The sequence below is a fragment of the Thamnophis sirtalis genome, unplaced genomic scaffold (assembly GCF_051295495.1).
Source record: "Thamnophis sirtalis isolate CommonGarterSnake01/CBP01778 unplaced genomic scaffold, rThaSir2_p1.2 scaffold_7, whole genome shotgun sequence".
Classification (NCBI taxonomy): Eukaryota; Metazoa; Chordata; class Lepidosauria; order Squamata; family Natricidae; genus Thamnophis; species Thamnophis sirtalis.
This window is the reverse complement of record NW_028261387.1, coordinates 92,220,748-92,292,196: the sequence shown is the minus strand read 5'-3', so window position 1 is coordinate 92,292,196 and position 71,449 is coordinate 92,220,748. Positions and strand designations below refer to the sequence as shown.

At 46.7% G+C, this 71,449-nt stretch overlaps 2 protein-coding genes across 2 annotated transcripts in view; one reads left to right on the top strand and one right to left on the bottom strand.

Annotated features, from left to right (window-relative positions):
• TCEA2 (transcription elongation factor A2) overlaps nucleotides 1–3,461 on the top strand; it is a 28,250-nt gene extending 24,789 nt beyond the window's left edge. Inside the window, 2 exon segments of the mRNA XM_087720608.1 lie at nucleotides 1,070–1,141; nucleotides 2,347–3,461. Coding sequence (XP_087576734.1) covers nucleotides 1,070–1,141; nucleotides 2,347–2,355 — 81 coding nt within the window. The 3' untranslated portion in view covers nucleotides 2,356–3,461.
• A 13,155-nt stretch (nucleotides 3,462–16,616) lies between these two features.
• Nucleotides 16,617–58,924, bottom strand: RGS19 (regulator of G protein signaling 19). Its single transcript, XM_087720607.1, has 6 exons — nucleotides 58,752–58,924; nucleotides 34,510–34,658; nucleotides 33,355–33,494; nucleotides 25,564–25,638; nucleotides 20,898–21,132; nucleotides 16,617–17,393 (listed from the first exon to the last, which is right to left on the bottom strand). Exons 2-6 carry the CDS (start codon nucleotides 34,537–34,539, stop codon nucleotides 17,205–17,207), a joined length of 669 nt encoding a protein of 222 aa, XP_087576733.1. The 5' UTR covers nucleotides 34,540–34,658; nucleotides 58,752–58,924; the 3' UTR covers nucleotides 16,617–17,204.
• Nucleotides 58,925–71,449: the final 12,525 nt, after the last annotated feature.

Sequence of the window (71,449 nt, the reverse complement as noted above, 5' to 3'; positions counted from 1 at the left end):
CCTTCCTTATGGCCCAACCTTCACAGCCATCCATTGCAACTGGGAAAACCATCGCCTTGACTAGACGCACTTTTGTTGGCAGGATGAATATATAAAAGTTAAAATCATACAAATGGAATTGAACAATTTTAAAAATAGGGCAGAATATGGGCAGTCCTTGATTTACGACCATAACGGGGGGCAAAATTTCTGTTGTTAAGTGAGACATTTGTTAAGTGAATGATGCTCCGTTTTGCGACCTTTCTTGCCACAAGGCTGTTGTTAGGTGAATCGCTGCCATTGATATGATAGTAACCCAGTTGTTAAGTGAATGGTTTCCGTGACCCGTCAAAAGCGCGTTTCACAAAAGCGTGGTCGACGAAATCGCGTATGTGACGTCATCACAACGCGACGAAAAACATCGAAAAATTGAAATAAAAATTAAATTACAGCAAGCCGATTCACATAAAGGTAAGGGTTAGGTTAAGGGTTAGGGTTAGGGTTAGAGCGTTAGCGTTACGTTTAGCGTTAGGTTAAGGGTTAGCGTTAGGTTTTTCGTTACGTTAAGGGTTAGGTTTAGGGTTAGGTTTAGGGTTAGGTTTAGGGTTAGGTTTAGGGTTAGGTTTGGGGGGGTTAGGGGAAGGTTTTAGCTTTATTTTTACATTTTTCGATCTTTTTCGATCTTTTTCGTCGCGCTGTGATGACGTCACATACGCGCTTTCGTCGACCACGATTTTGTCGTCCGCGGTTTTGTGGTAGAACCATGGTTTCCCCACTGACTTGGCTTGTCAGGTCACGAAAGTGGATCACATGGCCCTGGGACACAGCGACGGTCATAAATATGAACCCGTTGCCAAGCCTCTGAGTTTTGATGACATGGTTAAGGGGAGGCTGCCATTTTTCCTTGTGGAATAATGGCCGTGATGCTTTTTCCAGGGACGACGTAACTTTGAACTGTCGTTCAATGAGCTGTTGTAAGTCGAGGTCTTCCTGTAGTTGTGATATGTGGAAGGGGTGAGGAAAGATGTGATTTGACAGTTTTGGAAATCTGCCACCTGGCGGAGGCTTATCCTGGGTTTTATCCCCACAGGTGCAAACCCGGAGTTCAGATGAGCCAATGACAACCTTTGTGGTGTGTAACGAATGTGGAAATCGCTGGAAGGTAAGCAATCTTCATGCCTTGCGGGCCGGCCCTGACGTGACCTACGACCCTGAAACAGGCCGTTGTGGACTTACAACCACAGTTGAGCCCAAATTACTGTATTTTTTGGAGTATAAGATGCACCAAGCTTTTGAAGAGGCAAATAAAAAAAAAAGTGATCCGTCACTGACTTAAGTTCACCCTTCCATCCTGATTTCCATCCTTTTGACCGTATTATTAACTTATTAGTAAGGGAAAGGACAGGGGGGAGAGAAGGAAGAAGGCAGATGGGAAGGAGGGAGGGAGGGAAGGAGGGAGGGAGGGAGGGAGGGAAGGAAGGAAGGAAGGAAGGAAGAAAGAAAGGCAATGAGAAGGAAGGAAGGAAGGAAGGAAAGAAGAAAGGATCCGCTCACTGACTAAGTTCACCCTTCCATCCTGATTTCCATCCTTTTGACCGTATTATTAACTTATTAGTAAGGGAAAGGGCAGGGAGGGAGAGAAGGAGGAAGGCAGAGAGATGGGAAGGAGGGAGGGAGGGAAGGGAGGAAGGAAGGAAGGCAATGAGAAGGAAGGAAGGTAGGAAGGAAAGAAGAAAGGATCCGCTCACTGACTAAGTTCACCCTTCCATCCTGATTTCCATCCTTTTGACCATATTATTAACTTATTAGTAAGGGAAAGGGCAGGGGGGAGAGAAGGAAGAAGGCAGAGAGATGGGAAGGAAGGAGGGAGGGAAGGAAGGAAGAAAGGAAGAAAGGCAATGAGAAGGAAGGAAGGTAGGTAGGAAAGAAGGAAGGATCCGGTTACTGACTAACTTCACTCCTCCCTAATTTCCATCCTTTTGACCGTATTATTAACTTATTAGTAAGGGAAAGGGGGGGAGGAAGAAGGCAGAAATATGGGAGGGAGGGAGGGAGGGAGGAAAGGAAGGAAGGAAGGAAGGAAGGAAGGCAGGCAATAAGGAGAAGGAAGGAAGGAAGGTAGGTAGGTAGGTAGATAGGTAGGTAGGAAAGAAGGAAGGATCCAGTCAGTGACTAACTTCACTCCTCCATCCTGAATTCCATCCTTTTGCTTCACCCCAACTGAACCACAAGCTCAGCATTCTGCGAGGGAAAAAGCAAACGGCCACACCCTCTTGGTGCATCTGTGCCCCCACCCTTCCCATCCAACAGAAGAGCCTCTTTGGCTCAATCGTTTCTGCCTCTCCATCCCTTTCCCCTTTCTTACAGTTCTGCTGAAAACGTCTCCGAGGGGAGCAGCCACAGCCGATTTCAGGGCCCCGAGCTCTGCCACGGACTCCCGCAAGTACTGCCAGCAGATATTTTTTTTTTTTTGGTCCTGTTTTGTCGCCAAGTTTGCTTTGTGCTCTGTACATCAACCAGGTGAGGAGGGCCTGGCTGACTGCACACCTGTCGGGAGTAACAGCGACTGGGAATAGACGCCTCCCAGGATGGCACCGGATGGAAAGTTTACCTGGACCAGCCAGCTTATTGTGAGAATGTGGGACAGCCATATATTTTTTTCCCCCGTTCTTGTTTCGTTTCGTTTTCTCTTAAAAAGGCCGGGCTTCGAGCCTCAAAAGTTTGTACAGAAGCTTCTTGCGACTCCCTCCTTGGCTCCGGGTGCAACTCTCCAAAGCTACAACCAGTATTAACCCCACTCCCTCGTCCTGGGGTTCAAGGCTGCTTTTGTGTTTCGCAGGATGACATTTTCCCGCTTTCGTTGCACAAACCTCGCCCGGTTTGAAAAGCCGGTGCCAAGGGGCCGTGGGTGGGTCTGAGGATTCAAAACCTCCCAGCCCCTCTAACCGAATAAGTATTACTCATCCTGCTTTCCTTTTGTTTTGGGGGGCTGGAAAGAATAAGAAATAAGAGTTAAAAGGTTTCGTTTTGGTTTTGTTTTCAATTGAAATATATGCTATCGATTCTCCCGCTGCCTGGGTGGTGAAGCCAAATCTCTTAGAAAAGTTGGCCTCTGTTGTTTACGAGATGAAAAATGTGAGCTTCGAAAGAAACATAGGAAGGGGAGGGGGGGGGGCAAAATTTCAAAATTGAAAAGTGTTTCTAGGAAAATCGCTTTAATTTCAGGAGACGCTGCAACTGAGTTAACGAGATGAAAAATGTGAGCTTTGGAAGAAAACCGGGAAGAGGAAGGGGGGCAAAATTTCAAAATTCAAAAGTGCTTTGTAGGAAAACCCCTTTTAATTTCCGCACGCTCTCTTGCCGTTGAGTTTACGAGGTGAAAAATGCGAGCTCCGAAAGAAACCTAGGAAAGGGGGAAATTCAAGTATTTCAAGGAAAATCGCTTTAATTTTCAGCAGAGTCTCTGCCGTCGGGTGGGAAGGGGGGGGATGCAGATACAAATTTCTTGCCATCTTTGTAAGTTTGCCGCTTTGGAGACTTTGGAGAACTGCTGGGTGTGAAACGGAGAGACGGCTGGCCTTGCATCCATTTTGACCATGGCATCTGAAATCCCTCACTTTGCTGTGTTCTTTGTGGGTGTGCTAGGAATACAACCGCCCTCTGCTAATCTGCTTTTGCACACCAGTTTCCGTTTTCCACGTAGGACGAGGCTCTGCGTTCTGAACCCACGCAAATGTGAAAAAGAGAGCCGTTTTATACTTGAGGGAGTGGGTCATTTGGACGGTCCACATCCTTTTAAGTACAAGTGTTATTAACACAAAAAGTATTTTTTTTTGAGTTTGTTAAATGAACAAATCCCGGCGGTGTGAGGGGAGGAAAAGGGGGAAAGTTTGCTCTTTAAATACTTTGTTAAGTTCTCAGAAAAGAGTTGGAAAACAAGATTTTAGACCAACGTGTCTGACATTGACAGACAGGTGGACTTCAACTCCCAGAATTTCCCCAGCCAGCATAGCTGGCTGGGGGAATTCTGGGAGTTGAAGTCCACCTGTCTGAACGTTTGCCAACTTTGAGAAATATTGTTTTCAAACTTCCCCCTTCCGGTCATCCCAGCTTACCAGGCAAATGAAAGCTTGAACAATCAATTCGTGATTTGGGAATGATGCTTCACCCAAAGGAACTTGGATTATTTGTATCTCTGCTGCCACATCTCGTCCATCGGGCCCTCAATATGAAATTTGATTTTGTCTGTTCCATGTACAGTCACAAATGCAAAACAATAAAACTTCCTTCGCGAAGAACGGAATGTATTTTATTTCATCCCACAGGAGTGCAGTGGCTCACGTGGCTACGATGCTGGGCTGCCAATCGGCAGGCTGGCGTTCGAGACCCGCTTGCTGCCATGTGGCGGGTGAGCTCCCATCCCTTGCTCCAGCTCCCGCCAAACCAGCAGTTCGAACTCAAGTAGGTAGATGAGTACCACTTTGGTGGGCAACTTAACAGGGATGTGAATGGGCGTCCCCCAGATGGTGATGATGTCTCGGGAAAATCCTTTCAACCCGGGAATTCTTCGATGTTCTCGACACAAATCTAGTCGTAATATCCAGTTCAATGAAGTAATTTATGCCAAAAGCTAATTTGGTTAAGGCTAATCTCGGTTAGATTTTGGGGGATTTAGTGTGTTGTTCTCACACAGACTGTTTGGTTAATCCCCAGTGAATAAATTATAGGGATCAAGGAAATAATTTAATTCAAAACAGGAAGTCCTCAACTTACAACCATTTAGTAACCAAGGTTACAACAAGAAAGTAATTTATATCCATTTTATACACTTACAACCATTGCCGTATCCCCATGGTCACGTCATCAAAATTCAGATGCTTGGCAACTGGCATGTTCTTGTGACAGTTGCGCAATCCCGGGGTCATGTGACTTTATGATAAGCAAAGTTCAATGTGGGAAGACAGATTCATTTAACAACCGTGTCACTCGCCTAACAACTGCAAATATAGCCAGAGAGGTCATAAAATGAGGCAAAGCTTCAGGTAACAGCAGTCTCACTTAGCAACCGAAATTTTGGGTTAGCAGTTAGCCATAGCAGTTCGACTTATATACCGCTTCATAGGGCTTTAAGCGGTTTACAGAGTCAGCATATCGCCCCCACAGTCTGGGTCCTCATTTCACCCACTTCGGAAGGATGGAAGGCTGAGTCAACCTTGAGCCGGTGAGATTTGAACCGCTGAACTGCAGATAGCAGTCAGCTGAAGTGGCCTGCAGTACTGCACCCTAACCACTGCGCCACCTCGGCTCTTCAATTAGGGTCGTGAGTTGAGGACTCCCTGTATATTCAAACCTTCCCTTGCCTAGAGTTTCAATGGCGAAATGAAAAGCCATGGGAAATATACAAGCGACGTCTTTGTTACGCTTTCCAAGATAACTTTCAACTCAAAACGATAATGGACGCTTCATTTCCTTGAGTGGAAAAATCTCTTTTTTAAAAAAAGCTGAATTTTTTGCAGAAGAAAAGATGGGTTCAATATTAAAGAGGAAAGGATTTGACATTACAAATGTCAATGCACAAATCACCAGGGCCACTGCTGGGTGTGTATGCAGCTACATTTCTACAGCCATTTTATCTCTGCGCTAGCTTGAAAAGAAAGCCAAATATGGCGACTCCATTTCAGCCTGCAGATCCATTCTCAAGTTCACTGTTTAGTGAAGCCCAGGTGGCGCAGTGGTTAAATGCAGCACTGCAGGCTACTTCAGCTGACTGCAGTTCTGCAGTTCAGCTGTTCAAATCTCACCGGCTCAGGGTTGACTCAGCCTTCCATCCTTCCAAGGTGGGTAAAATGAGGACCCGGATTGTTGTTGGGGGCAATATGCTGACTCTGTAAACCGCTATGGAGGGCTGAAAGCCCTATGAAGCAGTATATAAGTCAAACTGCTATTGCTATTATATATTTTGCAAAAATATATATATATATTTACTGTAACCAGAAGCATTCTCATTCTTACTGGAGCTATTCAAGACAGGGAAAGTTATTTGATCCACTGAGCTAATTATGAAGTGTGGTTATTCAGCATTATTTCAAAGATATACTGTATTTTTCGGACTATAAGACGCACCGGAGTATAAGACACACCAAGATTTTGAAGAGATAAATTAAAAAAAAAAGTTTTTGCACTATGCAGGCCTCCCAAACCCTCTGATGCCTCATTTTTTCAGGGCATGCATAGGCTTTGGGAGGCTTGTAGAGTGCTCCTGGGGGCTGGGGGGCAAAAACAAGCAAAAAAAGGCCCATTATTCCCTCGTTTTTGCCCTCCCCAGCCCCCAGGAACACTTTGCAGGCCTTCCAAATCCTCTGCACGTGTATTTTTGCAAAAAACGGGATGCACTCGGCAGGGTTTCGGGAGGCCAAAAATGCTGTATTCAGTGTATAAGACGCACCCAGATTTTCACCGTCTTTTTTGGGGGGAGCGGGAAAGTTGCATCTTATACTCCAAAAAATACAGTAGATGTGGTGGAATTGAGATCGGAATCGAAAAGGATCCCAAAAGGTTTTGCAACTATGATCCTGCACCAAACAGCCTTTTCGTTTTAAAATACCCGGTTTCCCTGAAAATAAGACCTCCCTGGATAATAAGCCCAATCAGGCTTTTGAGCGCATGCACTAAAATAAGCCCTCCCCAAAAATATTGCAACACCGCAGCATCCATGGGGTGACCACGCTCCCCGCCTCCTGCACCTCAAAAATAATAAGACCTCCCTGAAAATAAGCCCATGAGCTTATTTCGGGGGTCAAAAGAAAATAAGACCCTGTCTTATTTTCGAGAAAACATGGGCGTTAAGTTTTTTCCAATTAATTTCAATTCAAATACTCTTCAAGTTCAAAAATCTGTGTTTGGAAAGGAGTGGGCCTTTAAAAAAAATGCAGATATTGTTCCAGAATATAGGAAGTCCTCAATTTACAATGGCACTATAAAAAATGACTTATAACCAATCCTCATAGTTAAAATTCTTGCACCATCCCCATAATCGTGAGCCGAGGTGGCGCAGTGGTTAGAGTGCAGTACTGCAGGCTACTTCAGCTGACTGCTAGTTCTGCAGTTCGGCTGTTCAAATCTCACCGGCTCAAGGTTGACTCAGCCTTCCATCCTTCCGAGGTAGGTAAAATGAGGACCCGGATTGTTGTTGGGGGCAATATGCTGACTCTGTAAACCACTTAGAGAGGGCTGAAAGCCCTATGAAGCGGTATATAAGTCTAACTGCTATTGCTATTGCTATCAAAATTTGGACACTTTGTCAATCTGCATGTATTTATGGTGATTGCAGCATCCTGGGATAGCAATAGCAATAGCAGTAGACTTATATACCGCTTCATAGGCCTTTCAGCCCTCTCTAAGCGGTTTACAGAGAGTCAGCATATTGCCCTCAACAATCTGGGTCCTCATTTTACCCACCTCGGAAGGATGGAAGGCTGAGTCAACCCTGAGCCGGTGGGATTTGAACCGCTGAACTGCTGATCTAGCAGTAGCTTGCAGTGCTGCATTTAACCACTGCGCCACCTTGGCTCATATGGATGATGTGATCGCCATTTATATGTCCTTCCTAGCTGGCTTGTGACAAGCAAAGTCAATGGGGGAAGCCAGAGTTGCTTAATGGCTGTGTGATTCATTTAACAACTGCGGTGATTGGCTTAACCATGGCAAAAAAGGTCATAAAATCGGGTAGGACTCACTTAACCACTCTCTTGCTTAGCGACAGAAGTTCTGGTTCCATTTGCCGTAAGTCGAGGACTACCTATGTATCAGGGAGGTCAAGACTTACAAATATGATGGAGAGTCGTAAATTGAGGATTATCTGTACATATAAACGGAAGACACACGGAAGCGGTCATGATAAGCCGGCTCAATGGCGATCAAAATGCCAACTTGCAATTAAAATGAAGTGTTTGCAATTCCAACCATTAAAAAAAAAAATCCACCAAGCCACGATGGTTTGCTTTTGGCTTAACAAAAATGTGTGAGCCGACGTTCATTTGTAAACCATTTTAATGGCCTTGGCCTGGCATGCCAACCGAGCTCTACTGAAATATGACATCGTGTGAACCCAGCTTGTAAAATGACGTGCTGCTTGAGGGCGAGTTGAGCTTTTAGTCCACGTTTGTCATGTAATCCAGGGATCGCCATACTTGGCAACTTTTCAGGCTTCTGGACTTCAACTCCCAGAATTCCCCAGCCAGCATGGAAGCCCACAAATTTCAAAGCTGCCAAGCTTGGAGACCCTTGAGTCTATGTCAGGGGTGCTTAAATCTGGACCACAGGGAAGAGTCACCCTGGAAATAGCAAAGAACTGGCTCGTGGCGGCTCTGGAAGTCAAAACTGGGTGCCCCCGCACACCCCATTTTTGGCCTAAATGACCTCTTGCAGAACTCTGGCTAAAATGGGGGCACAGAGGTCCATGTGAAGAGCCGAGGTCGCGCAGTGGTTAGAGTGCAGTACTGCAGGCCACTTCAGCTGACTGCTATCTGCAGTTCAGCGGTTCTAATCTCACCGGCTCAAAGTTGACTCAGCCTTCCATCCTTCCGAGGTGGGTGAAATGAGGACCCAGACTGTGGGGGCCATATGCTGACTCTGTAAACCGCTTAGAGAGGGCTGAAAGCCCTATGAAGCGGTATATAAGTCTAACTGCTATTGCTATGTCCCCGTGCCCCATTTTGGCCTGCAGGGGCTGCAGCAAGCCATCAAGGCCGAAAATGGAGCACAGGGGAGTCTCAGGTGCCCCCCAATGCCCCATTTTGGCCAGCAGGGTGCCACAGGTGTCTAATCCACCCCTCGCCAGCTAGCCCACGGAGAACTACAATGCTGATCTGGTCCTCAAAGAAATAGTTTGACACTCCTGGTCGATGTCATATGAATGAATTGCGAAAATCAATATCCTGTATCCATAAACCGCTGTATTCCCCACCATCTCTTTCCAGCATTAAGGCATGACCCGTCAAAACCGCGGAGGACAAAATCGCACTCGCCGAAAGCACGCATTTGACGTCATCACAGCGCGACGAAAAAAAATTAAAATTGAAATAAAATTAAAATTAAAGCAAGCCGATTCACATAAAGGTAAGGGTTAGGTTTAGGTTTAGGTTAAGGGTTAGCTTTAGAGCGTTAGGGTTACATTTAGCGTTAGGTTAAGGGTTAGCGTTAGGTTTAGGGTTAGGTTAAGGGTTACGTTTAGGGTTAGATTTAGGGTTAGGTTAAGGGTTAGGTTTAGGGTTAGGTTTGGGGCGGTTAGGGTAAGGTTTTCACTTTATTTTTACATTTTTCGATCACAGCGCGATGTTTTTGTCGCGCTGTGATGACGTCAAATGCGCGCTTTCGTCGAGCGCGATTTTGTCCTCCGCGGTTTTGTGGTGGAACCCATTAAGGAAGCCAGTCAGATTGCTGGAGTCAATATCCCAGAGAAGCATTTCTCAGCTGTAGCTAAACCTTTTTAAGATTTGTGTAAGATCGAAGCTTCGGTTTTTCCAGTAGTAATAATGTATGGCTGCCAGCTTGGTTTATAAGGAAGGTTGAGAGCCGAAGAATCGATGGCTTTCCAATTGTGGCATTGGAGAAGACTTTTGAGAGTGCAAGGAGATCCAATCAATCCAGGCATGAAATGCTGCTATCTTCACTACTGGTTTGGAACCAGGGGTACGTGTGTGCGCGTAGGACCTTCTGCGCATGTGCAGATTGTCTGGGATGATGTCTGGGCAGAGCCTCCCACCGCGGCCACTACTGGTTCGCCTGAACCGGGGTATACCAGAATACCACCTCTGAATCAGTCAATCCTTAAGGAAATCAACCCTGGAAGGACAGGTGCTGAAGCTAAAATATTTTGGCCACTAAATGAGAAGAGAGGACTCACTGGAGAAGACCCTGAGGTTGGGAAAGATGGAAAGCAAGACACAACGAACATGAATTTTGGCAAAAGTGGTGAGAAAATGGACCAGGGTTCTAGCGTGCTCTGCTTCATGGGGTTGGATGCAACTTAAATTTGTGGACTTCAGCTCCCAGAATTATCCAGCCAGAGGAATTCTGGGAATTGATATCTACACTTCTTAAAAGTTTCCCAGGGCAAGAAACACTGCTTTAGAGCATAAATTTTAAAACTTTTTCAGGCTATACAGCTGGTTTTATTTTAAAAATTCCCAGAATCTCGAATTATTTGGGGGGGAGGGGGGCTCCTGAATGTCAACTGATGAGCCCCACCCTTTCTGCTCAAGTTGACAGAAAAATGCTATGGATATCTCTGTACAGTTAAAGGCTGAGTGTATTCAGTGTTGTTTTTAATACTTGAGTCCCTTGCAAAGTTTCTGAATCTCACGAAACCCTGTCAAATGCTTTTTTAACCTGGTATAAAAAAAAATAAACCCCATTTTTTACAGCATGCCTGTCGATATTCTTATCTTCTTGGTAGATGTAAACAAAAAATGCTTCTGATTTACTCAATTGACCCTTTATTCCTTCCAGTGGGCCAACAGCTCTCACAAAGTTATAAAAAGTATGTTTTTTTTTTTTTAAAAAGAAACCTTAGCCCTGTGGATCCACCTCTTTATGTAATTCCAAACCCATTTCCCAAACTATAGGAATACAATAGTATCTCAGTACTCAACTGCTTTGAAACTTATCAGATTTGATAGTCGACACATTTTGATGTGAACATTTTGTCCCTGTACTCATCATTTGTTTGGTACTCAACACACCAGCTAAAACGTATCAGTGTTGGCTACCCTGTGACTCGTTACGTTATTCCTTACGGGAAAAATTGTTTGGTATTTATCATTTTTGGTACTCATTGCACCTCCTGGAACCAATTAACGATGAGTATTCAGTTACACCTGCATGGGAATTAAAAAGATATCAGACAAAGTTTGCATACTTTACTGGCCACAAAACACACGAGTTTCTAGAAACAAACAAACAGAAGTTTTACTAGGCAGGCCAGTAGGATGTATTGGGGTGACCAGTTTTTTTAAAAAAATCTTTCTATAACTCACAGGTACCTCTTTAAAAAAATGCAACAAGGGGGATCGGCTGAGATGGCTCGAGCGTCAGGCCTGCAGCCATCTTTCCTTTTGAAGCTTTGGCCTGCCACTTTCTATTATTCTACTATGCATTTTCTATTGTGGGAAAATGGGAGGAGGATTGTATGGAGTTAGATGATATGTTGCCATAACAACATTCTTTCTAGAAAGCCAAGGTCATTCTTTGTCTCTGCACCTCTGCACCTGACAGGGAACTGGATGGGTGGAAACTGCCAGCATGGCAGTGGAAGATTGGACCATGTGATGGACTTGTGGGTGTGGGGGAAAGATCTTGAACTTTCAACTGGGTGGGGAAAACCGGGAAGCTTTCAGATTTGGGATTTCACTTGGACTCTTTTAGGTGCTATTTGGAACCCTGACATCGAGATTGTCAGGCCTGCAATTATATTCCTTTTAGAATTTTGGCCTGCCACACTTTCTCTTATTTCATTATGCTGTTTCTTTAGTATAGTTGATGGGAGGGGGGAATAGACAGGAGTGAGATTGTGGAATGTATTGTTTTCATTCTTTACTAGAAGCCAAGGTCATCCTTTGTCTCCGCACCAGTACACCTGACTGGAAGCAGCTGGGTGTGGATGCCAGCGTGGAAGAAGATTGGACCATGTGATGGATTGTGGGTGTGGGGACAAGCTCACGAACTTTTAACTGGGTGGGATTCTGATGTCATTTCCAGTATTGGGATTAACACAGATGCGCTAAGATGTCTGCTTTATTAAATTGGAACTTTAAGGATCGTTTTGCCTTTGATTCTGATTTAATTCTACATGATACTTGGAACGCTGACATAGATCCCTCCCTCCTGAGCTAAGGAACACCAACCCTGAAATTTGTCCTTAGCACCTGCTATCCTTTTAGCCCCCCAAAACCAGACAGCAGAGAAGCATTTGCAATTATGAAAAGAGGAGAGATGCCCCACCACCCTGATGGCGCTCTTATAGAAGACGAGACGGGGAAACCTTAACATGAGGTGCAGTGGTTAGAGTGCAGTACTGCAGGCTACTTCTGTTGATCACCGGCTGCCAGCCATTTGGCAGATCGAATCTCGCCAGGCTCAAGGTTGACTCAAGCCTTCCATCTCCCAATATGCTGGCACTGGAAGTTTGTACTACATAACTTCAAGACACCTGGAATGGCTATCCAAGACTAATGGGAGCAACCAAGTGCTCACGGCTTCCACAGGATCATAGATGTCCCTGGAGATTCTCAGTCATCCAGGTCACGGTTGTCCCCAAAGGTGCTTTTTCAAGGGCAGCCCTTGAAGAGCATTTGGAGACTTCAGCTTGTCCAGAATGCAGCCGCGCGAGCGATCGTGGGTGCACCTTGGTTCACCCACGTAATACCTATCCTCCGTGAGCTGCACTGGCTGCCTATCGGTCTTCGGATACGCTTCAAGGCGCTAGTCGTCACTTATAAAGCCCTTCATAGTATTGGACCTGGGTACTTGAGAGACCGCCTGCTGCCAATTACCTCCAATAGACCGATTAGATCCCACAGATTAGGCCTCCTCCGAATTCCATCCGCCGGCCAATGCCGACTGGCGACCACCCGGAGGAGAGCCTTCTCTGTGGCTGCTCCGACCCTCTGGAACGAGCTCCCCGTGGAGATTCGAACCCTCACCACCCTCCAGGCCTTCTGCAAAGCCCTTAAAACCTGGCTGTTCCGACAGGCCTGGGGCTAAAGAGCTTTTGCCCCCTCCCTCGAATGGTATGGTTGTTGTGTGTTTTTTAAATTGTGTATTGTTTTGTTCGTCTTTTTATTCTTTATTTGTACCCCTTCCCTTGACTTGGATTGTGAGCCGCCCTGAGTCCCCTTCTGGGAAAAGGGCGGCATATAAATGAAATAAATTCAATTCAATTCAATTTTTCAAAAAGGACTTTGTTTTGCTTGGAGATGTTTTGCTTCTCATCCAAGAAGCTTCTTCAGTTCTTCAGAAGCAGTTTCTTGGATGAAAAGCAAAGCCTCTTCAAGCAAAACAAAGAAAGCCCAGTTGCCCTTTGAAAAAGTACCTTTGGGGTCTGGGATGGTAGTGTTGTGGCCTGTCAGCCTCTGCGTCCATCCAACAACCAACTCAGAGGAGGAGGAGGTGTGGGAATCAGGATCAGCATCAAGACAACCTGAGAGCTCCAAGGGGAAAGAGGGAACGCTGTCAGAGAGAGACAGAGGCGGAGCCTAGGCCGTCCATCAGCCCTCAGATGGAGAGTCCGCAGCCCCCAGTTCTGGAGGTGGCTGATGAGGAAGAGGAGAAACAGCTGGGGTCTAGTGCCCGACGCGTGGATGCACAGAAGGCAGAGGAGAGGAGAGCAGTGGAAATCTATGGGCCGATCCTTGGGACGGAAGAGCCACGGCTGCTAGCAAAGTCCCACCCTAGCTCTGGAGATAAAAGGCAGGGGGCGGAGATGAATAGGTATAGCAGACCACTATTTATCTCCTTTGCTGGATAAACTTGTTCGCCTGTGTTGAGAAACTTTTTGGCGGGACTGCTGGCGCTCCGAATAAAGGAATACCGAGGGCTTGTCGTGTTTGGGGAGCTGGGTCAGAAGAGTTTCCAGCGGAGAAGGGATGAAACGTGCATCATGGGCCAACTCCACCGCTTATGGCAGTGTTTCTCAACCTTGGCGACTTTAAGCTGTGCTGGCTGGGGGATTCTGGGAGTTGAAGTCCACAGGACTTAAAGTCGCCAAGGTTGAGAAACACTGCCGTATGTACTTCTGGTGCGATGTCATAACTCTTTAATAATTTGGGCATGGAAGGGACCCCAATGGGAAGGATCCACACTTCTCCAGTGAGTTGGTAAGATAAAAAAGCTGCTTTAGTATATCTGGACTACTCCATTCCATTCTGGCACATCATTATTGTCTTTTGGGAAAAGGTTGTTCAGTCAGAGCAAAGATCCACCTAGACCAGAAGGATCAAAGAGATACTTCCAATAATCCCACCAACGGATTATGAAGCACAGCTAATCCTCGACTTACAACAGTTCACTCAGCGACCGTTCGAGATTACAAGGGCACTCTAAACAGTGACTTATGACCGTTTTTCACACTCAGCGACCGTTGTAGCATCCCCGTGGTCAAAATTCAGACATTTGGCAACTGACTCGTATTTATGACAGTTGCAGTGTCCCGGCGTTCATGTGATCCCCTTTTTGCGACCTTCGGACAAGCCGAGTCAATGTGGGGAAGCCGGATTCACTTAACAACCGTATTACTGACTTCTTAACGATTGCAGCGATTCACTTAACAAGTGTGGCCAGGAAGATCGTAAAACGGGAGAAAACCCACTTAACAAATGTCTCACTCAGCAACAGACATTTTGGGCTCATAAGTGGAGGGCCACCTGTAACGTCAACTGAATGAAGAAGACCTCCTCCTGGCTCCTAAGCCATGAAGATTATGAATCTTACTGCTGCCCAATAGGAACTTGGGAGAATCTACAATCAGATCAATCAATGGGAATAGAGCTGGTAGGAACCTAGGAGGTCTTGTAATCCAACCCCCAGCCCAAGCAGGAGACCCCATATCATTTCAGATACATTGGCTGTCCAGTCTCTTCTTAAAAACTTCCAGTGATGAAGCACCTACAACTTCTGAAGGCATACCTGTTCCACTGGTTATCCTATTTTTCGCTCCACAAGAAGCACATTTTTGTCTCCCCAAAGTGGGTGCAAATGGCTCCCCATCGGTCTCCGAACGCGCTTCAAGGTGCTGGTCGTTACCTTTAAAGCCCTACATGGCTTGGGACCTGGATACCTACGGGACCGCCTCCTGCCACACACCTCCCAACGACCTATAAGATCGCACAGATTGGGCCTCCTTCGGGTACCGTCGACCGGGCAATGCCGGTGGGCGACTACTTGGGGGAGGTCTTTCTCTGTAGTTGCCCCGGCCCTGTGGAATGATCTCCCCGCAGAGATCCAGACCCTTCCCACTCGCTCGGCCTTCCGTAAAGCCACTAAAACCTGGCTGTTCCGGCAGGCCTGGGGCTGTTGACCCCAAAATACGGTCCAGCCCCACTCAGAATGGAGTGCATGGTGTTTTTTAAATCTATCTTCTTTTTTCTTCTCTTCGATTTATTGTATTGTCAGCCGCCCGGAGTCCTACGGGATTGGGCAGCATTTAAATGTTATTAAACTCTAAACTCTAAATGTCTGTGCTTCTTATGGAGCGAATATTGCCGAAGCACCATTTACCCGCTGGTCCCCACCCTTCGGCCATTTTTAGCCTCTGTGTGTCCAGTTTTCGACCTCCACGAAAGTCCTACGTGGAGGCTGAAAATGGGGCGCATGGAGGCCAAAAACGGGAGCGGAAAATATGATATTTGTCCTCACTATTAAGAAGTTTCTCTTTCCTAAAAGTAAACCATTCTATTACTGATGCCAGGCTGGACTGAATAGATATCGTGTCGCAATGAGAGGGCACCTTCTCCACCCAGTTCTCCTCCCTCCTGGGTAAGAGAAGTCCAAAGGATCAGCCTGCCCAAATTAGGAGACCCATCCACTTCTTGAATTGGAAGACTAATCATTTCTCTTGGGCGCTCTTTCCCATGTTCCTTCTATCTAGAGACATCATAGCTGTAACCTATCTTCTCTGTTCATCAGTGGGCACCTTTCTTAAAAGACATCACTCGGAGATGTCCTTGAAGCATCTGGGATAAAAGGGATACAGTGGTTGCTGATGGAAGGTGATCCCTTTTTGCGACCTTCTGACAAGCAAAGTCAACAGGGAAGCCAGATTCACTTAGCAACCGGGTTACTAACTTATCAGCTGCGGTGATTCACTTAACAACCGAGGCAAGAAAGGTCATAAAAAGGAGGCAAAACCCACTTAATATCTCACTTAACAGAAATTTTGGGCTCAATTGGAGTTGTAAGTCGAGGACTATCTGTAGAGCAGCTGCTCCAGTTGGGGACTGCTTCATTGGGCCTAACGGCAGGGTCATTCATTCATTCTTCTCCGCAGAAGCCTGGTGGATCCACAACTCCATCTACAAAAGAGCCCCTTAGCTTTTTAAAAAAGGAAGAAAACTGGAATTCAATCTGAAATCCACAGCATGGATGGTGGGCTGAAGGATCCTCTTGGTCATTAAGACCTCTGAAGTCCACACAGAGTCATAACTTTGGCACACGACTGCTTTAAAACGTGCCGGATTCAGTATCTGACCAGTTTTAAAGCAGAAATCTTGTCCCGGCACTTGTCTTTCTGGTGGTAGCTAACGTGCAAGAACCTGCCGACATTGGCTACCTCATGCCTATTTCCTGAACAGTGGGTCACATGGCTTTCTCAGTACAGTTCAGTTTTCGCGTCTTCCGGAACGAATTTACCAACGAGTACTGAGGTACCACTGTACATTGGAGATGGGTGGACTATATGACCTACAATGATGGAGAGATTTTGGGACTAATTAATATTCAAGTTGTCTTTCTCACAGAGCTTCCACATCAGAGCCAAGTACCACCTATCTTCTCTCTTTCCCTTGAAGAGGTCCCTACCTCTTCTCAAAACTGAGGCGGGGGAATCCTACCTAGAATAAACTGTGAACGGAAAGCATTCGAGATGCGGAAAACCTGAACATACTTTTTATAACATCTGAAGTTCTCTTAATTCCATAAACATTGCTCTAACCGCAGTTTCCACGCCAAATGTCCGAGATCGTTGCATCTACAAGGACAGCATGGAAATAATTCTTAATCAACATGGAAGGAATTTAAAAAAACAAACAAAACACAAATCCAAGAGTGAGATCAAAACATCCAGGAGATATGGGCTTTGGCCTGTTTCTTCTGCTATGTGACCCCAGAGGTCTAGATCCCAGTCCGTTGCTGGTTACTTGCTCCGTTCTGCATTCTCCATCTCTAGGCCCACATTCTGTAATGGAAGTAGAAGCCCGAGTTTGGAGTTCTTGATGGCGGCTGGCACCGGCCCTTTTCTGACGGAAGAGAAGCGGGCAGAAAGTTGTGGAGTCACCTTTCCAATGACAGGACTATTGTCTGTGGACAGAACTCAGCTGGGTTATGTCTTCAGTCTATTTTGTTCTGTAAGCTCATTTGGGAGATATTTTTTTTAAAGAAGAGTGGGGAGGGGAAAAACCAGTAACACCTGTTGTATCCTTCACTTGGTGTCTCTATCAATGGTACAGAAGGGCTTAAGACTCCGAAGATGACCGAGAGACACTCTGGAGGAGAGCTTTGTATATGGCAGAGTTCAGAAAACGGGGGTAGGAGTCTCTATGCATAAGCGTGTAAATCTGTAGCTGCGCATCGTCGAAGGTGTGCAAAGAGGGCTCCTGCATCTTGCGGTTGATGCCTTCGCGGACACGGGAGTCCAAGCTGACCTGAGAAAAAGGAGGAGATCGGGCAAAACACAAGAAGAAAGATGATTTTGGTGAACTGTCAATCAAGGGAGAGTCAGTTGGGTCTAGAGGTTAAGGTTAAGAAGTCAGGAGATGGTGAATTCTAGTTCAGCCCTAGACATGGAAGTCAGCTGGGTGACTTTGGGCCAATCACCAGGAGACTGGGAGTTCTAAGATTTAGACATGAAAACTGGCTGGGTGATTTTGGACCAAGCACCAGGAGACTATGAGTTCTAGTCCCGCCTTAGACATAAAAACTGGCTGGGTGATTTTGCACCCATCACCAGGAGACTGGGAGTTCCAGTCCCACCTTAGACATAAAAGCTGGCTGGGTGGTTTTGGACCAAACATTGGGAGACTGTGAGTTCTAGTCCCGCCTTAGACATGAAAGCTGGCTGGGTGATTTTGCACCCATCACCAGGAGACTGGGAGTTCCAGTCCTGCTTTAGACATGAAAGCTGGGTGGGTGATTTTGGCCGAATCACCAGGAGAATGGGAGTTCCAGTCCCATCTTAGGCATGAAAAGTGGCTGGGTGGCTTTGGGCCATTCCCTTTTCTTCAACCCAACACAATTCCTAGGGTAGTTGTGGAAAAAAGGAGAGGAAGGAATTTGTCAAGAATTTTCTCCTTGGTTCTGAGTTGGTTGTCTATTTAATGATTGTCCACCTATTAGTTCTTGTTCTGCCCTCCTATGCTTCGGAGAATTAACTCCTATCCCTTCTTCTTTGTGAAAGCCACTCGAATATTGTATGACAGGTATCATGCCATCCCTAAGCCTTCCCTTCATTAGGGTAGACATATCCAATTCCCTCAATTGTTCATCATGCAATTTAGTTTCCAGATCCTTTTTCATTTTTTTTATTTTTTATTAAATAATTTTATCAATTTCATATATACATTCACAATTATATGATCTCATAACTGTTATTAATAATATGTATTTATAACAATTTTTCCCTACTGTTGACAATATACTTGAAGATTGCTTTTTTAACATCCCATAGATCCATCTTATCTTACAACGGTCCTACTTCTTCTTCCCTCCCTCCCTCTTTCCTTCCCTCGTTTCTTCTCTCCTACTCCCCTTCCTTCCCTCCCTCCTTCCCCTTCCCTCCTTCTCTCCTTCCTTCCCTCCTTCCTTCCCTCCTTTCTTTTCTCCTTCTTTTTCCCTTTCCCCCTTCCTTCCCTCCTTTCTTCTCTCCTTCCTTCTCTCCTTCCCTTCTTCCTTCTCTCCCTCCTTCCTACTCCCCTTTCTTCTCTCCTTCCTTCCTTCCTCCTCTCCCTTCTCTCCTTCCCCTTCCTCCCCTTTACCCTTCCCCTCTTCTTCCCATTCCTCCCCTCTTTCCTACTCTTACATTCCCTCCCATTCTTCCTCTGCCTTTCCCTTTCTCCTATTCCTCTCCTTCCTCCTCTCCTTCCTATCTTTCCTTCTACTCCTCCCTCCATCCACTCTATCCGTTGTTGTGTTTACATATTCATTTCCCTCAATTGTTCATCATGCAATTTAGTTTCCAGATCCTTTTTCATTTTTGCTGCTCTTCTCTGCACTCTTTCTAGAGTCTCAACCTCTTTTCTCCATTATGGAGACGAGAACCGGAGGCAGTATTCTAAGTGTGGCCTCACCACTGCAGTATAAAGTAGAAATATCACTTCTTGTGATAATGGTGGTGTTACCCCTCCGTTATTGGAACGCGGTGGCTCAGTGGCTAAGACGCTGAGCTTGTTGATCAGAGAGATTAACAACTCGGCGGTTCGAATCCCTAGCGCCGCGTAACGGAGGGAGCTCCCATTACTTGTCCCAGCTTCTGCCAACCTAACAGTTCGAAAGCATGTAAAAATGCAAGTAGAAAAATAGAAACCACCTTTGGTGGGAAGGGAACACCTTTGGCATTTAGTCATGCCGGCCGCATGACCACAGAGACATCTTCGGAAAGCGCTGGCTCTTCAGCTTTGAAACGGAGATGAGCACCACCCCCTAGAGTCGGGAACGACTAGCACATATGTGCGAGGGGAGCATTTACCTTTATCCCTGTTAATGCAGCCTAGGACTGGCACTGGTTTTCTGAGATAAATAGATTTAGCCCTACTTTGACTGAAAATGTGTACCAGCTAAAGTCATAATCAAACGTGAAGGAATTTATACAGTGTGCATAATTATTAGGCAAGTTGTATTTTTGAGGATTGATTTTATTATTGAACAACTACGATGCTCTCAGTCAATCCAAAATATTAATAAACCCCAAACCTTAATATTTAAGGAAGTAAAAGTGATGTTTTTGGTTTTCTTCGAAGAATACCTACGTGTGCACAATTATAACTTACTAGTGTGCAGAATTATTGCGCAACTAAATGAAAATGTTCCCATCTCACTTGTTTATTTTCATCTGTTAAAAGTGAGAATAATAAACATTGTTGAGAATAATCAAAATTTACGAGTAAACATTTAAATAAAAATAAAAAAGAACAACTCCACCCTGTTGACTATTTGCAACAAAACATTTTGATGGTTCTGTGATATTTTAGCAATTTCAAGGGTGCTGCATCCGTCTGAAAGACATTTTACTATGTTTGACTTTTCAAGAGTTAATTAAATCCCTTTTTGGCCCATTTTGCCTGAGGAAAAAAAGCTTGCCTAATAATTATGCACACCTTGATATAGGGGGTTGATCTCTTGAGGCCACACCCTCCCTCGTTACGCAAACACACATCACCTGATCTGCTTATATCCACTATGCATTCCAGTTTGGGAAAAACAGAATAACAGAGTTGGAAGGGACCTTGGAGATCTTCTAGTCTAACCCCCTGTTTAGGCAGGAAACCCTACACCACTTCAGACAAATGGTTATCCAATCTCTTCTTAAAAAGGTTCCATTGTTGGGGAATTCACAACTTCTGGAGGCAAGTTGTTTCACTGATTAATTGTTCTCAGTGTCAGGAAATTTCTCCTTAGTTCTAAGTTGCTTCTCTCCTTGATTAGTTTCCACCCATTGCTTCTTGTCCTCTGCCTTCAGGTGCTTTGGAGAATAGCTTGACTCCCTCTTCTTTATGGCAGCCCCTGAGATATTGGAAGACTGCTATCATGTCTCCCCTAGTCCTTCTTTTCATTTATACAACTTAAGAGGTGGAAAATATGCATAAAAATGACTATATGGTCAAAACACTCACTTGCCTAATAATTACACACTTTACACTGGAGTGAGAAAACCTTGGTAAAGTTTCTGGACTGCAAAGGGAAGGGGAGAAGGGCCCCGGGGACTACCAATTACCAACTGAGTGAAAACTGATATGTGAAACATTTTGGGGTGCGGGAATTTATTTATTTATTTATTTATTTATTTATTTATTTATTTATTTATTTATTATTTATTTATTTATTTATTTATTTGTCTTGTATGCCGCCCACTCCCGGAGGACTCCGGGCGGCTCACAAAAGACAAGGGAAAGGGGGGAACAAGATAACAAGGAATAAAATAAGAAAGGACATACCTCCTTGGGAGAAAGGATGGAGATGTAATCTTCATAGATTTCTCGTGCTTTCTCGTCGATGTCTCGCTTGTTGCATTTGCTTTTCAGCTCCTCGCAAGCTAACCAAAAGAGCATATTCTCCTCGCTGTATTCAGTCCGTAAGAACTCCCGAAACACGTTCCTGCCAGCTGGGGTTTTCATCAACTTGTCAAATGACTGAGACCAGACCTTGACTTCTTCGGTGGTGGGTTTGTTGCTGAAGTCACAGGAGCCATAATCCAGCAGAAACAAAGCAAGGTAGAGTGAGTCACAGTGGGAAGAAGAGGAGGAGGAAGAAATGTGTTATTGGAGCGAGATCCCGGTAATTCTTGCGCAATTTCTAGAGCGGTGTTTCTCAATCTTGGCAACTTTTAAGACCTGTGGACTTCAACTCAAACAGTTGAAGTCAACTTCAACAGTTGGAAGTCCATGCATCTCATCTCATCCCATCTCAACTCAACCAGTTCAACTCAACAGTTAAAAGTCATCTTCAACAATTGAAGACCACTCAACCAGTTTAACTCAACACAACACACCTCAACTAATTCCATCTCAACTTCCACAACTGAAGACCAGACAACTCAATTCAACTCAACCAGTTCAATTCAACAATACCACTCAACCAGTTCAACTCAACAGTTGAAGTCAACTTCAACAATTGAAGATCACACAACTCAACCAGTTCAATTCAACAACACAACTCAACTCAACCAGTTCAACTCCAACAGTTGAAGTCAACTTCAACAACTGAAGACCACACAACTCAATTCAACACAACCAGTTCAACAACTCAACTCAACCAGTTGATCGCAACAGTTGAAGTAAACTTCCATAGTTGATGTCCACACATCTTAAAAGTTTACGAAGTTGCAAAATAGTGTTCTAGAGCTTTCACGCTCCTTTACTGGAGGCTTTCAACCTACAGGTAGTCCTCCATTTACAGCTATTTATTTAGTGACCACTCAAAGCTACAATGGCACTGTAAAAAGTAGCTTAAGATTGGTCCTCACACAATCATCCCAGTATCCCCACAGTCATATGATCAAAATCCAAATTCTGAGCAACCAGCATGTATTCACAATGACTGCAGCATCTTAAGAGTCATGTGATCTTCCCAGCTGGTTTCTGACAAGCAAAGTCAATGGGGAATCCAGATTCACTTAACAAATGCAGTGATTTGCTTAACAACTGTGGCAGGAAAGGTCATAGAATCGAGCAAAACTCCCTTAACCAATGTCCAAGTTAGCGACAGGGTCTTATTGTGGCTGTAGCAATAGCAATAGCAATAGACTTATATACCGCTTCACAGCCCTCTCTAAGCGGCTTACAGAGTCAGCCTTTTGCCCCCAACAATCTGGAGTCCTCATTTTACCCACCTCCAAAGGATAGAAGGCTGAGTCTATCAACTTTGAGCCAGTCAGGATCGAACTGCTGGCTGTGGCCAGATTCAATGTGGCCTGCAATACTGCATTCTAACCACTGCGCCACCATGGCAATAGAAGGGTCCTCATTTAGCCCACCTCGGAAGGATGGGAGGCTGAGTCAACCTTGAGCCTGGTGGGATTCGAACTACCAAATTGCAGGCAGCTGGCAGGCAGCAGAAGTAGCCTGCAGTACTGCACTCGAACCACTGCACCACCAAGGCTCTGTAAGTTGTATCTCCTGAAGCTTTCAGCAATACCAAACTCGCAGCTTACAAGGAAGAGAATGTCACTAGTGGAAATCTGACTGCCCTGCTTCTCCTCCTGTCCATGACGTCCTCCCAGCCCTAAGCTATCTCGTCCCAAAATTTAACGCAGCTTCCTTTTTTTGGAGCATGAATTAGGGTGAAAAACGTATTAAAATATCGCTTTCTTATTCCACCCTTCATTTCCTCCCGGACGGAGATGCCCGTCAAGTACTTTGAAGTTGCACTGATGTCAACGATGACATTTAGAGCGCTGTTAGTTTTGAAAGCTCAGCTCTTGGTTTAGGTCTCAAATGTATGATATATCCTTTCTTTATGAGACTGAATTCTCTTCCACAGCGCTCCAAAGGAGTCCTTTGAGCAGCCAACAACAGGAAAGGGCCATCCATCAAGGAATCCATAAACACACTCCTTAAGTTCAACATAACTGCTCTGGATTTGTACAACACATTTTGTTGTGGCCTGCCAGCGGCCAGGAGAGTTGGCTGCAGAGTCAGACAGTGAGGAGGTTGGGGAGGAGCATGGGCCAGTCCTGGAGACTGGGGAAGGTGCGGACGAGGGCTCTGCGTCGGAGGCAGAGGTGGGGCCAAGGCCTTTTGTCAGTTCTCAACTGCCTTCGGAGCTAGACAGCAGTGAGGCAGAGGAACAGCTGGAGCCTGTTCCCGGTGTGCGCATGCGCAGAGCTGCCAGAAGAAAAGAACGGCTCATAAATCAGGGTCGACTTGGAAGTAAAGCCACAGCTGGACAGTGAATGACCCCTCCCATAGGAAATAAGAGCCGAGGTGGCGCAGTGGTTAAATGCAGCACTGCAGGCTACTTCAGCTGACTGCAGTTCTGCAGTTCGGCTGTTCAAATCTCACCGGCTCAGGGTTGACTCAGCCTTCCATCCTTCCGAGGTGGGTAAAATGAGGACCTGGATTGTTGTTGGGGGCAATATGCTGACTCTGTAAACCGCTTAGAGAGGGCTGAAAGCCCTATGAAGCGGTATATAAGTCTAACTGCTATTGCTATTGCTAATAAGAGAAGCAAAAGGGGAGTGGGACTTTATAGGAAACAATTTGTTCGTTAGTTCGTTCGTTTTAGGAGTGTGAAGATCTGTCCGTGAATCTCAGGGACTCTGTGCCAAGTCTTTCCTTGCACAGCACCTCATTTGGGAAATATTCACATGGCAGCTTTCCAAGCTAGATAAGGTCTGTGGTCATAAATTCACCTTTGAAAGACTGTTTGCCAGGCCTTTGCTGAAGGTGAATGAGAGGAATTCACATTCGTCTAATAAAAGGGGTTTTGTTGGAAGCAGGAATCTGCTTCGTGCTTTTTGGGGAAGCCTAGGTCAGAACACATTTCAACCAACCAAACAAGCTGTGTTCACGCAGCACAAGAGGCCACCATAAACCTAACCCTGATTCAAACCAAGCAAGCTTTTTAAGTGTTTTTTCCCCCTGTGAGACTGGTCTATCAGGGCAACCTGGGCTACCCAATTATGGGACCGAGCATACTGCTTCCCCTTTCTTAATCTCTCCCCTGGTATAAATGACAAAGCGAGGAGAGCCCGTGGCTTAGAGGTTAATACATCTACCTAATATGCAAGTAGCCTGGCTCGAATTCCAGAAAAGGTATGGCTAGCGGAAGAGAGCTAAATAACTTGAAATAGATCTATACTAGTCCCCCTTTATTTCTTTGTCAGCTAGTTTAATAGAAAGAAGGACTAGGGGACACATGATATCAGTCTTCCAATATCTTAGGGGCTGCCACAAAGAAGAGGGGTCAAGCTATTCTCCAAGGCACCTGAGGGCAGAACAAGAAGCAATGGGTGGAAACTAATCAAGGAGAGAAGCAACTTAGAACTGAAGAGAAATTTCCTGACAGTTAGAACAATTTAACAGTGGAACAGAAGTTGCCTCCAGAAGTTGTGAAAGCCCCAACACCGGAAGTCTTTAAGAAGATGTTGGATAGCCATTTGTCTGAAACGGTATAGGGTTTCCTGCCTAGGCAGGGGTTGGACTAGAAGACCTCCAAGGTCCCTTCCAACTCTGCTATTGTATTGCATAAACATAAATTCAACACAAATAACTTTTTGTTTATTTGTATGCTGCCAAACAGCCTGTTCTGACCTAGGCTTCCCAAAAGCAGGAAGCCGACTCCTCGTCCCGATAAAACCCCTTTTATTTAGTTTAAAGGGAATTCCTCTCCATCAAAGTCCCGGCCGACAGTCTTTCAAGAGATTTCACAACGACAGACCTTTATCAGGCTTGGAGAGCTGCCAGGCCGATATCTTCCAAATGCCACGCTGTAGCAGCAATTACTTGGTAAGCAGCAATTGCTGTAGCAGCAATTACTTGGTAAGAAGTCAGGAACAGATCTTCACCCTAATGAATTGAACTAATGGTCTCCTGCAAACTCCCCTCTTCTTTTGCTCCTGTTTATTCCCTATGGGAGGGGCCATTCACCATCCACCTGTGCCTTTACTCCTGAGTCAGCCCTTGTTCCTTAGCTGTTCCCTTCTCCTGGCAGCTCTGCACATGCGCACACTGGGAACAGGCTCCAGCTGTTCTTCTGCCCCACTTGATGTCTGACTCCAAAGGCAGCTGCTAACTGGCATACGGCTCTGGCCCCCTCTCTGCCTCCGACACAGGGCCCTCATCAGAGCCTTCCCCAGACTCCAAGACTGGCCCATCTTCCTCTCCCCAACCTCCTCACTGTCCGAGTCTGCCGCCAACTCCGCTGGCCGGCCACAAGACTGTCAACAACTCTTGGCGACTCACAAAATCCAACCCCAGTAAAAGCTTAGCGTGTCGTGCAAACCCCCCTTCCGGCCAGATCTTCATCTGGCCTGGTTGGTTAGGATTGCGGTGTGAACGCAGCCCGGGGTGCAGCCCCGATTCAAGCAGATTGTGCGAATGCCGCCAGCCAAGCAGAAAGAGAGTCCCATGCAAATAAAATAAATAACTAAATAAAACTCACCAGGATTCACAGTTTGGAATGGTCTCCAATTTCGTTTCGCGAGATGCTCTCCAGGCCCTTTCCCGGTCTTCATTCCTAACGATGCAAAAAGAGAGAGAGAGAGAGAGAGAGGAAGAGGGAGAGAGAGAGAAAGAGAGAGAGAGAGAAAGAGAGAGAGAGAAAATAAGATGAGAAGCGAAACGTCTTCAAAAGAAAAAAAACAACAACAAGAATGTCCAGTTGTCAGGCCTACAATCCATCTTTTCTTTTTGGACTTCAGGCCTGCCACACTTTCTAATATTCATTTTCTATTGTGGGAAAATGGGACGGGGGGATTATACAAAGTTGGGTGATAGGTAGCCATAATAACGTTTTTTTCTAGAAAGTCAAGGTCATCCATTGTCTCTGCACCTGGCCGGAACTGGATGGATGGATTCTATCAAAGTCCCGGCTAACAGTCTCAAGAGATTTCACAACTACAGACCTTTATCAGGCTTGGAGTGTTGCCAGGTCGATATCTTCCAAACTCCACGCTGTAGCAGCAATTACTTGGCAAGAAGTCAGGAACAGATCTTCACCCTAATGCATTGAACTAATAGTCTCCTGCAAACTCCCCTCCCTTTTCGCTCCTATGGGAGGGGCCATTCACCATCCACCTGTGCCTTTACTCCCTTGCTCCTTAACCATTTCTTTCTCCTGGCAGTGGAAGATTGGACCATGTGATGGACTTGCAGGCGTGGGGGGCAAGATCTTGAACTTTCAACTGGGTGGGGAAAAACGGGAAGCTTTCAGATTCGGGTTTCCCCAGCTGCCAACATGTCTCTCTTAATAAATTGGAACTTTGAGGAAGCTTTTCCCTCCGACTCTGATTTACTTTCGGATGTTTCTATTCTCTACTTGTTCTATTCTATTTCTATTCTATTCTATTTTCTACTTGTTCTGTTCTATTCTATTCTCTACTTGTTCTGTTCTATTCTATTCTATTTTCTACTTGTTCTGTTCTATTCTATTTCTATTCTATTCTACTCTATTCTATTCTAAAAAGCAATCTCAGGAAGTTGCAAAATCAGTTGAAAATGAGAGCAACAAATTCAACAGGAGGTTGCTCAATTAAGCAAAGAGAAACCAAACATGGAGCCATAGCCTTGGTTATACCCAGATGCCCAATGTGCTAATTGCACCAGAGAATAATTAATTTTCTGCAACTGGAACCCGAATTAACAGGTGGATGATGTGGCTCCTGGGGTTTTTTTTTCTGCCTGAAGTTTGAGTCTGGTCTGATTTGATTTGGCCAGTAGATGTCAGGGTACCCTCAATGTTTAGTCAACCAGGAAGGAGAAGTTGGAAGTCTAGAGACAGGAGAACATTTCCACTTGCATTGTCAAGGAGAGGTAGTCCTCAACATACAACAGCTGTTTAGTGACTGTTTGAAGTTACTGGTAAGGCTTTGTAAAGCCTTAGTGAGATCACACCTGGAATACTGCATCCAGTTTTGGTCACCACATTATAAAAAAGATGTTGAGACTTTGGAAAGAGTGCATAGAAAAACGAACAAAGAGGATTAGGGGTCTGGAGGATAAAACATATGAAGAACGGTTGCAGGAACTGGGTATGGTTAGTCTAGGGAAGAGAAGGACTAGGGGAGACATGATAGCACTCTTCCAATATCTCAGGGGTTGCCCCAAAGAAGAGGCAGTCAAGCTATTCTCCAAAGCACCTGAGGGCAGGACAAGAAGCAACGGGTGGAAACCATATAATATTCATTGTTCTTTCTCCTGTTTCCTTGCAGACGTTTCATTACCCAACTAGGTAACATCACCAGTGCTAGTAAGGAGTGCCGTTTGCTGTCAGTTTATAGTCTGGTGACTTGCCTGTCGGTGTTGGGTCTTAAGAAATTCTTTGGTTGGGCTATTTGCTGATGGTTCTTTGGCCGTTTCTAGATTGGGGTATTGTTTACTTGACTGTTGGTCTGACATCAGCCTTGATGATGTTACCTAGTTGGGTAATGAAACGTCTGCAAGAAAACAAGCAAGCTCAGAGAACAGGAAGGACCCCTTAGATTCCACAAAGAAGGAGGAGTCAAGTTGTTCTCCAAAGCAGTGGTCACCAACTGGTGGTCCGTGAGAAAATTTTGGTGGTTGGAAGAAAAAATTATGTGCCTTTTTTATATTGCAGTAAATACTATTTATCTTTTTAAAAAATCATCTTAGTGGTCCACGGGATTTAAAATTATGAATTTCGTAGTCCCTGCGGTCCAAAAGGTTGGTTACCTCTACTCCAAAGCACCTGAAGCCAGGACAAGAAGCAATGGATGGAAATTAAATGATGAGATATACGGTTCCACCACAAAACCGTGTTCGACTAAACCGCGTAGCTGACGTCATCACAGTGCGACGAAAAAAGCACGCTGTAAACGCTAAAGCTAAAATTAACCCCTAAACCTAAACCCCCTAAACCTAATCCTAAACCTAACCCTAAACCTAACCCTTAACCTAACCCTAAACCTAACCCTAAACCTAACCCTAAACCTAACTCTAAACCTAATCCTAACCCTTAACCTAACCCTAACCCTAAACCTAACCCTAACCCTAACTCTAACCCTAAACCTAACCCTTACCTTAACTTGAATCGGCTTGCTTTCAAAGCGCTATTTAAAGCGCCCTTCTTTCTCCGCGGTCGCTGTTGTCGCCCTGCTGATGACGTCAGCGACGCGGTTTAATCGGGCGCGCTTTAGTGGAGCGCGGTTTTGTCGTGCCACGGAGATATACAACCTAGAACTAAGGAGGAATTTCCTGACAGTGAGAACAATTAATCAGTGGAACAACTTGACTCCAGAAGTTATGAATGCCCCAACACTGGAAGTCTTTAAGAGGATTTGGGGATTAGGGAAAAGACCTATAAATCTTATTAATAAATTTCTGTTGAGAGCTGGTTATAAAAGGTATAATCTCTTTTGGGCCTGAGCAGAGGAGAGGTGAGATAAATAGTAAACAATTTTTAGTTAACTACAATAATAATAAGGAAATGTTGATGGATAATATTTAATGATATATACAGGTGTGTTGTACTAGTAAAAGTAATTCGGACAGAAGCGCTAATTTGTGAGTTGGAGGAGGGGGAAAGGGGAGGGAATGTTAGATATCCTACTAATTGACTCTCTTTTAGAATATGTTATAAAGATGTAAAGTTATGGTACCTGTCGATCTCTGGGTACGCTTCAAGGTGCTACTTATCACCTACAAAGCCCTGCATGGTATTGGATCTGGGTACTTGAGAGACCGCCTACTGCCAATTACCTCCACTCGACCAATTAGATCACATAGATTAGGCCTCCTCCGACTTCCATCAGCCGGTCAATGTCGACTGGCAACCACGCGGAGGAGAGCCTTCTTGGTGGCAGCTCCGACCCTATGGAACGAACTCCCCGTGGAGATTCGTACCCTCACCACCCTCCAGACCTTCCGCACAGCCCTTAAAACCTGGCTGTCCCGACAGGCCTGGGGTTAAAGATATTGACCCCACCCGAATTGTATGAATGTTGTGCTTTTAACGATGTATTGTTTTATGTGTTTAACATGGTTTGTCCTCCCTCCCCCTGAACTGTGAGCCGCCCTGAGTCCCCCCAGGGAAAAGGGCGACATACAAATAAAATATCTATCTATCTATCTATCTATCTATCTATCTATCTATCTATCTATCTATCTATCTATCTATCTATCTATCTATCTATCTATCTATCTATCTATCTATCTATCTATCTATCTATCTATCTATCTATCTATCTATCTATCTATCTATCTATCTATCTATCTATCTATCTATCTATGGTAGACTCATTGAGATTGTGAAAGTGTGCCAGTAGATGGTTGTGTCTTTAAATATAAATGATTTTAGAAAAAAAACAAGTTTAAGTAACTGTAATCAAATACTGTGATAGTAAAATACATAAATTCTAAAATGTACAACTTCATTTGAATGAAGTATAGGTAATGATTGTGGAAGAAATGCACGTATCTGCACCAATGGACACGCTTTCTACAAGATGTAACGAAAGATGATTCACCTTTTCTTTCTTTGTGTGTGTAATAAAAACAATTAAAAATCTTAAAAAATGAAGAAGATTTGGGGCAGCCGTTTGTCTGAAATGGCAGAGGGTTTCCTGCCTAAGCAGGGGGTAGGACTAGAAGATCTTCAAGGTCCCTTCCAACTCTGTTATTCTATTCTATTCTGTTTGTTTTTTTTGTTTATTATATTTATATGCTGCCCTTTTCCCCCGAAGGGGACTCAGGGCGGCTCACAACTCAAATCAGGGAAGGGGGATACAGTCAAAAAAATAATAATTAAAAAACGAAACATAACAATGCATAATTTAAAACACACAACAGTCATACCATTCGGGACGGGGGCAACAGCTCTTTAGCCCCAGGTCTGTCGGAACAGCCAGGTTTTAAGGGCTTTGCGGAAGGCCTGGAGGGTGGTGAGGGTTCGAATCTCCTCGGGGAGTTCGTTCCAGAGGGTCGGAGCAGCCACAGAGAAGGCTCTCCTCCGGGTGGTCGCCAGTCGACACTGGCCGGCGGATGGAATTCGGAGGAGGCCTAATCTGTGGGATCTAATCGGTCTAGTGGAGGTAATTGGCAGGATTAAGGTTCGACGTGTTTTCCTTTACACCAGAGTAAGATCATCTCTGGCCCCTTCCATCTGGGCCACTTAAAGCTCCTGTCATTTATGGTTGCTGGAGAACTCCATTCTAGCATTCCTGCGCTATGGAAAAAGCCTTGCTATTTATGAGCATTGAAACTTAAAAGCCAGGGACAGGCGAGGGGATTAAATGCACACTGAGCTAGGAAATGAGGGCATTTCTTAGAAAACCCCACAAACAAATTAGCCAGGAGGGAATAACTCTAAATTTAAAACACTTAGACCCAAGAGCATGCAGAGAACGGGACGCGTTTTGCAAAGTGTAAATAGGAGATGCCATCTGTTTGCGACCGTGTTTAAGAGTCGCTTTGTTAAATGCACCAAGCAAATAAACACCGCTTAAGCCCAGGGTGGATGGCACAGGAGGATAAAGGGACTAGTTCAGAGGTGGTATTCAGCCAGTTTGGACCGGTTCAGGCAAATCAGTAGCGGAAATTTTGTGTAGTTCGGAGAACTGGCAAATGCCATTTGTAAACTAGTCCCTTTATCCATCTTCATTTATCCATCTCCATTTAGAGATGGATAGATAAGATAGAAATGGACATATCTATCTATATCTACCTATTTCTATCTCTATCTATGCGTATGTGTGTGTGCGTGCACACACACAGAGAGATATATGTGGATGGGCCTATCACGCGTGCAATGGCCAAATTGATTAATAGTGTATAAAGGCAGGTATCTCTTTAATGGCTTTTACACTCTAATGATGTTAACAATGGCTAATGAAAGTTTAGTGAGCAATATATTTTAAAGTTTTGGAGATCACAATGTCTGTTTCTTTTATAACTACACCTGGGACTCACATTTTTAAGACAATTCACAATATAGTGTGTGTGTTTGTGTGTGTGTGTCTATACATACAATTCACAATATAGTGTGTGTCTATCATCTACCTACCTACCTACCTATCATCAGCTGGTCTTGTTGTATTCGGGTCTTTTCCCATGTAAGCTGGTGGCCTTCCAGCTCCAACGGTCCTTGGAGGAAGCAGACTATCTAGACCCCTTCCAGTCAGGCTTCAGACCCGGTTACAGCACTGAAACCGCCTTGGTCGCATTGATGGATGATCTTTGGAGAGCCAGAGATGAAGGACATCCCTCCATCCTGGTCCTCCTTGACCTCTCAGCGGCTTTCGATACCATCGACCATGGTATCCTTCTGCGAAGACTGCGGGAGGTGGGAGTGGGAGGCACCGTGCTACGGTGGTTCTCCTCCTACCTCTCGGACAGGTCGCAGTCGGTGTTAGTGGGAGGGCAGAGATCGTCCCCAAGGCCCCTGAAATATGGGGTGCCGCAGGGTTCGGTCTTATCCCCCCTACTATTTAACATTTACATGAAACCGCTGGGAGAGATCATCCGTAGGCACGGGATTAGATACCATCAATACGCGGACGATACTCAATTGTATCTGTCCGCCCCGTGCCAAATCAATGAAGCGGTTGACGTAATGGACCGGGGGCTTGAAGCCGTCATGGACTGGATGAGGATTAACAAGCTTGTGCTCAACCCAGAAAAGACCGAGTGGCTGTTGTGTTTTCCTCCCAAAAATTCGGCTACTAATCCAACACTCAGGCTGGGGGGTCAAATTCTACACCCCTCAGAGAGGGTTCGCAACTTGGGAGTCCTCCTGGATCCACAGCTGTCATTCGACCATCATATAGCGGCTGTGACCAGGGGGGCATTTGCCCAGGTACGCCTGGTGCGCCAGTTGCGACCCTACCTGAATCGGGAGGCCCTCACAACAGTCACTCGGGCCCTCGTGATTTCTAGGCTGGAATACTGCAATGTGCTCTACATGGGGCTGCCCTTGAGGAGCATCCGGCGACTTCAGCTAGTGCAGAACGCAGCCGCGCGAGTGATTGCGGGTGCACCCCGATTCACCCGCATTACACCTATCCTCCGCGAGCTGCGCTGGCTACCTGTCGATCTCCGGATGCGCTTCAAGGTGCTATTGATCACCTATAAAGCCCTACATGGCAGTGGATCTGGATACTTGAGAGACCGCCTTCTGCCAATTACCTCCCTACGACCTATAAGATCCCATAGGTTAGGCCTCCTCCGCATCCCATCGGCCAGCCAATGTCGGCTGGCAACCACAAGGAGGAGGGCCTTCTCAGCAGCGGCCCCGACCCTTTGGAACGAGCTCCCCGTAGAGATTCGTACCCTCTCCACCGTCCAGGCCTTCCGCACAGCCTTGAAGAACTGGCTCGCCCGTCAGGCCTGGGGATAAGGACCATTACCCCGCCCGAATGTTGTATGCATGTTGCGTATTATTTTATTATGTGTTGTCGTCTTAGTATTGTATTCCCCCCTCCCTGGTTTTCTGTGAGCCGCCCTGAGTCCCCTCAGGGAAAAGGGCGGCCTACAAATAAAATCAATTCAATTCAATTCAAGATTGAGATTGTCTTGGCAACCCAAAACCCAGCCTGAAGATGGTGAGCCAAGACAATCTCAATCTTACACGGGAAAAGACCTGAATACAACAAGACCAGGATATATATATGTATGTATGTATGTATGTATGTATGTATGTATGTATGTATGTATGCATGTGTATGTATATGTGTGTGTGTGTGTGTGTGTGTATATATATATATATATATATATATATATATATATGTGTGTGTGTGTGTGTGTGTGTGTGTGTGTGTGTGTGTGTGTGTGTGTTGTTGTTGTTGTTGTTGTTGTTGTTGGTGGTGGTGGTGGTGGTGTGTGGAGTGTGTATCCTAGGGTGGAGCTGAAAGGCAAAAGGGAAGCAGTATGCTCCCTCCCCTATTTGGCCATACCAGGTGCTTTGACAAAACACCTAATCATTCCCCTGGCTCAGCTGGTAAGAGAGGAGAGCTTGTGGCTTAGAGGTTAATGTAACTGCCTAACATGTAAAATAGCCCGTTCAAATCCATCTCTAGCTGGCCATCAGAATCACATCCTAAGTATCCCCACAGAGGGTTCATTAAGTGACCATTGTAAGTCGAGGACTTCTTGCAAGGCACACAGAGCCCTGGTGGAGTTGTAAAGCCGTGCACGTGTGCGTGTGTAGAAGAGCAGGCCAGGTGCCAGGAAACAGCTGAACGTCCCCCCCCTCTCACCGCCCCCTGCGGGAGGCACCTACCAGGAGCAGCTGCAACAGCAGCACCAGCACAAGCAGCAGGGGTTGCCCCGTCGGTGGTTGCTGGCCCTCCGCAGTGCAGCTGGAGAAGTCTCATGCTGGGACATTGGAAGGGGTCTGTCCGGGTACGGCGGCTCTGGGTACTGCAAAGGGGAGGAGCCAAACAGAGAGGGTGAGGAACAAGGCGCCTCGGCCAGCAAACTCCTTGCGAGGCCCTGCAGAGAACATTCAATCAATTATTTCCTTCACACTCACTCACTGATTCATTCACTCGCTCATTGACTGACTGATTCAATCATTGCATTTATTCATACTCTCACTGATTCATTCACTCGCTCATTGACTGATTGATTGATTCAATCATTTCATTCATTCATTATTCACAGTCACTCACTCACTGATTCATTCACTCGCTCATTGATTGGATTCAATCACTGCATTCATTCATACTCTCACTGATTCATTCACTCACCAATTCATTCACCAATTGGGTGACTTTGGGCCAATCACCAGGAGACTATGAGTTCTAGACCCACCTTAGGCATGAAAGTCAATTGGGTGACTTTGGTACCAATCACCAGGAGACTGTGCGTTCTAGTCCTGCCTTAGGCATGAAAGTTAATTGGGTGACTTTGGTACCAATCACCAGGAGACTGTGCGTTCTAGTCCCGCCTTAGGCATGAAAGTCAATTGGGTGACTTTGGTACCAATCACCAGGAGACTGTGCGTTCTAGTCCCGCCTTAGGCATGAAAGTCAATTGGGTGACTTTGGTACCAATCACCAGGAGACTGTGCGTTCTAGTCCCGCCTTAGGCATGAAAGTCAATTGGGTGACTTTGGTACCAATCACCAGGAGACTGTGCGTTCTAGTCCCGCCTTAGGCATGAAAGTCAATTGGGTGACTTTCAACCAATCACCAGGAGACTGTGAATTCTAGTTCCACCTTAAGCATGAGAGCTGGCTGGGTGACTTTGCACCAATCACTAGGAGACTCTGCAGGATGTGCGGGATCTAGGTTGCATGTGTGAAACCGTTCCCCTCCTCCCCCCCGCCACCGGTCCAGGGCCCCAGAAAAGGTGCGGACCACTGCCCTCCAAGGCACAGTTTGAAATGCTAACCTGGTTTTGTAAACAACCAGAGTTAGGATCATCAGCTTACCTGCTTCCCCACTTCGCAAACGGTCGGCATGGGGAGCCCTCTTCAGCCCTTCTGGCCCACGCTGGGTACTTATTCCGAGCCCAAGGGCTAGCCAGATGTCTCCGTGGCCCCTGCCCTGCTTAGGGGAATTGCAGCTTAGGGAAGAGCCCCTGCAGAAAGCAAAAACATTGCAGTGGTTAGTTAGTTATAGTTTAGTTTATTAGACTTGTATGCCGCCCTATTCCCAGGGTTACAAGGATAACTTCCTGTGCTGGTCTCCCACGCCTCCCTATCCAAAGAGCCGAGGTGGCGCAGTGGCTAGAGTGCAGCACTGCAGGCTACTTCAGCTGACTGCAGTTCTGCAGTTCGGCTGTTCAAATCTCACCGGCTCAAGGTTGACTCAGCCTTCCATCCTTCCGAGGTGGGTAAAATGAGGACCCGGATTGTTGTTGGGGGCAATAGGCTGACTCTGTAAACCGCTTAGAGAGGGCTGAAAGCCCTATGAAGCGGTATATAAGTCTAACTGCTATTGCTATTAAGCTCGCATTCGAAAATTAGAATTAGAATAACAGAGTGGGAAGGGACCTCGGAGGTCTTCTAGTCCAGCCCCCTGCTTAGCCAAGAAATACTAATAAGGCTGCTAAATGTACTTCTGTTGTGATCTATTTCCACTTCAAAGGCTGCTTTTCACTCAGATATAATAAGAACTGGCATATACCAATTCAGACAAATAGTTGCCCAATCTCTTCTTAAAAAAAAACCTCCAGCGTTGAAGCATTTACAACTTTTGGGGGCAAGTTGTTCCACGGAATAATTGTTCTAACTGTCAGGAAATTTCTCCTTAGTTCTAAGTTGCTTCTCTGCTTGATTAGTTTCCACGCATTGCTTCTTGTTCTGCCCTCAGGTGCCTTGGAGAACAGCTTGACTCCCTCTTCTTTGTGGCAGCCCCTGAGATATTGGAAGACTGCTATCATGTCTCCCCTAGTTTTTCTTTTCATTAAATTAGACACACCCAGTTCCTGCAACCGTTCTTCATATGTTTTAGCCTCCAGTCCCTTAATACTCTTTGTTGCTCTTCTCTGAACTCTTTCTAGAGTCTCCACATCTTTTCTACATCGTGGCAACCAAAAATTCATTCACCGTATTTTAAAGCAGGGGTCCGCAAACGCCAATACGTGAATTAGCACCGTGCCACGGCATGCTAGAAACCGGGCCGCATAAACAAGCAAAACCCCCTCCGTGGGATGCAGGCCGCATGCAAAACCACACTTCTTGCCATCTGTGGAAAACCCCCTCTCCACAGGAATGGTCCCTGGTTACCCCAAAGGCTGGGAGCCGCCATTATGAGCCGCGGTGATGCAGTGGTTAGAGTGCAGTCCTGCAGGCTACTTCTGCTGATCACCTCCAGAAACCATCACAAAAGTCTTCCTAAAAATTAAACCACTGATGATGTTACCTAGTTGGGTAATGAAACGTCTGCAAGAGGACTATCCAATTCAGAGAGCACCCAGGAGCCCTAATTTAAGCATAATTGGGAAATCATTTCATTTAGCTATCAACTGTCTTCTTAATTTTGTTAAAGGAGATATTTTCAACTGCCAAATGCAGCTGTGAAGATCGAACTTTAAGTCCTAATACTTTATGTTGCATCCGTAGGCAGGAATGAAATGTTACCAGTTCAGGCCAGTTCACCCGAACCGGTAGTAAAAATGCTACCGGCTTACCGGAACCGGTAGTAAAAAAATTCTTTAAAAAATAAAGAAAGTTTCAACGATCCAACAAAAGAGGAAACATTTCTCCTTTGGTTTTTCGTTTGTTTGGAGAGCCCTCCGCCAGCAAGAACGGAGTTCGCCCCCTTTTCTGCCTGGATGGCCTCCTGCAGTCCTCTGCCAGTGGAAACGGAGCCCAGGGGGCCTGCGTGTGCCCCCACCTACCCCCAGATCTAAGCACCCCGCACGGTCTACGGGCCTTGAGTTGACACCCCTGATTTAGACAGTTTAATAGGTAGTCCGTGACTTACAATCATTTGTTTAGGATGTGTTGCGAGTTACACCACCACTGAAAAAGTCTCTTACAACCGGTCCTCACATTTACGACCACGGCAGCATCCCCATGGTCACACAATCAAAACTGGGCAGATGGCAAGCAGGTTATTTATCACGGTTGCAGCATCCCACAGTCACTTGATCTCCATTTGCGACCTTCCCAGCTGGCTTCTAACAAACAGAGCCAAGGGAGGAAGCCAGATTCGCTAAGCGACCGCCTGATTTTCCCCAACGACTGCAGCGATTCGCTTAGCAACGGGGGCAAAAAGTTCGTAAAACTGAGTCAAACTCGCTGGGCCAGCTTTAGTAAAATGTTGGCCTCGTTTGCAGTCATAAATCAATGGTGGCGGTATTTCTTTTGCCTGCTTAAAGTATCATAAACATGACACTGAATAAAATATAGTTGCACCGCAGCCAGGAAGAAAAACAGACGGATTTTGCATCAGCCGTTGCTCAACATTATTCAACAGGCTCCCTTCAGTTGTTTTGGGAACGGTTCCCAGATCTCGAGGTAGCAAAGCTAGCCAAGTAAGGAGGTCTTCGCTCACACAGGTTGCCTGGAATCTTTTTTGGTTTTTCAAAACGATGAATACGAGGGCAACAACAATAAGGAAGTCTTCGGGGGGAGGGGGGGGAAACAAGGAAGTCCAGTCGCCTTCTGAAAAAAGCACCTTCGGAAGAACCACGACCTGAAAATCTCTACGGACTTTTTTAGCTACACAATTTGGGATTAAGACCTTTTGAATGGTGTTGAGAGTAGGAGTGGATTTCCAGAAGGGGAAAAGAAAATGCAGACTACAGGAACCAGGAGCATCACTCAGGGGACACTGAGGACAGAGATAAACCTCCAGGTGGCCTCAATGACTCTCTAAAAAGGTTGCAAATGACCAGCTGTCTGCAAGGAGTAGAAATCCTTCCATTCCCCGCCTTCCAGTCAGAGCTGAAGAAGCTTCTTGGATGAGAAGCGAAACGTCTTCAAAAGAAAAAAAAAGACAAGAAAGTCCCGTGGCACGACAAAACCGCGCTCGTCAAAATCGCGGTGCAAAAGCTGCGACGTCATCACTGCGCGTCATCATCGCCGCGGCAACAGCGCAGCAACAGAAGGGCGCTTTAAAACGGCGCCGCGGCAGAAAGCCAATTTCAATTAAGGTAAGAGTTAGGATTAGGTTTAGGGGTTTGTTTTAGGGTTAGGTTCAGGGTTAGGTTTAGGGTTAGCGTTAGGTTTAGGGTTAGGTTTAGGGTTAGGTTTAGGTTTAGGGTTAGGTTTAGGGTTAGGTTCAGGGTTAGGTTTAGGTTTTACATTTAGGGTTAGGTTTAGGGTACTGAGTGCTTGGGAATGCGCGGATTTGCCCTCCGGGATTATGTCATCGCGGTAGGGTCGCGTTTTTCCTTAGCGCTTCGAACGGCACGATTTAGTCTTCACGCTTATATCTCCGCGGATAAGGGCTTTGCGGATTAGTGGTGGAACCGAAAGTCCAGCTGCCTCCTGAAAAAGCACCTTTGGGACAACCACTGCCTGGACGACTGAGAATCTCTACAGACTTTTTAACAATAACAAAGCTTCTTTAACATCCCAGATTCCAACCCTGTGCAGTTTCCTAGTAGTCTCTCATTGCAAATATATCTAATCAGGTCCACCCCTGTTGAGCCTTTTGAGCTCAACATCTGCCAGTCTACTCAGGTGCTCAAGGCAGGAAACTGGGGCCAGGTTGAGCGAATTCTACTTTATTGCCCATAAGGAAATCTTGCCAGCCTGAAAGTACGAAGTTGAAGCCAAGAAGTTTTGGAGTTCAGATTCGTATTTTAATACAGAAAATTCCGAAAACGAAGACGAAACCCGAAACTTTTCTTTGGGGTTTTAATGGGAAAAGACTTGGGAAAAAAAGAAAAAGGAACTTTGATCTTAGATACGTGGACAGGAGCAAGGCTACTTACTGTACGCCCCACCCCCAAAAATGTAAGGACGTTTCAATTCCCACCAAGGACAAATGGCTGCAGAAGCTGATGTAGAAATGGCTAAACCGACTATTTTGATTAAAGAAAAGAATATACCCGAGAGACCGCCTCCTGCCGATTACCTCCCATAGACCGATTAGATCTCACAGGTTAGGTCTCCTCCGGATTCCATCTGCCAGACAATGTCGGCTGGCGACTCCCCGGGGGAGAGCCTTCTCTGTTGCAGCTCCAGCCCTCTGGAATGACCTCCCCGTTGAGATCCGGACCCTTACTACCCTCCTGGCCTTCCGCAAAGCCACCAAGTTCTGGCTGCTCCAGCAGGCCGGGGGGGCTTGTGAAACATCCAGCCCCACGGAAACTGTGAATGTTGCGTATTTTAAAGTGCCAAGGTGGCGCGATGGTTAAATGCAGCACTGCAGGCTACTTCAGCTGACTGCTAGATCAGCAGTTCAGCGGTTCAAATCTCACCGGCTCAGGGTTGACTCAGCCTTCCATCCTTCCGAGGTGGGTAAAATGAGGACCCAGATTGTTGTTGGGGGCAATATGCTGACTCTCTGTAAACCGCTTAGAGAGGGCTTAAAGCCCTATGAAGCGGTATATAAGTCTACTGCTATTGTCTATTTATCCCCCTTCCCTTGTTTATTGTGAGCCGCCCGGAGTCCTTCGGGAGTGGGCGGCATACAAGACAAATAAACTAAACTAAACTAAACTAATACTGCATTTTTTGGAGTATAAGATGCTCTGGAGCAGCGGTTCTCAACCTGTGGGTCGCAGCCCTTTCTGGGGTCGAAAGACCTTTTCACAGGGGTCGCCGAGGAGCCTCCCGCGGAGAGGCTGGCTAGAAGCCAGCCCAAAGGGAAGGAGCAGCTCAGGCAGCCAAGCGCCCAAGATCCGTGTGTGTGTGTGTGTGTGTGTGTGTGTGTGTGGTGGGTGGTGGGGAAAGTAGCCGAGGAGGCGCAGTGGTTAAATGCAGCACTGCAGGCTACTTCAGCTGAGTGCAGTTCTGCAATTCGGCTGTTCAAATCTCACCGGCTCCAGGTTGACTTAGCCTTCCATCCTTCCGAGGTGGGTAAAATGAGGACCCGGATTGTTGTTGCGGGCGATATGCTGACTCTGTAAACCGCTTAGAGGGGGCTGAAAGCCCTAGGAAGCGGTATATAAGTCTAACTGCTATTGCTATATAAAGTAGGAGCCGGAATGGAGGCGAGGAGGGGGAAAAGAGAGACGCACGCAGCACAGAGGACGCTGGGAAAGGAAGGCTTAGGAAGGAGGAGAATGGGGAGCAGCAGCAGCAGCAGCAGCTGGTTGGGTTCAGGGAGGGAAGAGCTCCAGTTCTCCTGCGCTGCACAGGACTCTCCTAGCGTAGGGTTCTGGAACACTTCCCTCTCTGCATCCAGAGACGGCTGCTCCGGCTCTTTCCTGAGCCAACACGAAGGGGACCGCGGCTGGCGCTGAACTGAGTCTGGCGCTAAGGAGTCTCCTGCGCAGCGTGGCTCTCCTGCGCAACGCAGCCAGCTACTCCCTTCTCAGTGGCGGCAGCGGAAGGAGTCGCTGTCCCCGCCGCCGTGATCCTGGCCCAGGAGAGTATTTTCCTTGCACGCGCAAGAAAGAGATGAAAGAGAAAAGGGGAGAAAGAGAGAGAGATAGAGAGAGAGAGGGAAATGAAAGAGAGCTGGAAGGAGAGAACGGGAGAGAGGGAAAATAGAGAGAAACAAATTAGAGGGAGAAGGGGGAGAGGGAGAAAGAAATGAAAGTTGAAGGGAGAGAATGAGAGAGAGGGAAAAGAGAGGGAAACAAATCAGGGGGAAAGAAAGGAAGAGAAAAGAAAGCAAAAGAAAGAGAGAGAGAGAGAGAGAGAAACTAACTTTCTCAGACCTATGACGAAAGCAATGGCAAGCTAGATCTCTTGCCAAGAAAACTGCAGTTTGCCAGAAGGCACAAATTAGAAGCAAGTCTGATTTTTAAAAAAAAGAAAATAACAGAGATGGCACAAAAAATGCATCTGGAAATAAGATTATTTCTAATTTTGGATAACATTATATTGTCAAACTCAAAAGAAAAAAAAATATATATCCTATTGTTGTTAGTACAATCTTGCCAGCTTCTATCAACTTAGAGTTCAGTATGAAAAGGTTACAGAGAAGCAATTTCCTACAATTAATAACTTTATTGTGGATTTGCTATCGTATTCAATGAGAAAGAAAGAAAAAGAGGGAAAGGGAAGAAAAGCAAGAAAGGAAGGAAGAAGAGAAAGGGAGAGGAAAAATATAGAGGAAAAACAGAAATGAGAGGGAGGGGGAGAGAAGAGAGAGAGACCCTATAACGACAGAAAAGTTGGACTCAACTGTAGACGACAGGAATGAAGAAAAGAGCCCGAAACAGCCTGCGATGAAAACTGTGCAATGAGAATAGAAGATCAGAGTTGGAAGGGACGTGTGCTTGCACCTTGGAGAAGTGGCGGGATGGAAAAAATTCACAACGGGGAGAACAAATCTTCCGTTTCTCCAGCTTCACATCTATTTTTGTATTTTAACTTTTGAATAAAAAACAAATAAATAATTTTTTCTTGGAAGCCCTTCATCCAAAGCAGTTGGGGGTCTGCCAAGGCCCTGCTGATTTCCTCCAGGGACAGTGTTAATATGACAGCCAGATCCTTGTTTTGATCAGATGCCGGTTGCACCGAGTGAATCTCCACAGACACAGGAAGAAGTGGGGGAAGTCTCAGAGCCCACCCAGGAAGAAACCAACGACAGCAATGAAGAAAAGAACACGGAACACAGCCTATTGTTCTGAAATAGGCTTCCCCGAAAAGCACGAGGCAGAATCCTCGTCCCGACAAAACCCCTTTTATTAAACGAATGTGAATTCCTCTCATTCACCTTCAGCCAAGGCCTGTCAAAGTCTTTCAAAGGAGTATTTATGACTACAGACCTTATCTAGCTTGGAAAGCTGCCATGTCAATATTTCCCAAATGAGGTGCTGTGCGAGGAAAGACTGGGCAGAGAGTCTCTGAGATTCACGGACAGATCTTCACACTCCTGAAACATATCTAATGACCAAACGAACTGATTGGTTCCTGCAAACTCCACTCCCCTTTCGCTCCTCTTTTATTTCCTATGGGAGGGGCCAATCACCATCCACCTGTGACTTTACTCCTCATTTCTGAGTTGTTCTTTTCTTCTGGCAGCACCGCACATGCGCACACTGGGCAACAGGCTCCAGCTGTTCCTCTGCCTCACTGCTCTCTATCTCCGAAGGCAACTGATCACTGCTAGACGGCCTTGGCCTCCTCTTTGCCTCCAACTCAGAATTCTCGCCTGAGCCTTCCCCAGCCTTCAGGACTGGCCCATGCTCCTCCCCAACCTCCTCACTGTCCGACTCTACTGCCAGCTCTGTTGGCGGGCCACAACACCTAGGATGAAAACTCTGCAATGATAATAGCAGCAACAGCAATAGCACTTAGACTTCACACCCCTCTCTAAAGAGTTTACAGTCAGCCTGTTGCCCCCAACAATCTGGGTCCTCATGTTGCCCACCTTGGAAGGATGGAAGGCTGAGTCAACCTTGAGCCTGTTGAGATTCGAACTGCCAAATGGCAGTCAGCCGGCAGTCAGCAGAAGTAGCCCGTAATACTGCACTCTTAACCACTGCACCACCATGGCTCACAATCCCTAAAACAACCGGACAATGCAGAACAGACGACCTCCGCTCGGCACCCAATGCCCTTCTGGTGAACACCTTGTCCACTTTCAAAGATGGCCGCCTTAGCAACCGTGTTACCAACTTAACGACTGCAGGGATTCACTTAACAAGTGTGGCAGAGGTGGGTTCCTACCAGTTCGCACCTATTCGGTAGAACCGGTTCGTCAAATCTACCAAACCGGTTAGAAGAGGTTCCACCAGTGGACTCGGAAAGCAGGCCACACCTACAGAAGAGGTTCCAAAAATTTTTGAAACCCACCACTGGTCCTTGGATATGATTATTCTACACTATCATGCTCCTATTTATAAAACTCAGTGCCTCTGTGAAAGGTAAGGATGACTGCTGTGTTTGTGGTGCAATCAGAACATTGTGTGTGTTGAAGTTGTTTTAACGCAAACCAAAGATGCCTTTTAAAAAACAAGTTTACATCATATTCTTATGCATGCCAGTGCTGTGTGTGAGGTTATTTAAGCTGGTTCTGACAAGTGTCGTCGGCATCTTCATATCCGGTCACATAGCAATAGCTTTCAGCCCTCTCTAAGTGGTTTACAGAGTCAGCATATGGCCCCCACAGTCTGGGTCCTCATTTCATCCACCTCGGAAGGATGGAAGGCTGAGTCAACCTTGAGCCGGTGAGATTAGAACTGCTGAACTGCAGATAACAGTCAGCTGAAGTGGCGTGCAGTACTGCACCCTAACCACTGCGCCACCTCGGCTCTTCTTGGATGGCAAGCCACTCCCATCCAGTCACATGGGCGGCAAGCCACTCCCATCCGGTCACATGGGTGGCAAGCCACCCCCACAAAGGAGGCCACCCCCACAGAGTAGGTTCGAACAATTTTTGAAACCCACCACTGAAGTGTGGCAAGAAAGGCCGTAAATTGGGGCAAAACTCGCTTAACCAACTGTCTCACGCAGCAACACAAATGTTGGGCTCAAATTATGGTTGTTAAGTCAAGGATGGCCTGTATGTAATTACATGTCCTTCCCATAATGATGTCATGGCTTGTGTGAAACTCCCTTTGTCCTCTTGTCTGTTCAGATGATCATGCTTACCGGTACTTCTTTTGATTCTAACTGGCTCAAGGTTGACTCAGCCTTCCGTCCGTCCGAGGTGGGTAAAATGAGGACCCAGATGGCTGGGGGCCAAAAGGCTGACTTTCTAAACTGCTTAGAGAGTGTTTGTAAAGCACTGTGAAGCGGTATATAAGTCTAAGTGCTATTCTATTCTATTCCTGTTCCACGTGGTGGCATAGTGGTCGGAATGCAGCATTGCAGGGTAGCTCTGCCAACTGCCAGGAGCTCGATTCTGACCAGCTCAAGGCTGACTTGGTCTTCCATCCTTCCAAGGTCGGTAAAATGAGGACCCAGATTCTTGGAGGCAACAGGCTGACTCTGTAAACCGCTTAGAGGGCTATAAAAGCACTGTCAAGTGGTATATAAGTCTAAGTGCTATTGCTACTACTATCTACCTACCAGTGGTGGCTTTCAAAAATTGTTGGAACCTACTCTGTGGGTGTGGCCTCCTTTCTGGGAGTGGCTTGCCACCCATGGGAGCAGATGGGAGTGGCTTGCTGCCCATGTGACCGGATGGGAGTGGCTTGTTGCCCATGTGACCGGATATGAAATTATGAATTAGTACTTAGGTCGGTCCAAGTAGCTATTCAGAAGTTAGTGGTTAGAAGCAATCGTAAAGCAAGATACGGAATTAAAACCAGAAATATTTTGTTGGCTATTTGAAAGGAAGTATAATATATATTTAATTTTACACATGTTAACAACTGCTGGAATTGTGTTTGCACAACAGTGGAAAAACAGAGATATGTAAATGAATAAATATTAAAATGTGCAGGAATAAATAAACTGACAATTAAAATCAAGAAGGCTTTGAATAGGGACATTACACACCCACCAGTCGTGGGTTTCAAAAAAAAATTGGAACCTCTTCTGTAGGTGTGGCCTGCTTTCCGGGTCCACTGGTAGAACCTCTTCTAACTGGTTCAGTAGATTTGACGAACCAGTTCTACCGAATAGGTGCGAACTGGTAGGAACCCACCTCTGCTACCTACATCATCTGTCTACAGTCTCATCTCTATCCTAATCTGTTTCTCTCCACGTCTCTATCTATATATTTGCATCTACCTATCTATCCATATACCCATCCATCCACCCATCTAATTTTTCAGCTAGCTAATGCTGAATTTTGACTTCTGCAAACCCCAGCTAGCCATTAAATGCATCACTCCATTGCAATACTGTCTGTGTGTGTGTGTGATTTCATACAGAAGATGTTCAGAACTGGCTCTTACTTCCAGCCCAAAGTGTTTACCAACACCTTTTCTTCACAACAATGTGGATTTGATAGAAGATAATTATTTCTACTCAAGGTTGAACCGTGGGGGTCCTCTCTGAGCTGGGTTGTTTTCTTGTAGATGTTTCATGACCCAACTAGGTAACGTCATCAGTGCTAGAAGGGAGCGGGGCTTATGGGGAGGAAGACTGTGGGATACTTGGTGGTGTCCAGGAAACTCTGAGGTTGGTTCTTTTCTTTCAGACATTTTATTACCCAACTAGGCAACATCATCAGTGCTAAAAGGGAGTGGGGTTTATGGGGAGGAGGAGGACTGGGGGCCCACTGAGCTTGGTTGTTTTCTTGCAGACATTTCATTACCCAACTAGGTAACATCATCAGTGCTAGAAGGGAATACGGTTTGCGGGGAGGAGTAGGGAGTAGGAGGAAAGTCAATGGGGAAGCCAGATTCACTTAACAACCCATGTTACTAATTTAACAACTGCAGGATTCACTTAAGAGCTGTGGCAAGAAAGGTCGTAAAATGAGGCAAAGCTCACTTAACAACTGCCTTGCTTAGCAACAGAAATTTTGAGGACTAGCTGTAGGCTAGTATCAGGCCAACTCGAATGCTGTTTGGTTCTTATTCTTCCAGGATGTGGACTTTTCAATTTCCTTGGGATATCATCCTTAACAGAATAATAACAGAACAACAGAGCTGGAAGGGACCTTGGAGGTCTTCTAGTCCAACCCCCTGCTTAAGCAAGAGATCCCATCCATCCAAGGATTAACTAGGGTCAATCCTACTTAGCTTATTCGACAAACTAAGGTTGCTTTGGACTCATCCGGTTCTTTCATTGGGGCAAGAAAATCCAGGCTGAACTACTGATTACTCTTTCCTCATCTACAACAAGCTATCACTGTTCAAGCCCCAGCTTTCTATCTTGTGTTTCTCACCCTTGGCCACTTGGAAGATTTATGGACTTCAACTCCCAGAATTCCAGAGCAAGCATGGCCGGCTGTGGAATGGCCTCTTGAAGTCACGTGGACTTCAACTCCCAGAATTCCATAGCCAGCATGACTGGCTGTGGAATAGCCGCTTGAAGACCCATGGACTTCAACTCCCAGAATTCCAGAGCCAGCATGGCCAGCTGTGGAATGGCTGCTTGAAGTCACGTGGACTTCAACTCCCAGAATTCCAGAGCCAGCATGGCCGGCTGTGGAATGGCTGCTTGAAGTCACGTGGACTTCAACTCCCAGAATTCCATAGCCAGTATGGCTGGCTGTGGAATGGCTGCTTGAAGACCCATGGACTTCAATTCCCAGAATTCCATAGCCAGCATGGCCAGCTGTGGAATGGCTGCTTGAAGTCATGTGGACTTCAATTCCCAGAATCCCATAGCCAGCATGGCCAACTGTGGAATGGCCGCTTGAAGTCACGTGGACTTCAACTCCCAGAATTCCATAGCCAGCATGGCCGATTGTGGAATGGCTGCTTGAAGTCACGTGGACTTCAACTCCCAGAATTCCAGAGCCAGCATGGCCGGCTGTGGAATGGCCTCTTGAAGACCCATGGACTTCAATTCCCAGAATTCCATAGCCAGCATGGCCAGCTGTGGAATGGCCGCTTGAAGTCACGTGGACTTCAACTCCCGGAATTCCATAGCCAGCATGGCCGGCTATGGAATGGCTGCTTGAAGTCACGTGGACTTCAACTCCCAGAATTCCATAGCAAGCATGGCCAGCTGTGGAATGGCTGCTTGAAGTCACGTGGACTTCAACTCCCAGACTTCCATAGCCAGCTGTGGAATGGCTGCTTGAAGTCACGTGGACTTCAACTCCCAGACTTCCATAGCCAGTATGGCCGGCTATGGAATGGCTACTTGAACACCGGTGGACTTCAACTCCCAGAATTCCAGAGCCAGCATGGCTCACTCTGGAATTCTGGGAGTTGAAGTCCACACATCTTCAGGCAGCCAAAGTTGAGAAACACTGATCTATTTGGAAATACCACTGAGTACTAGTCTCCTGCAGCATGCAACCGCTAATTTCCCAGAACAAAACACTTTAAGCCCTTTTTTTTTTTTTTTTTTTAAAAAGCAAGATCCTATTTTCTCTTCTTGGGAAATATCCGCCTTTTCATCATTTTGCTCCTCTTCGGGGTTAGCACATTCTTCTTCCTCTTTTCAGAGGGGGTTTCAGATGGCACGTCGCTACCCAAAATGAACTTCCGTTTTTCTTTTGGGATTTTTCTTTCTTTCTTTTTTTTTTGCTGGAGCAATTCTTTCCGTGGCCCAAAAGGACTTCGAAAAATCTCGGGAACCCGTAATCCTGAACTCGCTACCCCACCATGCCTTTGAATAACTTCCCTTTTGGGATGGGCGCTGGGTTGTCGGGTTTAGTGTGGAAAAAGTATCCGGGGAGGCCATCTGGGGAGCAGAACGGCTGCTTCCTCATTTAGCTGGTTTTGTTGGCCTGATTGCAAAAGTTGCGTGGGCCTATTCAACAGAACAAAATCACAGATGTGAGAAGGGGGTGCAAATTCGCCAATGCAGAAGGACTTCAAATAAGCTGCCAACGATTCATTTTTGATGGCCCTTTTGTTAGCTGCAAAAAATCACAAACCGGGCCTGGATTTCTACATCACTGGAAAGAGAATAATTTGCACATCTGGCCATGTCTTCATCTGTTGGACACCCTGTAACACAACGGCTAGGCAGGCTGATGGGCTGTCTCCATTCACTTATCCTTCTAACCTCTCCAACGACTTTCTTAGCAGTAGTATAGAATTGGAATAACAGAGTTGGAAGGGACCTTGAAGGTCCTCTAGTCCAACCCGCTGCTTAGGCAGGAAACCCTACACCACTTCAGACAAACGGATATCCAGCATCTTAAAAATGTCCAGTGTTGGAGAGTCACAACTTTTGGAGACAAGTTGTTCCATTGATTAATTGTTCTAACTGTCAGGAAATTTCTCCTTAGTTCTAAGTTGCTTCTCTCCTTGATTAGTTTCTACCCATTGCTTCTTGCCCCATTACTTTGTGGCAACCCCTGAGATATTGGAACACTGCTATCATGTCTCCCCTGGTCCTTCTTTTCATTAAACTAGATTTACTCAGTTCCTGCAACCGTTCTTCATCTGTTTTAGCCTCCAGTCCCCTAATCCTCTTTGTTGCTCTTCTCTGCCCTCTTTCTAGAGTCTCCACATCTTTTCTACATCGTGGTGACCAAAACTGAATGCAGTATTCAAAGTGTACCTAGGTTATTTAAGATTTATCTTCCACTCAGATGGGTTTTTCAACAGAATAACAGAGTGGGAAGGGACCTTAGAGGTCTTCTAGTCCAACCCCCTGCCTAGGCACGGAACCCTACATCGTTTCAGACAAATGGCTATCCAACATATTCTTAAAGACTTCCAGTGTTGGAGCATTTACAACTTCTGGAGGCAACTTCTGTTCCACCGATTAATTGTTCTAACTGTCAGGAAATTTCTCCTCAGTTCTAAGTTGCTTCTCTCCTTGATTAGTTTCCACCCATTGCTTCTTGTTCTGCCCTCAGGTGCCTTGGAGAATAGCTGGACTCCCTCTTCTTTGGGGCAACCCCTGAGATTTTGGAAGACTGCTATCATGTCTCCCCTAGTCCTTCTTTTCATTAAACTAGACATACCCAGTTCCTGCAACTGTTTAGCCTCCAGTCCCCTAATCATCTTTGTTGTCCTTCTCTGCACTCTTTCTAAACTAGAGTCTCAACATCTTTTTTAAAAAAATATTTTGGTTGACCAAAACTGAAACATTAGCTCTTTCCTAGGGCTGAGAAAAAGTGGCTGGCTTCATGGCCAAGATGGGATTAGAACTCAAGTCTCTGGGTGAGTGGCCAGACAGCTTTGAGACCTAAGGCAGGTGTAGAGATAGATCTCCTGGTGATTGGCCCAAAGTCACCGCTTTCAGGCCTAAGGTGGGACTAGAACTCACAGTCACCTGGGGATCGACCCAAAGTCACTTAAGAGGCATTCCTGCTTAAGGCGGGACTAGAACTCACTGTCTCCTGGTGATGGGTCAAAAATCACCCAGCTGGCTTTCAGGCCTAAAGTGGAACTAGAACTCACAGTGACTTGGTGACATACCCAAAGCCACCCAAGAGGCATTCCTGCTTAAGATGGGACTAGAACTCACTGTCTCCTGTTGATTGATCCAAAGTCACCCAGCTGGCTTTCATGCCTAAGGCAGGACTAGAACTCACAGCCCCCACATTTCTAATCTAATACCTTCACCACTACATCACAGGGTCTCCATCTGCTACTGACCGGTGGAGAAATTATCTTATTTCTATTTGCCATTGGAAACTCTATGTTTCTCTTGCCATTTTGCAAATCATTTAAAGAGTTTTAAGGATGTGCCTGTATTTTTAGGTAACTCCCCCTTCTTCCTTTTTTCCTTCAAACTTTTTAACAAATCCATCATTAGCAGTTAGCAATAGCAATAGCAGTTAGACTTATACACCGCTTCATAGGGCTTTCAGCCCTCTCTAAGCGGTTTACAGAGTCAGCATATCGCCCCCAACAACAATCCGGGTCCTCATTTTACCCACCTCGGAAGGATGGAAGGCTGAGTCAACCCTGAGCCGGTGAGATTTGAACAGCTGAACTGCAGAACTGCAGTCAGCTGAAGTAGCCTGCAGTGCTGCACTCTAACCACTGCGCCACCTCGGCTCTATATATCATTCATATAACTTTTCCCGACATAGAATACTTGGGCAGGGAATTTTCGTTACCAAATGCACTTAAAAGATTCTTTCCTCCCCGATACAGGTAGTCCTCGATTTACGACCACAAAATTTCTGTTCCTATGCGAGACAGTTGTTAAGTGAATTTTGGCCCATTGTGACCTTTCTTTGCCACAATTGTTAAATGGATCGCTGCAGGTGTTCAGTTAGTAACACGGTCGTTAAGCGATTCTGGCTTCCCCATGGAGTTTGTCAGAAGGTCCCAAAAGGGGATTCCATAACCCCAGGACACTGCAACCGTCATAAATACAAGTCAGTTGCCAAGCGCCTGAATTTTGATTACGTGACTACTTACAGCTCCAACAGCTGCAAGACTGAAAACCGGTCGTGAGTTTTTTCAATGCCGTTATAACTTCGAACAGTCCCTAAACAAACTGTTGTAAGTTGAGGACTATCCGTATACATTTTTTGTATCTATAAAAAAATTCCCAGGAAAAACCTGAAAGTAGAACTAAAAGGTCTGAAAAAAACCTAAATTTGACAGAATAGCACTAAAATACACATTGTGTTTCTCAATGTTAGAAGCTTTAAGATGGGTGGACTTCAACTCCCAGCATCCCCCCCGCCAGCATATCTAGCTGGGGAATTCTGGGAGTTGAAGTCCACCCATCTTAAAGGGCCAGAAATACTGTGCAAAAGAACAACAAAGCAGTTTGCTGCAGAAACACACAACAAACTATATGTTAAAGTAATCTAAATTTTGAAGACCTGCCTACATTCTTAATGGCCGTGTTTGAATAAAACCAATGAGTTTTCAATCATCCCCCAGAGCAGTGGTGAAATCTAAATTATTTTTGCTACCGGTTCTGTGGGTGTGGCTTGGTGGGGGGGTCATGTGACTGAGTGGGCGTGGCTACATAGTCATATAACTGGGTGATCAAAACACAGAAAGTCACTTTAACAATATCCTGCTGGAGCAGGGCTGGACTAGATGACCTCCAGGTGCCTTCCAGCCCTGGATTATCCTCTGAAGCTGCGTCTGGTACCAGGATTGAAGTCCTTCCTTCCTCTCCTCTTTCTTTCTTTCTCAGCACCCCTCCCCACCCTTTTTAAAAAACTTTTTTTTAGTATTTTTTACTGCCGGTTCTGGAAACCAGTAGCATTTTTTACTACCGGTTCGGGCGAACTGGCCCAAACTGGTAGCATTTCCCCCTTGCTCCACAGATAGTTAACCCTTCCCAAATTCCAAGATGGCACTTAAACTGAATTAAACCCATGTTCTGGGTTTGCATTCGATCCTGAAGCCTTAGCTAAGCAAAGCAGATGGCTCAGCAGCCCCAGAAAATTAAAATGCAGATGAATCAAATTTCGGAGTTCATAGATCCGAATTATAGGGACGCGGTGGCTCCCTGGCTAAGACGCTGAGCTTGTTGATCAGAAAGGTCGGCAATTCGAATCCCTAGCGCCGCATAACCGAGCGAGCTCCCGTTACTTGTCCCAGCTTCTGCCAACTTAGCAGTTCGAAAGCATGTAAAAACGGAGACCACCTTTGGTGGGAAGGGAACAGCCTTCCGTGCGCCTTGGCGTTTAGTCATGCCAGCCGCATGACCACGGAGACGTCTTCAGTCAGCGCTGGGTCTTCGGCTTTGAAACGAAAACGCGCAGCGCCACCTAGAGTCAGGAACGACTAGCACATATGTGCGAGGGGAACTTTTACCTTTTTAGACCCGAATTGCAAACTTTCAGAGGAACATAAGGGGGCAGCAACGGGCTGGAAGTCTGTTTCTCTTTCTCGCCCTCTGTTGGTTAGTCGGAGTTTTGCAGCCAGTGCATTTTACAACTGCAGGCCCTAAGCCTTGATTTGAGGCCAGTGTCTTGTCTGAACGCATCTCCCACACAAATCTAATGGGGGGTCAGGACAGGATTCAAGATAAGAGAGGACAATTGAATCCTTCCTTGAATCCTATAAACATCTTTTGAATGAGCCCTACAGAAATTCCAGAATTCACTTTAAAACACGACGGAAGGAAATATTAAATCAGTGTTTCTCAACCTTGGCGACTTTAAGTCCTGTGGACTTCAACTCCCAGAATCCCCCAGCCAGTTGTGCTGGCTGGGAGATTCTGGGAGTTGAAGTCCACAGGACTTAAAGTCGCCAAGGTTGAGAAACACTGGATTAAATGCAGGGAGAGGCGGAGATACAGTATATGAAATGAATGAAATAATTTAGCTTTAGGCTTCCATCACATCTGTTTTCTGGAGCCCAGCTCCTCAAGCCAGATGCGTTTAAAAGCCATCTCCATCTCTGGCTCTCGGCATGGAAAATGCGCGTATGAACCCCAGGGGTATCCAAAAAACATGAAAATGGCATCCACAACACGGGAGCAGATTTTCACTTAAAACAGAAAGTATCTAGGCCAGGGGTGGTTTCACTTCCCTTCCCTTCCGGTTCGCAAATGTATGTGTGCGCACGCATACTCGCTTTGCTCGCACGCACCCCGTCCCACGCATGTGCCCGGCCTTCCACGCATGTACTGTGCTCAAAAAAAAAAAAAGGTCCCTAAATAGGATGAAATAGAAGCAGGGGGGATGGGCGGGCCGACCAGTGATTTCCCCTATCGGTTCGGGCAAACTGGTCGAATATCACCTCTGATCTCGATGCACTAGTCTATCCACCATCTTGATTTTTTAAAGATCAGCAGCCCCCAATCTATTTGGGCCCCAAGACCGGTTCTGTGGAGAGAGCTTTTTCCGCGGATTGGAGGGGTTGCAGTTTCGTGTGCTGCCTGCATCCCGTGGATGGGGCAATGGTGGGTTTCCGGATCCCGTCGCAGCCGGTACTCTGCGATGGGGCGGGTGTCCTCCACGGGCACACGCGCTGCGCACGAATGGGCACCCACTGCTCAGCGGAACATAGTGCAGGCCCATACGCTGTGCGCGCGTGTGCAAATGGGCCGGTTGGCTTAAATACAGGTAAGGAATGAAGGCGGGCGGGCAGGCCCTCCAAAGCCCCATTCCGGTACGGTGGCTGCTGCTCCCAGCAGCCACCGGTACACTGGTACCGGAGCGTACTGGCTGAAACCCACCACTGGGATGGGGCTATAAAAAGATGTTGAGACTCTAGAAAGAGTGCAGAGAAGAGCAATCAAGATGACGAGGGGACTGGTCACGGGATCAAAATTCAGATGCTTGGCAACTGGCATGTATTTATGACGGTTGCCTTGTCCCGGGGTCATGTGACCACCATCTGTAAACCTTCACAGCCAACTTCTGACAAGCAAAGTCAATGGGGGGGAAGGCAGATTCGCTTAACGACTGCATGGTTCACTTAAGAGCTGCGGTTATTCGTTGACGATGGTGGCAAAAAAGGCCATAAAATGGGGCGGAACTCACTCAACTGCCTGAAGATTGCAGTGGTCGTAGGTCGAGGACTATCTTAGGAGCATTACTCAAGAACAGCCATGCGGGGTGTCTAATCTGGGTGGTGAGAAAAGGTATATAGGTAGTCCTTGACTTACAACAGTTCGTTAACTGACTATACAAAGTTACAACAGCACTGAAAAAATTAACTTATGACCGTTTCCCCCCCCCCCCAATTAACAACCTTTGTACCATCCCCTTGGTCATGTGATCAAAATGCAGATGCTTGGCAACTGGCTCGTACTTACGACCGCCGTAATGTCCCAGGGTCACATGATCCCCTTTTGCGACCCTTCTGACCAGCAAAGTCAATGGAGCCGCTGGATTCACTTAACCGTGTAACTCACTTATCAACGGTGGTGATTCGCTTAACGACCGTGGCAAGAAAGGTGGTCGAATGGGGCAAAACTCACTTGACCAATGTCTCCCTCCATGACAGAAACGTGGGGAGGCTCAATTGTGGTCGTAAGTCGAGGACTGCCTGCACTGAACTAACAGCTGGAAGGTCTACCTTGCTATTTATTTCCCCAGCTGCTCGGCAAGTCTTTTTTTTTTTTAATAAAAACATTTATTTTTATTTTTAAGCAAACAAGTTCAAACAAACATAAAAAACTTCTTCCAATTCCATACAGCCTATCGATAGGTTACAAAACTTTTTTTCTACATTCTCACCATAATCTTCACTTACACTTTATATAGAATCTCGTATTATCAATCTGGTATATATGTATACAATTATTATCATCATTATACGTTTATTAGCAATAGCAGTTAGACTTATATACCGCTTCATAGGGCTTTCAGCCCTCTCTAAGCGGTTTACAGAGTCAGCATATTGCCCCCAACAACAATCCGGGTCCCCATTTTACCCACCTCGGAAGGATGGAAGGCTGAGTCAACCCTGAGCCGGTGAGATTTGAACAGCCGAACTGCAGAACTGCAGTCAGCTGAAATAGCCTGCAGTGCTGCATTTAACCACTGTGCCACCTCGTCTCTTGGACTATATTGGACTATAATTGTCATTACTTCACTTTATGTAAGATATTTACATTTTAGGTAAATGTATATTGTGACATTTCATTACATCATCCTAAATCCGCCCAATAATAACACATCTTTATACAATTCTTTTATCTAACCGTTGATTAAGTCCCATGTTTTATAAAATCGTTTCTCCTTGGTTACCAAACTTTTATGCACCCTCTCCATAGTCCCTCACTTACAAATTATATAAAATCTCCTATTATCAATATGAGATACAGTATGTATGCAGTATTATTATCATTATTAATCATTTAATAATTCAAGACTGGGCAAGCCTTGAATCCACACAGCGAGGTGGATTTGTGTATGTGTGAACTGTGCAAAATGCAAAGGGTTTGTGGGACCGAGCGACCAGCTACTGCCCTCCATCCCTGGGAGCAAAGCAGTTAGTCCAGCCTTCCACAGCTGGTGGCCAGATGTTTTAGGATTTGGTCAGGGAGACATTGCTGGTTGATAAGGAGCAGAGCTAAAGTGCGGCTTATCTGGAGCACTGGCTTAATGCAGTGTTTCTCAACCTTGGCAACTTGAAGATATCTGGACTTCAACTCCCAGAATTCCCCAGCCAGCGAATTCGCTGGCTGGGGAATTCTGGGAGTTGAAGTCCGGACATCTTCAAGTTGCCAAGGTTGAGAAACACTGGCTTAATGTATCTTGGAGACTCTTTATAAAGACAAATTTTCCTTATGTCTATAGAGCCCTGATGGCGAACCTGTGACACGCATGGCCAAAGTGGCACGCGAATTCATGTTGCACCGGCACGCGTGGCCTTGCCTGTTTCTCTTCCAGGTTTCTGGCGTGCAAACACACACGATAACCACCTGTCCTTCGCGCATGCAGCAGTGCTGAAAAGCAATGTGCGCGTGCAGGCTGGACAGCTGATTGTACACCAGAACCCAGAATATATAGAATAAAATATAGAATAACAGAGTTGGAAGGGACCTTGGAGGTCTTCTAGTCCAACCCCCTGCCTAGGCAGGAAACCCTAAACCGTTTCAGACAAATGGCTATCCAGCATCTTCTTAAAGACTTCCAGTGTTGGGGCATTCACAACTTCTGGAGGCAATATCTGCTGAACAAAGCTCCGCATTGGTGACAGGAAGGGCATCCGGCCATGAAAACACTTTGCTAACTCCATTCAGTTGCCCAGACTCCACCCCACAAGGGATTATGGGGTCATTAAATAAGGACGAGGATGATGTGTTGGGTTTGATCTCAGAAAATTGAACGCAGCACATGTCTGCAACACCACAAAGTTGTTGTGCAAGGATACAAACAACCATGGTTGGAAATACGCCTCCGCTGGGTGAGCAACATGCCGTATTTTTCGGAGTATAAGGCGCACCTTTTCCCCTCAAAAAAGAGGGTGAAAATCTGAGTGCGTCTTAAACACCGAATACAGCATTTTTGGCCTCCACCAAAATGGCCGTGCATTGCCTTTAAGAGACTTCCAGAGTGCTTCTAGGGGCTGGGGAGGGCAGAAATGAGCGAAAAACTTCCCGGTTTTGGCTCATTTGGGGGGGGGGCACCTAAAGGCTATTCATGCCCTTTGGGGGGGGGGGGGAAACAGGCCCGTTTTTGCAAAAAACTGGCTGCTTTTGGGAGGTCTGCAAAGTACAAAAACTTTTTTTTAAAAAAATTGCTTCTTCAAAATCTTGCTGCACCTTATACTCAGAAAAATACGGTAACTATGGTTCTTCCTCAAACCTTGGAGAGGTGGCTGCTGTGTAAAAAGGGGAAACCCTCAAAATCCCCCCTGCCAATCTCACAATTGCCAAGAAGGAAGACGGCGGCCCATCTTCCTTTCTAGCGTATCACAAGGACTGAATTCACACAACATGTTCTCCTAACCTGAATTGCATTCACGCAGCAGGCTAACCTAGCCAGAATTAAAAAGCTCTCTTGCTTTTGCACGGGATTTCCCACGCCAAGGCGCCCGAAGGGCTGCATTCACACACACAAAAAACCCCAAACCAAGGTCAATGCAGGTTTTCCAGAAACTCATGATAAAGAAAATGTATATTTAATTATCCATGGAATAAACAGCAGCTAAGATTGTTATTTGCACAACATTGGAAAAGTGAGGAGATCCCTCCAGAAGAGAATGTGATTAGGAAAATATTAAGAACATGCAGAAATGAATAGATTAACACTGGCAATCAAAGAGAAAGAACAAACCGATTATTATACTATATGGGAATTATTTTATCGGTGGTTAGAGAATGAATTATAAGAATTAGAAGTAAAAGTGGATGTGTAAAATATAGAAAATGTTATCAAAAGAGTTAACGCAATTAATGAGTTGACTAAATCAAGAAGGGAATTGTTATAGTATTAAACATTTAAGGTATTGGTAATTAAGCTAGGACTAGACTAAATAATGAATGTGGTTGTAAATTTTAATTGTTATTGCACAAAATATCTGTACCCAGACGACACTGTTTAATGGAAGATGGATTGTTTATATTGAAATAAAAAAAATATTTTTTTAAAAAAGGTCAATGCAGGTTTTGTGAATCAGGGTTTGAACTAGTCCTGTTATTTCTTATAATAGCTTTATTCAATTTGAGATCTTCTTGGGTTTCCTAGCTCACCAACGCCAAGTTGGACAGGGAATTTTACTAAAAGCAAAATAAGAAGAGAAATCAAAATATAATGACTGTAAGGTGTTGTAGAAGGGAAAAAAATAATTTTAAAAAAATCTGCTACATCAAAATAGATGCCCCTACTTTGCAAGAGACAAGCGAAGGGCAAGAAACCTCTTAAATCGAAGCAACACGGATTCTTCTTTTACTGGGAGGGAATACAGGAACGGATTTTAATGACTTTTTGATAATTTTAATGGCCTTTTTTTTAAAAAAAATCTCGCCTTATTCTACTCTCCGTGTTGATAGGCGTATCGAAAAGGCTTCGGGCAGTGAAAAGATCTTTGCTGAAAAAGCAATCATTGTACCCGGGTTCAAAAGATTAAAAATTGTCAGAAGAAATGGGTGTTTTATCATCTCAAAGCCTTTAGGCCCTGCTTAGCTATGAGGTGCAAGGATTAAAATCTCCAAAGACAGCTAGCAAAAAGCATCACATGTCTAATAGGGAGATTATAGTTTAAAATGACTCCTCAGCTATGCCTATCAAGTTCCACAGAATTAAAGAAAAAAAAGAGAGATTTGCTGATATCTTCACGGCTGACGTAGAGTTTGCACATCAAAGCAATTTCCGCATTCTGTGTTCTGCTGTCCGACCACGCGTGCAAAGACTTTATAAAGTTCTGATTTTTATCTCCCGGATAGATCTGAGATAAGCCATTTCAATAACGATGGGTGACCCCAGGGTGGGGGAGAGAGAAGAACCAAAATTCAGGGCGTCGTTTCAATTAAGATAACGACACACATCAACTCACCACAGCCTTTAAGGCCTGCCGATATCCGAATCCCAAACACAGCGAGTCCTCGACTTACGACCCCCCCTACGGAGCGCAAAATTTCTGTCCCTAAGCGAGACAGTGGCTCGGTGAATTTTGCTCCCTCGTTACCACCTTTCTGGCCGCCAAGTTGTTAAGTGAATCAATACAGTTAACCAACACGGTCGTTAAGTGAACCTGGCTTCCCCCATTGACTTTGCTGGTCGCAGAAGGGGATCACGTTAAGTGGTGAAATTCAAATCGTGGGCGTGGCTTGGTGGGCGTGGCAGAAGGATATTGCGAAATCTCTTTTCCCATCCCACGCTGGGGGCCAGACAGAGGCGGTATTTGCCGGTTCTCCAAACTACTCAAAATTTCCGCTGCCGGTTCTCTGGAACCGGTCAGAACCTGCTGAATTTCACTCCTGGACCCACTTGGTTCCCGAGGATATTGCAACCGTCATAAATACGAATCCGTTGCCAAGTGCCTGAATTTTGATCGCGTGACCACGGGGAACGCAGCGACGGTCATTAAGTGTGGAAAAACGGTGGTTTTTTCACTTTGTAACGTTGAACAGTCACTAAATGAGCCATTGTTAAGTCGAGGACTACCAACATAAAAAAAAACCCAATATGCATTCGGATATTGTCTCTGATATTGCTAAGCCCTTACAGACAGGGTACTTGCCTGAATTCACACAACAAAAATGCATTAATGGCATACGTGGAAACCTTTTCAGACAATTAGAATTCACAAAACAGCAAAACAAGAGTTTGTGACCTACTAAAAACTCCCCTTATCACACATTTGTTGTTTTCCTTTTTCAACCTGCGGCGGGCCACCGAGAAAGACAAGGAAATATGAACAAGAGGCACACCCCTGGCCTGTTGGAGCACCATTAACATTGGGTTAAGTGCAAAGCTGTATTAATTTTCACTCGCCCTCCGGCATAAATCATAAATATAAATAAGTGCCCCTCTGAATAGGAACAAGCCGTCCACTTTGCAAAGCTACAGTAGATTTCACCCAACATTGATTAGAAAGAGAGATTACGTTGAGAATACGAAATACAGAATTTTGAGAGTCGAAAGGGACCTTGGAGGTCTTCTAGTCCAACCCCCTGCCCAAGCAGGAAACCCACTACCATTCTGTACAATTTCTTCTTGAAAAACTCGTGATGGAGCAGCCACGACTTCTGGAAGGAAGTCATCAGAGTTTGTTCTCACGGTCAGAAAATCCCTCCTTAATTCTAGATTGATCTCTCTTTAAATGACCTTCCACCCGATGGGAACATACAATCATAGGACTGGAAGGGACCTTGGAGGTCTTCTAGTCCAACCCCCTGCCCAAGCAGAATAACTAAACAGCAGGGTTGGAAGGGACCTTGGAGGTCTTCTAGTCCAACCCCCTGCCCAAGCAGAATAACTAAACAGCAGAGTTGAAGGGACCTCGGAGGTCTTCTAGTCCAACCCCGTCCAAGCAGGAGACCCAGCTGACCTCCAGAGATGGAGTACCCACAACTTCTGAAGGAAAGCCATCCCAACTGGATACAGGTTGATCTTCTGGGGTTCTTTCCATTCCACCCCTTCTCCAACCCCCTCAACATCTTGGTCGGAATCCCAAGGTAGTTCCTTGCACCTTCAAAAACCAAGGGGGAAGCATGATGCGTTGGAAGGACCTCGCCCATACCTGCTCCATGGCCGAGACCATCCCATCTAGCCATCCTGGAAGCAGCTTCTCCGAGGCCTCTCTTGCTCTCTTCCGGAGCTTGTCATAATACGTTTGGAAGAAAAGGAAGAAGAAAAAGAAGAAGGAGGAGGAGAAGAGAGGTGCCCCAATGCGGTAGAAAACTAGAGAAGGAAGAGAGAGGGAAGCTAGCAAGCAAGAACTTACTTAACAGGAAAGGGAGTGACGGCGGAAATGGCGTAACCAAATGCAAGACCCAAGGCCTTTTTTGGGGAAAGCGGCAGCCGTCGGCGGAGAGAGAGAGAGAGAGAGAGAGAGAGAGAGCTCTCAAGAAGGGTTCCTAGACATAAGGAAGGCAGTTCAACCCACACTGAGGAAGTGGGTTGAGAAGCGTGGCAGTGTGCAGAAGAGCGAAGGGTGGGGACCGAGAAAGTTCCCGTCTTCCCATCCTATTGTTACAGACTGCAAGACTTTGGGGCCGACATGTTGAAACGCCAAGACGTAGCATTTTTGGGGAGGCCTCCTGCCTCTTGGGGAGCGGGGGGGGGGGAAGAGCCGATGGACCATTTATGGACACTCGGAGGGCAGAAGAGACTACGCCAAGGGTTTCAAACTCAAGTTCCGCGGGCCAGATTCTGGCCGGCGGGGTGGTTAGATCTGGTCCGCGGGGCCGGCCTGGTTAATACTGTATTTTTCTGAGTATAAGACGCACCTTTCCTACCACCACCCCAAAGAGGGTGAAAATCTGGGTGCGTCTTATACACTGAATACAGCATTTTTGGCCTCCCGAAACAGTTCCACCACAAAACCGCGTTCGACTAAAGGGCGCTCGACGTAACTGACGTCATCACAGCGCGACAACAGCGCAGAGAAAAAAGCACGCTGTAAACGCTAAACCTAAAATTAACCCCTAAACCTAAACCTAACCCCCCTAAACCTAATCCTAAACCTAATCCTAAACCTAACCCTTAACCTAACCCTAAACCTAACCCTAACCCTTAACCTAACCCTAAGCCTAACCCTTACCTTAACTTGAATCGGCTTGCTTTCAAAGCGCTATTTAAAGCGCCCTTCTTTCTCCGCGCTCGCTGTTGTCGCCCTGTTGATGACGTCAGCGACGCGCTTTAATCGGGCGCGCTTTAGTCGAGCGCGGTTTTGTCGTGCCACGTCCCGAAACCACGCCCCCTTCACAAAAATGGATGTGCAAAGGATTTGGGAGGCTTGCGGAGGGCAAAAATGAGCAAAAGCCGAGCCCTTTTTGCTCGTTTTTGCCCCCCCCAGCCCCCACGAACACTCTATAAGCCTCCCAAACCCTCTGTATGCCTCCCAAAAAACATTTTCTTTTGCAAAAAAACGAGGCGTGCAAAGGGTTTGGGAGGCCTGCAAAGTGCCAAAAACTTCTTAAAAAAAAAAATTGCCTCTTACAAAATCATGGTGCGTCTTATACTCTGGTGCGTCTTATAGTCCAAAAAATACAGTGGCAAAGGATCAACCTACGGTGCCTCTGGCAGCCAAAATGGGGTGCGGGGGGACAATGACCTCATGCACTCCCCTCACAGCCCATTTTGGGCCTGGATGGCCTCCTGCAGCACTCTGGCCAGCCAAAACGGGAAATGGAGGGGGGCTCATGTGCCCCCCCTGCCATGCCCCATTTTGGCCAGCTGTGCTGCAGGAGGAGTCTGCCCTGTCTCCTCCCCCCCCCCCCAGCCAGTCCATGGAGAACAACTACAATGCTGATCCAGGCCTTGAAGAAATCCAGTTTGACACCCCTGGACTGGACCTTTTGGGCACTGAGTTCCAAAATGGGAGCGCACGTTTGCGCGGGCTACAAACTGGAAGAGCAGCCGCCTGGTGCGCATGCGCGTGCCGGGAAGATGATCATTTGGTTTCCGGCTCACACATGCCCATCGTCCACCTGGTCTTCCGGTGGACTGGTGTGGATGCGCGCAAAAAACTGTGTGCATGCATGCACTGGAAACCAGAAGCTCATCTTCCGGGCGTGCACATGTGCAACAGGCGGCTTGTCTTCCAGTTTGTGGCACACATGTGTCCGTGAAGACCAGCGGGCCGGCGCACCGGAACACGGAAGAACAACGGGCAATGGCTTGCATGCCTGTAGAGATGGCTCTGCATGCCACTTTGGGCACAACTGCCATAGGTTCGCCATTCACGGGCATAGGTTCTCCTGCTTCAGCAGGGGGCTGGACTAGAAGACCTCTAAAGTCCCTTCCAACTCAACTTGGGAGTAAGGCCACAGGTGGACGATGAATGGCCCCTCCCAGAGGAAGTAAAAGAGGAGCGAAAGGGGAGCGGAGTTTGCAGGAGACTATTAGTTCACGTAATTGGTTTGTGACTCTCCAAGACTCCTTGCCAATATTTTGCAGATATCGGCCTGGCAGCTCTCCAAGCCAGATAAGGTCTGTGACTGTAAATCCTCCCTTGAAAGACTTTGCCGTCACAGTAAATTAATAAAAGGTGTTTTTGTCGGGACAAGGGGAGTGGAGTTTGCAGGAGACAATTAGATCACTTTATTGGTTTGTGACTCTCCAAGACTCCTTGCAGAGATCGGCCTGGCAGCTCTCCAAGCCAGATAAGATCTGTGACTGTAAATCCTCCTTTGAAAGACTTTGCTGGATGCGATTGAGCAGAATTCACAGCCAATTAATAAAAGGGGTTTTTGTCAGGACAAGGAGTTTGCTTCAGGCTCTTGGGAAGCCTCGGTCAGAACAAGAGTCAGAAGGGACCTTGGGGGTCTTCTAGTCCACCCCCTTCTCATGCAGGAACCCCTGTTACTCTTAACTCCAATGGTCCTTCAACGAATAGTTGGAAATCCCGGACTAGCTGCCTCCACAAACTTCACCCAGCCCGCCCCACAGTATATTTTGCAAGCAGGGATAAGAAAAGCCTGCTTCCGGTCTGTGGGTTGACATTTCCATAAGATTTATTCAACCAAATATTAGCTTTTTATTAAGAGAGAGGTGGAGAGGGGGGGGGGGAAGGGAGGCCTGTGCAATCCTTTTAAGTTCCTCTTTGCTTTCTTCGGAAATCAATTTGACGCAGCCGAGGAGACGGTGCCCTGCAAAGAAACCAATTTTGCATAAGACGGGGCCTCTCACATCCTCTTCCTTGACATCAGCCAGTGCCGTTTCCGCTTCTCAACGGCTGGAACTTTTAAGAAGGGTGGGACTTCAACTCCCAGAGTTCCCCAGCCCGCCCAGGAACTCTGGGGGTTGAAGTCCGCCCTTCTTAAAAGTCCCCCACCGTTGAGCAACACTGTGCTAGTGTGGTTAAATTTTGCAACGGGGGATAGTTGCGAAGTTGTGTCCGACCCATCACCATCCCATGGACCACGTTCCTCCAGGCCTTCCTGTCCTCTACCATCCTCTGGAGTCCATTGAAGCTCACGCCGGCTGCTTCGGTGACTCCATCCAGCCACCTCCTTCTCTGCCGTCCCCTTCTTCTTCTTTTGCCCTCCGTCTTTCCCAGCATGAGGCTCTTCTCCAGGGAGTCCTTCCTTCTCATCAGGTGGCCAAAGGATTTGAGTTTCCTCTTCAGGATCTGGCCTTCTAAAGAGCAGCCAGGGTTGATCTCCTCTAGGACTGACCGGTTGGATGGCCTTGCAGTCCAAGGGACTCAATGCAGGAGTCTTCTCCAGCACCAGAGTTCAAAGGCCTCCATTCTTTCTTATGCTCAGCTTTCCTTATGGTCCAACCTTCACAGCCGTCCATTGCAACTGGGGAAAACACAGCCTTGACTACACGCACTTTTGTTGGCAGGGTGATGTCTCTGCTTTTTAGGATGCTGTCTAGATTTGCCATAGCAACAGGGATAGGAGAACCTTTGCAAAAGAGGAGGGGGCTGGGCTAGATCAGGGGTCTTCAACTCAGGGGATCAGGAAGGTTTCATGAGGACTAGCTCCTTAGCTCTAGAGACACAGCGCTAGAAGCCTTCTAGCACTCCGAGGCAAACGTCGCTGGCGAACCCAACTTGAAGGCTGTCATTTTATTTCTCGAAACATGCAATTATTGAATCAGAACTCTGCCAAACCGAGCTGTAAAAACAGCTGTTTTATTTTGGCCACTGATATGCCAGCGTCTCTATAAAGAGCAGGAGACATTGGACCAACATTCAACTGAAATGGTATAAGGTTTCTGGTTTGAGCAGGAGGTTGGACTAGAAGACCTCTAAGGTCCCTTCCAACTCTGTTGTTCAGTTATACTGCAGCTCATCCTTGAGTCCCAGCAGTTCATTTGATGACCGTTCAAACTTACAACGGGATTTGGAAAAGAGTGATCTATGACTGCTTTTCACACTTAACGACCGTCGCGGCATTCCCCCAAAGTCACATGATCAGAATTCAGACACTTGGCAACTGGTCCACACTTACGACTTTTCTCGCCGCCTTTGTTCAGCGAATCGCTGCAGTGGCTAAATTAGTAACACGGTCGTTAAGTGAATCTGGTTTGCTTGACTTTGCTTGTCAGAAGGTCGCAAAAGGGGAACACGTGACACACACACCCCCCGGATCACTGCAGCCGTCATAAAGGTGAGTCAGTTGTCAAGCATCCAAAAGGTGAATCACGTGTCCATGGGGATGGAGGCTGCAACGGTCGTTAAGTGTGAAAAACGATGGTAAGTCAATTTTTTCCCGGTGCCGTTATACGTTCGAATCGTCACTAAGTGAAACTGTTGTAAGTAGAGGACTCCCCATATAGCAGAGGGGTTACTCCCGCTCATTCAAGTGATATTCCGCCGATGTGCCTATTATTATTCTCAAGAGCCAAGAAACATTTTTCTGTAATCCTGGTTTTGTTTTGTTTTTTAAAAAAAACCAAATATTGGCTTGTTTTTGCTACCAGAACTAATTGCTCTGCATTTACCCACAGACCATCTGGGAGCCTTACGACACAGTCTTCCTGTTTAGCCAAAGCAGCTTTGCAAATAGAAAGACCATAAAAACGATTATCCCACCAAAATACGCCAACTCACCAACTATCTACATTTGTCATACATGCGCCACCGAAAACGAGCAGTGTTTTATTTTATTCCGCCCCTCCGTGACCTCTCTTCTCCACCGGCAAAGGTTTTTTTTTTTAATGAATTACCCATTCGAGAAGCTTTTATGAATGAACGCGGGGAGTAATTTTCGCTTGGCAACGGTTTTTGTTAACAAGGATGAATGGAGAGCCTCACGCCGAAAGGAAGGGTCAAAACGATATCCGTAGGAAATCAAGGCCTTTTCTCCATTCCGGTTAAAATAAGCCGGAAGATTCTTTCTGGGGTTATAATACGCTGGGGAAGAGTGCAGAGAAGAGCGATAAGGAGGATTAGGGGGCTGGAGCAGGGGTGGGTTTCAACCGGTTTGCGGCGGTCCCCGCGAACTGGTTGGTCGGCGAACCCGGAAGTAAGTAACTTCCGGGAACGGCGAAGGCGCCACCCGCCCGCCCTCCTTACCGGTCTTTGAAGGCTTCTGCGCTTCCACGCAGGCGCATGGCACCTACAGCGCCTGCGCGATTCTCCACGAGCAGCTGGAGCGAAGACGCATGTGTGAACTGCACGCGTACACGAGGACGCCGCGGCCCCGTTCCAACCGAACCGGTTGGAACGGGATAAGCAACCCACCACTGGGCTGGAGGCTAAAAGTTATGAAGGAAGCCCGGAGGAATTGGGCATGGCTAGTCTATTGTAGAGGTCAGCAATCTGTGGCTCCGGAGCCGCATGTGGCTCTTTTATCCCTCTGCTGTGGCTCCCTGTCATTCAAAATATGCGTCACGACTGCCAATGTGCGACACCCCGCTGGAATGTGATTTCTTGAGCTTTTCAACCCCCAGTAGGGCCAAACATGAAACATCCAAGAAAAGAAAGCAGAACGTTTAATTCAACTAGATATACTAATTTTGTGGCCGCTCAGGAAATAGTCAAGCATGGGAAGGGATTTGTGGCTCCCGGAGTTTTCTGTGGGAAACGGGTCCAAATGGCTCTTTGAGTGTTTAAGATTGCCGAGCCCTGCTCTAGTGAGGAGAAAGGCCAAGAGGGAGGACGGGGGACATGACAGCAGTCTTCCAATATTTGAGGGGCTGCCACAAAGAAGAGGGGGTCAACCTATTTTCCAAAGCACCCAAACGCCAGGCAAGAAAACCATGGATGGACCCTAATCCGGGGGTGGGGGGGGAGAAGCAACCTAGAATTAAGAAGAAACTTCCTAACAGTGTTAACAATTAACCAGTGGAACAGCCCGCCACCAGAAATCGTGAGTGCTCCATCACTGGAGGCTTTCAAAAAGAGATTGGACAGCCACGTCTGAAATAGTATCAGGCAGTGAATGGTTAAGCTAAGTGCATGTGCCCACACCCATTATGCCATACACCTCCGCCCGCTGCGCATGCACACACAACCCCCTAAACCCCCTCGTTTATGGCATGGATGGCCTCCTGCAGCACTCTACTTGCCCACATGGGGCACGGGTGCCCGCACATGCCCGCCGCGCCCTGTTTTGGGCAGCAGGCTACTGCAGGAGGACATCGGGGCCAAAAATGGGATGCGGGTTGGCCATACGCCTCCTCCCCGTCCCCCGTTTTGCCTGCCAGAGGCACCACGGGTTGCTCCTTTGCTATTTCCAGGCTGCTCCCATGGGCCAGATTTAAGCACCCCTTGGGCCGGAACTGAGCTATGGGCCTTGAGTTTGACACCCCTGGCCTAAGAGATTCTTCCCCTTTTGTGCTCTACATGGGGCTGCCCTTGAAGAGTATTCGGCGACTTCAGCTAGTCCAGAATGCGGCCGCGCGAGCGATCGTGGGTGCACCTCGTTTCACCCACACAACACCTATCCTCCACGAGCTGCACTGGCTACCTGTCGATCTCCGGGTACGCTTCAAGGTGCTACTTATCACCTACAAAGCCCTGCATGGTATTGGATCTGGGTACTTGAGAGACCGCCTACTGCCAATTACCTCCACTCGACCAATTAGATCACATAGATTAGGCCTCCTCCGAGTTCCATCAGCCGGTCAATGTCGATTGGCAACCACGCGGAGGAGAGCCTTCTCGGTGGCAGCTCCGACCCTATGGAACGAACTCCCCGTGGAGATTCGTACCCTCACCACCCTCCAGACCTTCCGCACAGCCCTTAAAACCTGGCTGTCCCGACAGGCCTGGGGTTAAAGATATTGACCCCACCCGAATTGTATGAATGTTGTGCTTTTAACGATGTATTGTTTTATGTGTTTAACATGGTTTGTCCTCCCTCCCCCTGAACTGTGAGCCGCCCTGAGTCCCCCCAGGGAAAAGGGCGGCATACAAATAAAATATCTATCTATCTATCTTTTGGAAGAGGGAAGACTCTTCCTTGGGAATCAGGAACGGTCCCCCCATTACGAATGCCACCTAAGCAATCTGTTTCCATTTATAAACGGCACTTGAATTCCCATCTTAGGAAATAAAAATAGCAAATGAATTATAGAAGGTAAAGCACTGCATATATAGGTCCTGGCCTATTTGGGTCTTTTCCCGTGTAAGATTGACAGTATCTTGGCGACGTTTCGACAAGGTCACACTCGTCATCTTCAGGCTGGTGCCTTTGGCTTCGTGCTTGTGCGAGCAAAGCGTGATTGGAGCTGCCATTTTTCTATAAAGATAGGTGTGTGTGTGTGTGGAATGTTGGCTTTGTTGCTTTAAACGGATTGGTTGGCTGTGTTGTCACATCTTGATTGGTTGATGGAATTGATTCAGCCCCCTCTAAGCGGTTTACAGAGTCAGCATATCGCCCCCCCAGTCTGGGTCCTCATTTTACCCACCTCGGAAGGATGGAAGGCTGAGTCAACCTTGAGCCGGTGAGATTTGAACCGCTGAACTGCAGATAACAGTCAGCTGAAGTGGCCTGCAGTACTGCACCCTAACCACTGCGCCATCTCGGCTGCCCTCTATGAACCTCTTGATCATTTCTCTAACTGTCTCCCGCCGTGCAGGGGGATGATTCTACCTCTTAATAAGAAAGGAGCGTATAAAATGAAATCTGGCTGCATAAATACACCTTTGGAAAATGCATCGAACGTCGCTTCTAACATTTTAAAACAGGGCTGTCAATCTCAAGGCCCGCAGGGTGCTTAAATCTGACCCGCGGTACCTCTGGCAGCTTAAACGGGGCGCAGGGGCATGTTCAAGATCCCTTACACCCTGTTTTGGGGCCTGGATGGCCCCAAGGCATAGTTTTTGCCGGCAGGGTGCTTCAGGAGGCATCCGTTCCATCTCCCTCCCTCCCTGCCCCCAGCTAACCGGAGAACTACAATGCTGATCCAGCCCTCGCAGAAATCCTGTTCGTCACCCCTCTTTTGTATTTGTATTATATTGTATTTTGTATTTATTTGTCTTGTATGCCGCCCACTCCCGAAGGACTCCGGGCGGCTCACAATAGACAAGGGAAGGGGAATATAACTAGACAAAGACAACACTTAAAAAAAAACAATGCAACATTCACAGTTTCCGTGGGGGTGAATGTTTCACAAGCCCCCCGGCCTGCTGGAGCAGCCAGAACTTGGGGGCTTTATCAGTCCCGGCTTTTGCTGGCTGCGAGCCCAAAAAGGGCGTTGGTACTTACCTGATACGCCTCTTCTCATAGTGGGGGGAGGAGTATCCAGGATGGGTGTTGACTTTGTCCTCTCATGATTGGATGAGTCAGATAAGCTCTTTGGGTAACGCCCCCTGGCCAGCAGGACTACCCATTCTTTTGACGAAGAGCTCCATCCGACTCGTTGCACCATTCACTCCAGACTCTTACTTCAGTTCTTAGCTTTTATCGTCTTCAACATCAATATTTATATAACTTCATAAAACTGTGAACATAAAACTTAGTCGTACAAACATAGTCAGGGAGGGACTGGATACTCCTCCCCCCACTATGAGAAGAGGCGTATCAGGTAAGTACCAACGCCCTTTCTCCATAGTGAGGGGGGAGGAGTATCCAGGATGGGACGTACCAAAGCCTGCACGTCCCTAGGGAGGGAGACCCCAGAGGCCCCATGTCCCCCGCTTGTGCCAGTTGAGGCGTGGGCTCCGCCCTGTGAACCACCTGCAACGCCCTGCGTCCAAGAGGCCCTGCGTCCAAGAGGCTTTTGCCCTGCGGGGTAAAAGAGTCCAGTTTATGGTTCCTAGCAAAGGGAGAGGGGGAAGCCCACGTGGCTGCCCTGCAGATTCCGGCCAGGGCTGTCTGCGTGGCCCAGGCCCTGGATGTGGCTGCGCTCCGCGTGGAGTGAGCTGTGATATGATTGGTGTCTGTAAGCCCTGTGATTGGTATGCAGTGGCAACGCAGGTTTGCAACCACCTACCTATTGTGGTGGAAGTCACCCTGTTACCCAGGCCCCTATTTGGAAGGAAACAAACAGAGCTTCGGATTTCCTGACTGGCCTGGTTCTCCTGAGATAATCCTCAGGGCCCTCCTTATGCCCAGAGTGAGCCCCTTCTTTCCCCCCCGTCTGGACAGAAGTTGGGCAAATCAGTTCCTGGGTTTGATGGAAGCAGAAGCCCACCTTGGGATGAAGGGCGTAACGCCACTCTGTCTTAGTGGGGGAAGCAGAGACCCTCCCCGGTGGAGAGCTTGCAGTTCATATATCTGCCTGGCGGGGGGGATGGCCACCAGAAAGGCCACCGTGAGAATCAGGAACTTAAGGGAAGCTGTTCGTAAAGGCTCAGATGGAGCACCTATTGGAGCGTCTCCTACCCTGTGTAAGTCCCAGGAATGGTACTTGAACGCTGCGTGCGGTTTGGGGTTGGAGGCCCCCTTGAGGAATTGTCTGACCACAGGAAGGTGAGTCAAGCTCTGGTTCCTGCCACGCAGGACAACTGGCGAGAAGTCTGGGACCTGTCTCCTAATTGTGTTAGAAGCTAACCCTCTGTCCCGGCCTGCCTGGAAGAGGTCCAGAATCTGAGGCACTGAGGCCTGGCTAGGATTGTGCCCCAGGGAATTACACCATGAGGCAGAGGCCTGCCACATGGAGCCATATATACGCTCTGTGGAAGGTGTGCAGGCAGTCTGGATAGTCTGCATCACCCTGGGGGGGGGGAGGGTCTTTCCCCAGGATGCTCCGTTCCAAGAGCTAAGCGGTCAGCTGGAGCCATTGACGGTCTGGGTGCTCCAGCGACCCCTGGTTAAGGGATATTCCCTCCAGGGGGAATCTCCATGGCCTCTCCGTTGAAGGCGACTGGAGCTCTGCAACCACAGTCTCCGGGGCCAGAGAGGCGCCAAGAGAACCCCTTCTGCCCCCTCCCGAAGGGTTTCCCATATGACCCTGGGGATCAGGGGTAAGGGCGGAAGGCATACCGACAACCCCTGGTCCAGGGGCTTCGCAGATCGTCCGCCCCTTCTGCCCCCCCCCCCATGTCTGGTACCTGGAGATGACCCTCAGGAGCTGAGCGTTGAGGGCGTGGCGGATAAGTCGATCTCCGGGTGTCCGAAGCACTCTGCCATTTCCTTGAAGATTGCTGGCTGCAGCTTCCGCTCCAAACTGTCCCCTTGGTCCGGCTGAGCCAGTCGGCTCTGATGTATCCCACCCCTGCTATATGTTCTGCCCTCAGCGAAAGTTGTCTAAATTCATAGGCTATCTGAGGTGCTTCTGCGATCTCTCATAGTCGGGCATCCCATTCTGAGTTTGTGGTGGGTTCTGGCATGGGGACCAGCCTATCTGACCCTTTTTTCCCCCCCGGCCATAAGGGTGCTATGATTCTATGGCTAGGATTAGCGCAGAGATATTCTGAATGTAAACACCGATGGAGTTTAATGGGCGGCCACTAGAGTGTGTGTAACGATGAAGAGAGGGAAGCTAAGGCTCACAATAAAGGCCTGCCACAAAGGTAAAATAATAATAATAACAAGAATCACAACAACAATAATAATAATAAAATAAAATACAAAAAAAGGGGGGGGGCATCTTCCCGCCTGATAAAACCAAGAAAGATTAAGGAAACAATTGGTCCCTTGCTGGGAGAAAGTGGCCCGAAGGTGACAGGCAGCAGGGGTAGAGCCGAACTATTTAACTCGTGCTTGGCATCTGTCTTTACCAGCAGGGATAAACTATCCAACCTATCAAAAACAGCACCCCAAATTCAGATTAGGGACCCAAGATGAGATAGGGAAGAAATGGTAGCCTGTCTATCTTAGGCAAGGTCCAATTCCCAGGACCGGGTTACACCCCAGGGATCTGAAGGAGCTGGCGGATGAGATCTCCAAACAACTGAAACTATATCTATCAGAGCTCCTGGAGTACCGGAGAACCACTATAGAATTGCTGATGTGATTCCCCCCCCTCAGAAAGTGAGAAAACCGGCTCGAGAGCCCAAAGCCAACATGGGTTTGTCAAAAACAGATCATACTAGACTAGCCATAATGAATGTTGTGTTTTATAGTTAATTTTTTATTCACGTTTCTTTTATGTCTTGTTTTGCACTCCCTTCCCCCATTGTTGTAAGCCGCCCTGAGTCCCCTCAGGGAAAAGGGCGGCCTATAAATGTTCAATAAATCTAAATCTACAAATCTTCTTAGATTACGGTGACAACCCTAGTGGACCATAGGAATGCCATTGATATAGTTAACTTGGACTTCAGCAAGTCCTGATAAGGTAGACCATAACCTACTACTAGATAAAGTAGAAGACTGAGGATTAGACCTAGTCACACCAGGTGCCTTGGTAACTGGAGCACACACCTGTACTCCTCAATGGGACTGCCTCTTCATGGAGGGAAGAGTGCAGTGAGTCCCCCAAGGCTCAGTGTTGAGCCCAGTACTCTTCAACATCTTCATCAGTGATTTGAATGAGGGTGTTAGGTGTGTAAGCTAACATTTGGGATAGCAAAATAAATGCCATGATAGTAGTACTGTTTCTTTAAGAACTGCTGTTATCTCAAGCGGTCATGAGAAGGAGCCAGAATGACTGTTAGCTCTCTGTTTGTTAAATGCTGATGGGGGGGGGGGGTCATCAGGTTAGCAGGTGACCCCAAGCTGGCAGGAATAGCCAACACTTCAGAATACAGGCAAAAGATACAGAAGGATCTTGGTACCCTTGAACATTGGGCACTACCTAGGGAAATGGGATTCAAAGAGGTAAGGTTCTACCTTTAGGCAACGAAGGTGAAGTGCACAGGTACAGAATACCTTGCTCCACAGTAGTAACTGTGAAGGGGATCTTGGAGTCCTGGTGGACCACCCTTTAATATGAGCCAGCGGTGTGCAATAGCTGCCAGAAAACCTAACACAGTTTTTGGCTGCATAAACAGAGGAATAGAATCAAGCTCCCGTGAAGTGTTCATTCCACCTTATAAGGCCTTGGAAAGGCCAGATTGGAATTCTGCATTCAATTTGGTCACCATGATGTAGAAAGGATGTGGGGGTTCTAGGGAGAGTGCAGAGAAGAGCAACAGAGGGATCAGGCTGGAGGCTAAAGCCTATGAAGAACGGTTGCAGGAATTGGGCAGGTCTAGTTTACTGAAAGGAAAGACTAGTGGAGACGTGATAGCAGTGTTCCAATATCTCAGGGGTTGCCACAGGGAAGAGGCAACCTGATTATCCTCCAAGGCATCTGAGTGCAGAATTAGAAGTAATGGGTGGAATCTAATAAGGAGAGAAGCAACTTAGAACTGGGGAGAAATTTCCTGACAGTTAGACAATTAATCAGTGGAACAACCTGCCTCCGGACGTTGTGAATGCCCCAACAGTG

Excerpts from the sequence above, each read along its gene's own strand:
- RGS19 (XM_087720607.1), bottom strand. The coding sequence starts at position 34,539 with ATGCCGACCGTTTGCGAAGTGGGGAAGCAG. Across the intron at positions 25,639-33,354 it reads TGCTGTTGCAGCTGCTCCTG|GAATGAAGACCGGGAAAGGG; the intron begins GTAGGTGCCTCC and ends TTGCATCGTTAG. Across the intron at positions 21,133-25,563 it reads ATTCCAAACTGTGAATCCTG|CAACAAACCCACCACCGAAG; the intron begins GTGAGTTTTATT and ends CTGTGACTTCAG.